This window comes from Amblyraja radiata, chromosome 9 (genome assembly GCF_010909765.2).
Source record: "Amblyraja radiata isolate CabotCenter1 chromosome 9, sAmbRad1.1.pri, whole genome shotgun sequence".
NCBI classification, from domain to species: domain Eukaryota; kingdom Metazoa; phylum Chordata; class Chondrichthyes; order Rajiformes; family Rajidae; genus Amblyraja; species Amblyraja radiata.
Genome location: NC_045964.1, coordinates 59,200,580 through 59,258,223, shown reverse-complemented (window position 1 = coordinate 59,258,223; position 57,644 = coordinate 59,200,580). Strand labels below are relative to the sequence as shown.

The 57,644-nt window shown below is 47.6% G+C and overlaps 1 protein-coding gene across 1 annotated transcript; it reads left to right on the top strand.

Moving 5' to 3' along the window:
- Positions 1–395: 395 nt before the first annotated feature.
- On the top strand, positions 396–50,279 carry tshr (thyroid stimulating hormone receptor). The gene is made up of 10 exons (XM_033026468.1): positions 396–568; positions 28,410–28,481; positions 30,472–30,546; positions 33,308–33,382; positions 36,861–36,935; positions 38,544–38,621; positions 41,152–41,220; positions 46,276–46,353; positions 46,841–47,029; positions 48,756–50,279. The coding sequence occupies exons 1-10, from the start codon at positions 396–398 to the stop codon at positions 50,155–50,157; spliced, it is 2,286 nt and encodes a 761-aa protein (XP_032882359.1). The 3' UTR covers positions 50,158–50,279.
- The last annotated feature ends 7,365 nt before the right edge of the window (positions 50,280–57,644 follow it).

Sequence of the window (57,644 nt, the reverse complement as noted above, 5' to 3'; positions counted from 1 at the left end):
AATATTTTTTTAATTGCATTTTTTTAAATTGGCGTGTGATCAGCAGCGTGAGAGGGATGTATGGATCCTAGTTGCAACAATGTGAATGGACAAGGTGGAATCTGAAGTAGGGTCTCCACCCGAAACGTCACACATTCCTTCTCACCAGAGATGCTGCCTGTCCCGCTGAGCTGCTCCAGCAACTTTGCGTTCATGTCTTCGGTGTAAACCAGCATCTGCAGTTCCTTCCTTCGGAAGAGGTGGAGGCTATTTGCCAATCAGCCTGCAAAACAGCCCGGCGTTGGCAATGAAGGGCTTTTGCAAACCTTTTACGCCAGGGCTCCTGGCGGCTGCAGCTCGAAAACAGATCCCCAAGAAAAACAATTGCAAGGTCCCTTGAATGATTAAGTCGCAGGATGCTGCTGCTCACCTTGCAAGCGTTGAGTCTGACAAGGCTCGCCCTGGGATTGAGCCGGGCTGGAGCGGGTCAGTGCCCCAGCGCCTGCGAGTGCTCAGAGTGGAACTTACTTCAGATCACCTGCAAAGCCATCGATCGCATCCCGACCTTTCCCCCAAGCACGGAAAACATGTGAGTAGCTCAACCCCTCAGTGCAATCTCCTCACCGGGGGCTTGTGGTGGGGGGTGCAACATGATTCACTTCCCATTAAAACCAGCATGGCGTGGTTCTATATTTCCATATATCCTATTCTACATTTTCCTTGATCCCCTTTTCTTTTGATGTCTCGTTTTGACACCTTCCCTTTCCTCATCCTCTCCCCTGACTCGAGACCCTTCTTCAGACTTCAGGTTTGTAAGTTAATCGGCTTGGGTACAAATTGCATCTTGCAACCTGTATTCATGCCTACTATATTCTGTTGTGCTGAAGCAAAGCAAGAATTTCATTGTCCTATCTGGGACACATGACAATAAACTATCTTGACTTGAACTTCGTCCCCTTTGATCTCTCATGTCACACCTCACCCTTCCATGTCTCTGGGTCTCCCTCTCCCCTGACTCAGTCTGAAGAAGGGTCTCGACCCGAAACATCCCCCATTCCTTCTCTCCAGAGATACTGCCTGTCCCACTGAGTTACTCCTGCATTTTGTGTCTATCTTCGGAGTGGTTGTAACTCAAGAGGATGCCCTTTAATAATCTACCAACTTTAATAATCAAAAGAAAGCTCCATTCACAAGTCAGAGCTGCAGTTGTTTAACTTCAATTGTGTTTGTGACTAGTGGATTGTATTAATAAATATAAGCAAAGTGCAACCCCATCTCTCAGCCTGTGTGCAACGGGTTTTGTATTGCTAAAATGTTGCAATAATATTATTAGATCCCCACAAAACTTCTGATCGCGGGTCCCGACCCGAAAGGTCACCCATCCTTTTTTCTCCGGAGATGCTGCTTGACGCGCTGAGTTACTCCAGCATTTTGTGGGCAGACAAAAATGCTGGAGAAACTCAGCGGGTGAGGCAGCATCTATGGAGCGAAGGAATAGGTGACGTTTCCTGGACGAGACCCTTCTTCAGACTGATGTGTATGAGAACTTTGTGTGTATTTCTGGTCTACAATAGCCAGACACATAATGGCTAAGATCTGTCGGGGGTCTGTTGGGACACTTGAGTGTTTTGCAAATGCCTATTTTAACGCCAGCGAGCACAGCTCCCTTATAATGGGCTGGTACTATACCCTGGGCTCCTTATGAATTAGTTTAGCTTATTGTCATGTGTAACAAGGTACAGTGAAAAGCTTTTTTGTTGCGTGCTATCCAGTCAGCCGAAAGACTATACTTGGGCGGTACGGTGGCGCAGCGGTAGAGTTGCTGCCTTGCAGCGCTTGAACAGCCGGTTCAATCCCGACTACGGTTTGTACGTTCTCCTCGTGACCATGTGGGTTTTCTCCAAGATCTACAGGTTTGTAGGTTAATTGGCTTGGTATAAGTGTAAATTGTCCCTAGTGTGTGTAGGATAGTGTTAATGTGCGGGGATCGCTGGTCGGCGGGGACTCGGTGGGCCGAACGGCCTGTTTTCGCGCTGTATCTTTAAACTAAACTAAACTAAATGATTACAATCAAACCATCCACAGTGTACAGATACAGGATAAATGTGTAGGAAGGAACTGCAGATGCTGGTCTACACCGAAGATTAACACAAAATGCTGGAGTAACTCAGCGCGTCAGGCAGCATCTCTGGAGAAAAGGAATGGATGACGTTTCAGGTCTGAAGAAGGGCATCGACCCGAAACGTTACCAATTCCTTTTCTCCAGAGATGCTGCCTGACCGGCTAAGTTACTCCAGCATTTTGCGTCTATAAAGGAAATAATGTTCAGTGCAAAATAAAGTCCGATTAATGAAAGTCCGAGGGTCTCCGATTTGGTAGATGGCAGGCAAAACTGGGGTTTATTCATAACAGTTCATCACGTTGACTGCAGTGGGTCACTGTCTATGTGGTGCTCTGAATGTGCAAGTCTGCTTTTGATTTGCTCTCTCTGGATAAAGATTTACTGCCCGTCCATAACAGCCCTAGGGAAGGGATGGGAATGGGGAGGGGGGATTGGGATGGCAAGGGCTACAATCCGAATGGTACTCCTACAGTGTTGTTGGATGGGGAATTACAGAATTCGTGGACCTGGCTACAACAAAGGAGCAGCAAAGAAAGACACACAAAATGCTAGAGTAACTCAGCGGGCCAGGCAGCAACTCCGGAGAAAAGGGACAGGTGTTGTTTTGGGGTTGAGACCCTTCCTTTCACAAAAAGTTAAGGCGGTTGAAGTCACGCCGGCAGTTAGAAATGAAAAGGTCTAAAGAGGGTAGAAGGTCATCTGGGGGAGTCCAAGAGGAGGAAGGCACAGCAATATCTTTCCAAGTCAGGATAGCGTTCCGCCTGGAGGGGAACCTGCATGTGGTGGTGTTCCTGTGCCCCTGCTCTCCGTCATCTCACTTAGTGATAGAGGTCGCCCCAGGTTTTGGAGGTGCTGTTGGGGGTGGTCTTGATGAATTATTGCTGCACATTTAGGAAATCCTAGATACCAAAGTACATTGGTATGTACGATACGATACAATACAATATGATAGAACTTTATTTATCCCAGTAGGGAAATTGATCTGCCAACAGTTATAAAAACACAAAATACACAAAACATGAAATCAAAGCGACGAGTGGAAAGGATTGGGGATGTGCAAAGATTGGGGAGGGGCGGTGGGGGGGGGGGGGGGGGGGGGCACGGTAGCACAGTGGTAGAGTTGCTGCCTTACAGCATCAGAGACCCGGGTTCGATCTCGACTACAGGTGCTGTCTGCACAGAGTTTGAACGTTCTCCCTGTGACTGCATGGCTTTTCTCCAAGATCTTTGATTTCCTCCCACACCACAAAGACGTACAAGTTTGCAGGTTAATGTAAAATTGTCCCTAGTCTGTGTAAGATAACGTCAGTGTGCGGGGGTCACTGGTCGCCGAGGACTCGGTGGGCCGAAAGTCCTGTTTCCCCGCTATATCTCTAAACTAAACATTGATGTATGTTGGTGTCTGTATCTGTGTGTGTATATTATCATACATATCCAATCATATGTATCCATATGTCTATCTATATGTGTGTTTTTGAATATGAATATGTATATTTGTACACATCAGTGGTTTTGTTTTTGCATGTTCTAAAACGTGAAGTTTGGTATGTACCTGTACGTGCATGCAGACATGGAAGTACATTGGTATATTAATGTCACGTACAAAGATACAATGAAAATACTTGATATCGTATTATCCAGTCAAACCATACCATACAAATGCCGTATTTTGGTCACTCTGTTATAGGAAAGATAGTGTTAAAAGCCCTGTCCCACGGCACGAGTTCATTCCAAGAGTTCTCCCGAGTTTGCCCTGATTCGAACTCGGAGATTTACGGTAATGGCCACTCGTCGGTACTCGGGGCTCTCATGGAGATTTTTCAACATGTTGAAAAACATGTTGAAAACATGTTGAAAAATCTTCACGAGTCTTCCCGTGCTTACCTGCCGTTAGCGAGTCTTCCCGAGTACCTGCCGTTAGCGCTAAGAGACGTCCCCGAGCTCTGACGTACCCGCTACATTCATTCTCCGTGCTTACCACAAGTTTGATTTTTTTTAATTCAGGAGAGCTCTTGGAATGAACTCGTACCGTGGGACAGGGCTTTTAGCTGGAAAGGATACTGAGAAGACTTACGAGGATGGTTCTAGGACTCAAGGGCTTGAGCTATAGGGAGAGGTTGAGCAGGCTAGGAGTTTATTCCTTGGGGCGTAGGAGGATGAGGAGTGATCTTAGAGAAGTATGAGGCCATTAGATAGGGTAAAGGCACAGAATCTTTTACCCAGAGTAGAGGAATCAAGAACCAGAGGACATTGGTTTGAGGTGAGGGGGGAAAGATTTAATAGGATTCTGAGAGGCAACATTTTTGAACAAAGGGTGGTGGGTGTAAGGGACAAGTTGCCAGATGAGATAGTTTAAGCAGGTACGATCACAATATTTAAAAGATACTAGGCCAAGTGCAGACTCGTTGGGTCTGGTCCCCGAACGTGCTTCAGACCCCGAGTACGGCGAGGGGGGGGAGGGTGGACTGGGCGGGCGGGCGTGATGGCGAGTGAGCCTGCGGGCCAGGCGTACGGCGTCAAGACGCTGCGTACGCCGTCGAGACGCTGCATACGCCGTTGAGATGCTGCATACGCCCTTCGAGACGCTGCGTACGACGTTGAGACGCTGCGTACGCCCATCGAGATGCTGCGTACGCCTGTCGAGATGCTGCGTACACCCTCAATGTGCCTGCGGGCCAACAGGCCGTTAACGGGCCGGCTCTGTCACACTGGCTCAAGCAAAAGATCGGCTGTTCCCCCGCTGCTTTTCCGAGCACGGCGAAAAGCAGCAGGGGAAGAGCCGATCTTTGGCTTGAGCCAGCGTGAGAGAGCCGGGCCGGGGGGGGGGGGGGGGGGAGGGGGGGAAGTGGAGGAGATTCAGGCGGCAGCAGCGAAAATCGCCAGCGAAATAAGAAAAATGTCGGCGTCTTTGTAGGAGAGCCGGCGGCAGCAGCCGTTATGGTGGCTGGCCAGCAGGAGGCGACAAAATGAGTGAGTTGGGGGGGAGGATTTTATTTAAAATGTGTAGATTAAAACGACGAAATTTAATGAGGATTGGATTTGCGAATGTAAAAGTGAAATGTCTAGCGAAATGGAAAAAATCTCATAGTTTTTGCATGTGGTTTTGGCGGACCAAGGAATCAAAGGCCAAATCTGACACCCATAAACAAATAAAGACACAAACAAATAAAGACACACACACACAGTGTTTTAAAAATAGATAGATAGATAGATAGATAGATAGATAGATAGATAGATAGATAGATAGATAGATAGATAGATAGATAGATAGATAGATAGATTTGTACAGGTACATGCATAGGATAGGTTTAGAAGGATATGGGTCAAACGCAGGGAGGTGGGACTAGTGTACATGGGGTATGTTAGTCGGTGTGGGGAACATGCAAAGAGCCTGTTTTCACGCTGTATAACTTTATGACTCTATGATGACAGGCAATGCCCCGGAAGACTGGAGAGTAGCTAAGGTTGTTCCTTTATTTAAGAAAGCAAGTAGAGAAACTCCAGGGAATTATAGGCCGGTGAGCCTTGTGTCAGTTGTAGGGAAGCTATTGAAGAGGATCTTTTGGGATAGGGTTTACATTAGGTAGTGCAAAAGGCAAAAAAAAGCGAGGGAAGAGTGTGCTACAGCTACAGAGAAAGTGTAGACTGTAGAAAGTGTAGGGGGGGTGGGGGGGAAAGCTGACACTTGAATCTAGTGGTAAGTGCTTTCAAACCTCTGCCAGACAGAAGAGGGGAGGGGAGGGAATGACCATGGTGTGAGTGCTCCTTGATTACCTTGGTCCGAGATAGCCTCTAGTGCATAGGTGGGTGGGGAGTTAATGGGTGGAAATAAGTGGGTGTAGGAGTTGATGGGAGCAGCAGAGAATTAATGGGCTAAATATTTCAATAAATATAAATATAAAACTGGCTGCAGCATATCACAGCTACGCACATCTTCAGTTCATCAAGGAAATCCTGGAAAGAGAGAATGTGGAGAGGATGTTTGTTTCCACTAGTGGGAGAGTCGAGGACCAGATGCCAAAGCCTCAGAATTAAAGGACGTACCTTTAGGAAGGAGATGAGGAGGAATTTCTTTAGTCAGAGGGTGGTGAATCTGGAATTCATTGCCACATACGGTTAGGGAGGCCAGGTCAATGGATTTCTTTAAGGCAGAGATTGAAAGATTCATGATTATTAAGGGTGTCGGGGGTTACGGGGAGAAGGTAGGAGAATGGGGTTGAGAGGGAAAGATAGATCAGCCATGTTTGAATGGCGGAGTAGACTTGATGGGGCCGAATGTCCAAATTCTGCTCCTAGAACTTACGAATTTAATGAAATTCACAAGTTGATATCAGTGAGTATGTTTGTCTTCCTAAGAAGCCTCTCCAGAGAAATCAGATGGAATCAACAAACCACTTGTAAGCTCTTCTTTCTGTAAATCAAGCGCTGAAAATGTTATGCTGCGTTGAATGAAGTGTAACCGAGTTTTTAATGGCAATCAAAATATATTCCACTCACAGGAAAGAATAAACGAAACCCTTGTGAGACTCCACGTATGAGTGAAAACATAAGAGGATTTTCCAGGGCAAGGAAAAAGGCAACCTAGGCTGTGGGGACATTAGAGAGAATATAAGGGAATTGGGAGTAAGGTGAGTGAAAATTAGGAAGGCAGAAAGGAACATAAACTGAAAAAGTAAAATATTTTACAGCCACAAAAATTAAAAAAAAGAATAGGGTGATTAAGGCCATGATCAGCCATGATCATATTGAATGGCGGTGCAGGCTCGAAGGGCCGAATGGCCTACTCCTGTACCTATTTTCTATGTTTCTTTGTTTTTAAGGGTGGCGCAGCGGTAGAGTTGCTGCCTTACAGTGCCAGAGATCCAGGTTCGATCCTGACTACGGGTGCTGTCTGTACGGAGTTTGTAAGTTCTCCCCGTGACCTGCGTGGGTTTTCCCCGGGTGCTCCGGTTTCCTCCCACACTCCAAAGATCTGCAGTTTTGTAGGCAATTTAGCTTTGGTTAAAATTGTAAATTGTCCCCACTGTGTAGGATAGGACTAGTGCACGGGGATCGCTGGTCAGCGTGAACTTGGTGGGCAGTAGGGCCTGTTTCCGCGCTGTATCTCCAAACAAACCGGAAAAATTAGGAGGGAACACCACTGGTATTAGACCACAAGACATTCGGAGCAGAATTTGGTCATCGGTCTCTATAAATTGCCCGTAGCCTGCAGGGAGTGGATTACGTACAGTAGAACGAGTGTGAATAGGTGATCGATGGTCGGTGTGGGCTTGATGTGCTGAAGGGCCTGTTTCCTTGCCGTAACTTTCAAAGAAAAAAAATTACCGTGGCAAGAACTGCACAATGCAAGCGTGGAGTGTAAATCTGATTAGCGGATAGGATTAAATTTTAGCTCAAATGACGTGGACGAGGATTGCTCTCACTCCCTGAAGAATTCTTCACACAGGCCTTTTTAGCAGAAACTAATCCATACGCAGTTTTCAGATTAATGTTTTGGAACAGTTATAAGTTAAGTTAATTGTAAGATATATTACTACCTCTAGCTTTCAAATCTGTTATTAAAAAGGATGAAATAATTATTATCCTCTTAACTGCAAGCTTATGGCTGTATAAGCAGCTCTAGTAAGATCAGCATTAATTTCCAGCATTGTTCACTGTGCCCTTGGGAGCCAGTAAGCCTCAGCTCCCCCAGCTTGTTCCTAAGATTTCCAAACATCTGCGAGTCGAATCAGTGGTAAAGAAAGCAAACGCAATGCTAACATTTATTTCGAGAGGGCTTGTACACAGTACAAAAACAGGGATGCAATGCTGAGGCTCAAAAAGGCGTTGGTCAGGCTGCATTTGGAATATTGTGAGCAATTTTGGGCACCATATCTGAAGGAAGGATGTGCTGGCTGTGAAGAGAGTCTAGAGGAGGTTTACAAGAATGATCCCGGGAATGAGTAGGTTAACATACGACGGCATTGGGCCTGTACTCGCTGGAGTTTAGAAGAATGAGGGGGGGGGACCTCATTGAAACGTACAGAATAGTGAAAGGCTTGGATAGAGTGGATGTGGAGAGGATGTTTCCACTAGTGGGGGAGTCTAGGACTGGAGGTCATAGCCTCAGAATTAAAGGACGTTCTTTTAGGAAGGAGATGAGGAGGAATCTCTTTAGTCAGAGGGTGGTGAATCTGTTGAATTCTTTGCCACAGAAGGCTCTGGAGGCCAAGTCAGTGGATATATTTATGGCAGAGATAGATATATTCTTGATTAGTATGGGTGTCAGAGGTTATGGGGAGAATAATGATTGAATGGCAGAGTAGACGATGGGCCGAATGGCCTAATTCTGCTCATGTCAATTATAATCTTATGAGGATCTTATGAACATGGGTAAGTGCAGTGTACCACTGTGTAGAAAGTGTTACTCTGCATAGACCATACCAAAACCAAAGAGAAAGATCACAGAGTTATTCGAGGGTACAGAGTCATACAGTATGGAAACAGGCCCTTCAAGCCTCTGTAATTGACCTCTGTAAATTGTTTCCCATTGTGTAGGCGTGTAGTAGAAACTGGGCTGGAGCCGATGAGAATGTGTGGAGAGTGAAATGGGAATGGTATAACTGGGTTGTTGAAGGCCGGCATGAACTTTAGTTCAGTTTAATTTAATTAGAGACACAGCGCGGAAACAGGCCCACCGAGTCTGCGCCGACCTGCGATCCCCGCACACTAACACTATCCTACACACACACTGGGGACAATTTGCAATGACACCAAACCATTTAGCCTGCAAACCTGTACGTCTTTGGAGTGTGGGAGGAAACCAGAGCTCCCGGAGAAAACACACGCAGGCCACGGGGTGAATGTACAAACTCCTTACAGACAGTACCCGTAGGCAGGATCGAACCCGGGTCTCTAGCGCTGTGAGGCAGCAACTCTACTGTTGCGACACCCTGCCAGTTAGGCCGAAGGGCCTGTTTCCATGCTGTCTCTCTCTATAACTCTGTGGAACATGGTTCTGATCAACATTAAATTAATCAGTGTCATACAGCATGGAAACAGACCCTTCAGCCCAACCCGTCAATGCTGTCCAAGATTCCCCATCTACGCTAGGCCCTCCTGCCTGCGTTTGCCCCATATCCCTCTAAACCTTATGAACCTTTTCTCAATGGTTGAATGGTGAATCCTTAATGGGCTCATGGGCGGAAATTGCTTTTAAACCATGGGGGGGATTTAATTTCCTGGTGGCCCGATGACAAGTGTGCATGACAACTAACAATTATATCTCCTCCCACTCCTCCCCCCCCCCCCCCCACCCTACACGCACACATCTTACACGCATCGTACTATAATGATCCTGGTGCCTGGGGAAGACTTGAGAGACAGTGAAAGAAGGCCAAAAGTGGTGTAAATTAAAATAGATATATATTTGTGTTGAGGCCTAACATCTAGGAGCTGGCGGCCTCCAACTGGAATCGACCTCGAGGGCTCTGGTCGCAGAGCCTGTGGACTTACCATCACGGAGCTGGCTGACTTCGGAGGCTGTGGTGGCGTTGCAGCTGTGACTCGACTTCGGAGGCTTCGGCCGCCAGCCATGTGGACGGTAACATCGGGAGCTCGCAGGTCCCGGGTTGGTGACCGACTTTCAGGAGCACCAGCAACAACAGCAGCCTCTTCCGCCCCGAATCGTGGGGCTTGAATTGGCCCATTCGCGGGGCCTTTCATTGCCCGGCGCAGCTTAAAATCGGCCGCGGGATTTACCATCGCCCGGCGGGGGCTTCAACATCGAGAGCTTCGATCGCCTTGACGCAGCAGTTTGACTACCTGACCGCGGGAGAAGAAGCAGGGAAGAGATAACATGGGGGGATAGTCCCCCACCTCTCAAAGCATGGGGAGGGGGACATGTCCGTCCCCCCGGGATTTCCGCCCATGTTTTGTGAAAGCATGTTGGTGTTTGTGCGTGCGTGTGGATGTGCAGTGGAGTGTGAGTGCATGTGTGCACGTGTGAGTGCAAGTATGTGTCTGCGTATGTAGCAAATACATATTTAACAGGTTATCAGGCAACAACATGGTCTCCAATCCGCAAGCTTCATAGTGACCCTATAGTTGCTCCTCAACAACCCAAGGTCACTGCAAATCAAGTTGTTCATCAATTGCTCTTGAATGGTAAAAGTGGAAAGAGGCCAAAGAAGACCTAGCTAGACCTTAGCAAATGCACCGAAGATCCAGGCTTTACAAGACCATTTACCATGGAAGAGCTGGATTCTGCCATGTCAAGTCTTAAACCAGAAAAGGCAAGTGGCTTGGATATCATCGCAACTGAGCCGATCAAATACTTCGGACTTGATGCAAGGAAGTGGTTAATACAACTATACAATCACTGCCTAGTAACCAAAAAGCTGCCCAAGATCTGGAAGAAAGCACATGTGATAGCACTGTTAAAACCAGGGAAAGATCCATCAACCCCAAAGAGCTACAGGCTGATCACACTTCTTAGTCACACCTACAAGCTGTTTGTACGCCTGATACTAAACAGAATAGCTCCAACAGTAGATGAACGCCTCATCCCCGAGCAAGCAGGCTTCCGCCCTGGAAAGTCAACAACAAGCCAAGTTCTCAACCTCAAGTCAAGTCAAGTCAAGAGAGTTTATTGTCATGTGTCCCAGATAGGACAATGAAATTCTTGCTTGCTGCAGCACAACAGAATATTGTAGGCATAAATACAGAACAGATCAGTGTGTCCATATACCATAGAATACATATATATATATATATATATATATATACACATAAATAAACAGATAAAATGCAATAGGCTGTTATAGTTCAGAGTTTGTTTCAAGTTGTGTTTAATAGTCTGATGGCTGTGGGGAAGAAGCTGCTCCTGAACCTGCATGTTGCAGATTTCAGGCTCCTGTACCATCTACCTGATGGCAGCTGAGAGATGAGTGTGTGGCCAGGATGGTGTGGGTCCTTGATGATGTTGGCAGCCTTTTTGAGGCAGCGACTGCAATAGATCCCCTTGAGGTCAGAGCCGATGATGGACTGGGCAGTGTTTACAACTTTTTGCAGCCTTTTCCGCTCCTGGACGCTCAAGTTGCCGTACCAAGCAACGATGCAACCACACAACACATCGAAGATGGATTTGAGAAAGGGATGGTGACAGGCGTAGTCTGTGTTGACCTATCTGCAGCATGCGACACAGTCAACCACAGATGTCTGCTCAGCAAGATCTTGGATTTGACGAAGGACATTCAGCTCTCAAAGCTGATTGAAAATTTGCCGAGGAACAGGATGTTCTTTGTGGAGTTGGGTGGCAAACACAGCAGATAGCGCAGGCTGAAGAATGGTCTCCCTCAAGGGAGCGTGCTTGCACATCACTTCTTCATCATCAACAATAAAAATAGAGGAGGTGGAGAGGCTTTTCAGAGGACAAAAGAACCGGAAATCTCCCGGACCTGACAATGTTTCCCCCTCTAATCTTAAGCTCTGTGCCAAACAGCTAGGTATATACAGACATTTTTAACCAGTCCCTGCAAACATGTACTGTCCCTGCCTGCTTCAAAGTCTCCACTATTGTCCCTGTACCCAAAAAGGCAAGGATTACTTGTCTTAATGACTACAGGCCTGTCGCACTGACCTCTCTAGTCATTAAGACACTCGAAAGGCTTGTGCTGGCCAAGCTGAAAAATATCACAAACTCCCTGCTGGACCCCCTGCAGTTTGCAGATCGGGCCAATAGATCTGTGGATGATGCAGTCAACCTGGGCCTGCACTTCATCCTACAGCACCTGGACCGCCAGGGGACCAATGCGAGGATCCTGTTTGTTGATTTTAGCTCTGCATTCAACACCATTTTGCCAGAGCTACTACACTCCAAACTTTCCGAGTTGACTGTGCCTGAACCCCTCTGTCGGTGGATCACCAGCTTCCTGACTGACAGTAAGCAGCATGTGAGGCTGGGAAAGCACATCTCAGAAGCGCAAACCCTCAGCATAGGAGCACCACAAGGCTGCGTACTCTCTCCCCTCCTCTACTCTCTCTACACCAACGACTGCACCTCCACAGACACCTCTGTCAAGCTTCTCAAGTTTGCAGACGACACAACCCTGATTGGACTGATCCAGGACGGGGAGGAATCTGCCTACAGACAGGAAGTGTCCCAGCTGGCGTCCTGGTGCCATTGCAACAACCTAGAGCTCAATGCTCTTTAGACAGTGGAATTTATTGTAGACTTTAGGAGAGCTCCCCTCCCCTCACCCCACTCACCATCAACAACACCAGTCACATCTGTGGAGTCTTTTAAGTTCCTGGGAACCATCATCACCAAGAACCTTAAGTGGGGGGGCTACCATCGACTCCACAGTCAAAAAGGCCCAACAGAGGATGTACTTCCTGCGGCAGCTGAGGAAGCACAATCTGCCACAGGCAATGATGGTCCAATACTACACGGCAATCGTAAAGTCTGTTCTCACCTTCTCCATCATGGTCTGGTTTGGCTCAGCCACCAAGCACGACATCCGGAGGCTGCAGCGAATCGTCCGATCAGCAGCGAAGGTTATTGGCTGCAACCTTCCCTCCATTGATGAACTGTACACTGCAAGGGCCAGGAAGCGAGCGGGCAAGATTATCTCTGACCCCTCTCACCCTGGCCACAAACTCTTTGAATCACTTCCCTCTGGAAGGCGACTCCGGACTGTCAAAGCCGCCACAGCCAGACATAAAAACAGTTTTTATCCACGAGTAGTTGCTCTACTCAACAGCCAAAAATTTGTAGCCTCCCTTTGATCTGGTATTTTGTTGGTTCACATGCTTGATCAATGGTGTTTTATCATTAATGTTTTATTATTATTAATGTTTAGTGTTTTCTGAGTCATTCGTAACTGTCACTGTATGTCATGTTGTTACTTGTGGGCGGAGCACCAAGGCAAATTCCTTGTATGTGAATACTTGGCCAATAAACTTACTTACTTGTGTTTAAGAAGGAACTGCAGATGCTGGAAAATCGAAGGTAAACAAAAATGCTGGAGAAACTCAGCGGGTGCAGCAGCATCTATGGAGCGAAGGAAATAGGCAACGGGCCGAAACGTTGCCTATTTCCTTCGCTCCATGGATGCTGCTGCACCCGCTGAGTTTCTCCAGCATTTTTGTGAAACTTACTTACTTACTTACTTACTTACTTACTTACTCTTCAACATCTACACAAATGACCAACCAAGAGTGATGGAACTCGGCACTTTGCGTATGCTGATGACCTGGATATTGCTGCCCAAGATACCGATTTTTCAGTCGCAGAGGAAAGGCTGACCAATGCTCTCAATCAACTAACATCATATTATGAGGAGAACCACCTCCGTGCAAACCCAGCTAACACACAGGTGTGTGCCTTCCTCTTGAGAAACCGAGAAGCCAAGTTACAACTTCAGGTGAACTGGTCTGGAACAACATTGGAGCACTGTGAGCATCTTGGTGTAACCCTTGACCGATGTCTTACCTTCAAGACCCGTATTGAGAAGACAAAGGCGAAAGTGAGCGCACGCAACAATGTTGTCAGTAAGCTCACTAACACAAGATGGGGTGCTAGCCCACAGACCCTACGTTCCACTGCCTTAGCCCTCTGCTATTCTACTGCTAGCCTCCTAATTTGAGGAAGGGCATTCTTGCTATTGAGGGAGTGCAGCGTAGGTTCAGGAGGTTATTTCCCAGGATGGCGGGACTGTCACATGATGAAAGAATGGAATGACTGGGCTTGTATTCACAGGAATTTAGAAGGATGAGAGGGCATCTTATAGCACATAAATTATTAAGGGATTGGACCCGCCAGATGCAGGAAACATGTTCCCGATGTTGGGGGAGTCCAGAACCAGGGGTTTAAGTTTAAGTTTAAGGGGTAGGCCATTAGAACTGAGATGAGGAAACACTTTTTCACGCAGAGAGTTGTGAATTTGTGGAATTCTCTGCCTCAGAAGGCAGTGGAGGCCAATTCACTGGATGCATTCAAAAGAGAGTTAGATAGAGCGGAATCAAGGGATATGGGGAGAAGGCAGGAACAGGGTACTGATTGTGGATGATCAGCCATAATCACAGTGAATGTGGAGTTCCCCCCACCACGGGTACCATGTAATCCCGTGCTACCTGCTCCATGGTTGGATAGTCGGCGACTAAACCGTCTCCCCCACCTGGTTTGCGAGGTGAAGAGGGGGATGTGGACCCCCAGCAGGACCAAAAACAAGACCTGACAAAGGATGGATGAGCTTCTAGCGAACCAACGGCCATCCACACTTCAGTAGAAGTTGCGATCACTGTCGTACATATCATTGCAAGGAATGATGATAAAGCACACACACCAAAATCCTATACTTCCAGCGGCGGAAGTCCGCAGGAACTGGAGGACAGATATGTGTGGTGCGTCCGTCACCGTTCCCGTTGGAAACTAGCGCCACTGCGTCGCTAATGTTATCAATGATGATGATGGTGCGAAGGGCCGAATGGCCTTCTCCTGCACCTATTTTCTATGCATGCCCAGTACGGGAAAGATCCACCCATGCCAAGAAGCTGGACCCAGCCCTCAATGCTTCCTGAAGACTTGCCACAGGTTGTCTCAATCCAACAGGTACTGACAGCCTCTACCTCCTAACAGGCACAGCCCCGCCAGACATCAGAAGAGCAGGAGCCAGCATGACGGAGCGCCAGTGGCAGATAATACATGAACCGCATCCAATATTCTGAGCCGCCTAAAGTCGAGGAAAAGTTTTCTTAACTGTGTGACTCCTATTGAGGCTGGCATTACAACAAGTGAAGCACGAGTCTCCATATGGGAAGAATGAATATCCACTCTACCTCCTTCAACTACCATGGGGCAAACAGCAAGTGAGCAACTCCCTCCTGGTGCAGACGCAAGTTGGAAATGCCTCAATCGATTGAGAACTGGTGTTGGCAGAGCTAAGGTGTCTCTAAACAAGTGGGGATATCACTCCAGCGATGTCACCTACGAATGTGGTACTGAAGCACAAACAATGGAACAGCTGCTTCTTCCTCTTCTTGCTCATAGCATGCACAGCCTAAAGTTGTAGGACAAGTTGTTCTATTTGATCTTATTTGATTGTGCACGCCAGGTTGATGGCATTCGTTGAAAAAGAGCAGACCACGTGAAGGTTGCAATCTCCCACCCCAAACAGCTGCTGAAATGCCCTCAACTGGGAAACCAATGCACAGCAGCCGACCTCGGCGCCTACAATGAAGATGCAGAGAAGTGCGCTCAGCTCTGGCTGAACAATATCTAATCTTGTGATGTGGACTCCAGAAGAAAATGAAGATTGAAGATTCAATTTAATTGTCACATGTACCAATTAAGGTTCGGTAATTTGATTTACCATACAGCCATACTAAGTAAAAAGCAAAAATGCACACAGCACATAAAATAAAGTTTAACATAAACATCCACCACAGTGGAATCAACATTCTTCACTGTAGACAAAAGTGCTGGAGAAACTCAGCGGGTGCAGCAGCATCTATGGAAGAAGAAGGGTTTCGGCCCGAAACGCTGCCTATTTCCTTCGCTCCATAGGTGCTGCTGCACCCGCTGAGTTTCTCCAGCGCTTTTGTCTACCTTCGATTTTCCAGCATCTGCAGTTCCTTCTTAAACATTCCTCACTGTGATGGAAGGCAACAAAGTTCAGTCATTTTCCTCCTTTGTTCACCCGTGGTGGTCAGGGCCTTTGAACGGGGCCGTTGCCGATGGTCCACTGTTCAAGCCCTCTCGTCGGGATGGTCGAAACTCCGGCGTCGGGACGGATCGGAACACTCCGGAACGCATGGAGCTCCCGAGTCGGCCGCTTCTTCCCGGAGACCACGGCTTCACGGTGTTAAAGTCCACAGGCCCTGCGGCCGGAGCAACTGAACCATCCTAACGCAACCAGAGAGCAGTCCTGATATATCTACCTCATTGGAGACCTCGGCTATGTTTGATTTGACTTTACTGGCTCTACCTTACACTAAACATTATTCCCTTACCATGTATCTACACTATGAATGGCTCGATTGTAATCATATATTGTCTCTCCGCTGACTGGTCAGCATGCAACAAATGCTTTTCACTGTACCTCAGTACACGTGTCAATAAACTAAACTGAAAACTGAACTGAACGGAACTAAATTAATGTGTAGGAAGGAGCTGCAGATGCAGGTTTATACCAAAGATAGACATAAAATGCTGGAGTAACTCAGCGGGTTCAGGCAACATCTCTGTATAGAAGAAATGGGTGACGTTTCGGGTCGAGTCTAAAGAAGGGTCTCGACCCAGGTCGGGATTCAGCCCGTCCCGCTGAGTTACTCCAGCAGTTTGGGTCTATCTTCGGAACTGAATTCATCTGTGGGAACTTTGCACAAAGCTGGTCCGTATATTATGCAAAGAGACATTGGAAAAGTAGTAAATGAAGATTCATAAGCATGATGCCAGGACAGAGAGATTGCAAATTAGGGAAAATTGAATGTTTTTCTGGGACGCTTGGCCAGAAAAATCAGGACTGACGGAAAGATTATGACAAGCGATGTTTCAGTCTGTAGGGAAACCTCGAAACAGCGCCTATGGATGTGAGATAATCTTTCGATCTTTCTGATAGCCTCGGTACAGGAAGGGTGTGATTAAGCCAGAGACAGTGCAGGAAAGATACACATGGACTTTGCCGGGACTTAGACACAAAATGGTGGAGTAACTCTGCGGGTCAGGCAGCATCTATGGAAAAAGAGGAATAGGTGACGTTTCGGGTCGGCAACCTTCCTCAGACTTTTCTGTTGCCGGGGCTTGAGAGGTTGAGTTATGAGCAGAGATTGCAGAGGCTGGGGTTGTTTTCTCTAGTGTGAGAGAGGTTGAGTGTGGAGAGGTGGGAGTAAATGTTATGGAGGTCAGTTTCACTGTCGTTCTGCTGAATTTCACTGCTTGTATCACTCGTTATCACCTTCTCCACAGCCAACAATGGACTATTGTGGGCTCTAACTTTCCTTGATCACTGTTGCTGGCTTTCATTTGTCCTTTTCATTCATTTGTTCTATGGGGCTCTCTCGTTTCTCTCTCCCCTGACTCTCAGTCTGAAGAGAACGGTGATGCATCGGTAGAGTTGCTGCGCCAGCGACCCGAGTTCGATCCTGACCACGGGCGCTGTCTGTACGGAGTATGTGCGTTATCCCCACGACCGGGTGCTTAAGTTTCCTCCCACCCTCCAAAGACGTGCAGGTTAATTGGATCGATATAAGTGTAAATTGTCCCGTGTGTGTGTAGGGTGGTGTTAATGTGCGTGGATCGCTGGTGGGTGCTGGTGGCGGCCTGGGCGGCGTGCAGGGCAGTGCTGCTCCCCACCATCATCACCACGATGATCCTGAAGGGCATGCTGGCCGAGGTGGAAGCGCTGCGGGGCCACACGTACGGAGCCCGCCGCCGGTCCCAAAGCGGCTTCAGCTCCAGCCGTGTGCAGCTCTGGAAGGGGGACGAGTTAGGGTTAGGCATTTTCCTGCCTTAGTCTTCCCCTAGCCTGGCACTGCCCCCGTCCCACTATGAACCCCCACTTTGCACACTGGCAGCCCGTGGGGTTCAGTAAACGGGGGAACCCACAGGAACTGCCCTCACCCATTAATTAGGTTGGTTCAAGAGGACCTCTGCAGCAGTCTCATTAAAAAAAAACTCACAATTATATTCATTATATTATTTTTATATATTATACATAATTATATATGATTACAGTCATATTCACCAGTCAGATATATATATATATATAGATGGTATAATAATATATGATTTAAAGAGACAGCAATACGGAAATAGTCTCCCCATGGTGTAATATGGGCATTGGACACTAGATGGCGCTTACTTTTTCGATCTCATTTTCTAATTAGTTTAATTAATTAATGTGCAACTTTTGGCACTGACGAGTTATGACTTCCTTCTCAATTATATTTTATCTAAATCTGTGCAAAATTTCATGTAGTTCCGAGACATGGGTCACGAAAGTTGATTTCTAGACTCATTTTTGATGCTCGGCCCACAGCCTAAGAGATGCTGCCTGCCCCGCTGAGTTACTCCAGCATTTAGTGTCTCTCTTTGGTGTTAACCAGCATCTGTAGTTCCTTCCTACACATTTGATGGAACTGGTGGAACTTCATGGAGATCTTGGAAAGGCCTGGTGGAGGGATGGGAGGAGCCTCTGGTGAAGACCTAGAAGGACTGAAGATGGGGAGCCACAAGCAAAGATGCTATAGCGGAGTAATGGAAGATATGCCTATATCTCCCGTTTCCCTTTCCCTTGACTGTCAGTCTGAAGGAGACCAGTCGACCCGAAATATCACCAATTCCTTTTCTCCAGAGATGCTGCCTGATCCGCTGATTTGCTCCAGCCTTTTGTGTCTGTCTTCGGTTTATAGACCACTCTATGATCTTCGGTTTAAACCAGCATCTGCAGTTCCTCCCTGTACAAGGTATGTGCCGATTTTGTGTGTATTAGCGTGTGTCCAGTCAGATTTGGCTTCCAGTCAGAGTAACAATCACGCAAGTTTCCACACACACACACTTACTTCAGGCAGTGCTGACCGTGATGGGGGAAATTGATGAGAGTTTACTGCAATTAAAAATAAAATAAAATAAAACATTGAAAAACACACAACCTGTTCCCCCGCAACGCTGATTACACTGCGGGGGGCATAACTGAAGTCGGGTCAAGTTTACTGAAATGGCGGAAGTTACGCTCCGTTGCGTACTACTCACCAGTCCATTGGAAACATTGGATTTTGCAGGAGTGGTCTAGGTAGGACTAGGTCTAGGCAAAGAGTAGGTGTAAACGGGTCCTTTTCAGAATGGCAGGCAGTGACTAGTGGGGTACTGCAAGGCTCAGTGCTGGGTCCCCAGCTATTTACAATATATATTAATGATTTGGACGAGGGAATTGAATGCAACATCTCCAAGTTTGCAGATGACACGAAGCCGGGGGGCAGTGTTAGCTGTGAGGAGGATGCTAGGAGGCTGCAAGGTGACTTGGATAGGTTGGGTGAGTGGGCAAATGCATGGCAGATGCAGTAATGTGGATAAATGTGAGGTTATCCACTTTGGTGGCAAGAACAGGAAAGTAGACTATTATCTGAATGGTGGCCAATTAGGAAAAGGGGAGATGCAACGAGCTCTGGGTGTCATGGTACACCAGTCATTGAAAGTAGGCATGCAGGTGCAGCAGGCAGTGAAGAAAGCGAATGGTATGTTAGCATTCATAGCAAAAGGATTTGTATAGGAGCAGGGAGGTTCCACTGCAGTTGTACAGTGAGACCACACCTGGAGTATTGCGGAGTATTGTGTACAGTTTTGGTCTCCTAATCTGAGGAAAGACATTCTTGACATAGAGGGAGTACAAAGAAGGTTCACCAGACTGATTCCTGGGATGTCTGGACTTTCATATGAAGTAACACTGGATAGACACGGCTTGTACTCGCTAGAATTTAGAAGTTTGAGGGGGGGATCTTATAGAAACTTACAAAATTCTTAAGGGGTTGGACAGGCTAGATGCAGGAAGATTGTTCCCGATGTTGGGGAAGTCCAGAACAAGGGGTCACAGTTTAAGGATAAGGGGGAAGTCTTTTAGGACCGAGATGAGAAAAACATTTTTCACACAGAGAGTGGTGAATCTGTGGAATTCTCTGCTACAGAAGGTAGTTGAGGCCAGTTCATTGGCTATATTTAAGAGGGAGTTAGATGTGGCTCTTGTGGCTAAATGGATCAGGGGGTATGGAGAGAAGGCAGGTACAGGATACTGAGTTGGATGATCAGCCATGATCATATTGAATGGCGGTGCAGGCTCGAAGGGCCGAATGGCCTACTCCTGCACCTAATTTCTATGTTTCTATCTTGCTCTAGTATCTTTGGCCACAAGTGCAGGAACGGAAGAGACTTGCAGATGGATGGGAGAGCATTGTGCAGTGGTTGTGTGTTGACATGGGTGTGAATCTACTGGGCCATATATGCTGTTGCAGTGCCGTTCATACTTTGTATCCTCCAAGACAAACATCTATACAACCCTGAAGAAGGGTCCCGATCCAAAACGTTGCCTGTCCATGACCTCCGGAGATGCTGCCTGACCTGCTAAGTTATTCCAGCACTTTGTGTCTTCATCTATAGAATCCTCTGACTGGATACAGTGACACCCCTTTAAATCACTGGCCTGAGCTTCACCCCTTCACTCGTGCATTTCCCTGTAAGTTAAGGGCCTGTCCCACTGAGGCGATTTTTTCGGCGACTGCCAGCGACTGTCATAGTCGTAGCAGGTCGTCGAAAACCGGCGACTGGACCCCCCCTATGACAATGTCTATGACGATGTCTACAACAACCTACCACCTAGTTGACGTCAAGCTTCAGCAAGCTACCAACAACCACTGACCCATTAGGACGTCCACCTACAACAACCGACGTCCACCCGCGACAAGGTACGACAATTCAGTCGCCGGTACCTGTCGCCGGTTGATGTAGGTGTTCACCAATGGAATTCACCGAAGTCAGCCGGCGACAACCTACCTCATCCTGGCGACAACCTACGACAGCACCCACGTCAGGAGAAGTCAAGCTACGCTCATTGGCGTCAAGCCGACTGTCGCCGAAAAGTTTTGAACATTTCAAAATCCAGCGGCGACCAGAAAAAAGCTACGATTATTTGGGCGACTGAGGAGACTACTCACGATCATACGGGCGATACCCCAGCGACCATGTGGCGATAGCCTAGCCACCTGTAGTCACCTAAAAAATCGCCTAAGTGGGACAGGGGCATTACAGGAACCACAGTGGTATCCAGAAAATGCAAGCGGTTGTAGCCCTTTGTTTTAGACTTTAGAAATACAGCGTGTAACAATGCCCTTCAGCCCACCAAGTCCACACCAACCTGCAATCACCCCGTGCACTAGCGCTTTCCTACACACCAGGGACAATTTACAATTTTACCAAAGCCAATTAACCTACAATCCTGTACGTCTTTGCAGTGTGGGAGGAAACCAGAGCACCCGGAGAAAACCCACGCATGTCAAGCGGAGAACGTACAAACACTGTACAGGCTGCACCCGCAATCAGGATCGAACCCGGGTCTCTGGTGCTGTGAGGTTGCAGCTCCACCACTGCGCTACTGTGCCGCCCTGTTTTCTTGTTCATTCTGCATTCACAGCTCCAACTTCTCCTCTGCCTCCTTCTGCTTAAGTATTTTCTCTGCAATTTCAACTTTGTTGGTTTAGGTCCAAATGTCTATTTGATTTTTATGCTGCAAGAAATAATACAAAACTTGAGCGTCATGAGATAACTATGAAAAGTGAGGTAAAGTGGAAAATTTAGTGCAGCCTAGATCTCTGGTCAACATCCAAAGCGTCATAATTACGGGTGATCTGTAGAGAAAGAATGCATTTGTCTAATCCATGTCCCGTAGTTAGAACTTGTATTCACATTAACAGCTGTAGGAATATGTATCAAAGAGCGTAATAATGCAATGAGGCGTTGGTTTAGTTTAGTGTAGTTTAGTTTTGTGTAGTTTAGTTTTGTGTAGTTTAGTTTAGTTTATTGTAATTTAGTATAGAAACATAGACAATAGGTGCAGGAGTAGGCCATTCGGCCCCTCGAGCCTGCACCGCCATTCATTCTGATCATGGCTGATCATCCACAATTAGTACCCCGTTTCTGCCTTCTCCCCATATCCCTTGATTCCACTAGTCCCTAGAGCTCTATCTAAGCTCTATACATTGTAGTTTAGATTAGAGATACAACATGAAAACACATTTGGACAGGTAGATGGATAGGAGAGGCTAAGCGGGATATGGGAGAAAGTGGGCAGGTGGGACTAGTGTAGATGGCGGCATTTGGGAAGTTGGTCCGAAGGGCCTGTTTCTATGCTGTATGACTATGAAGCCCTTTGGGCCGCGATGTCCGTCGATCACCCGTTCATACTAGTTCTAAGTTATTCCACTTTCGAATCCACTTCCGGCACGCAAGGGGCAATTTCACAGAGTCCCATTAATCTACAAACCTGCACGTCTTTGGGAATGTGGGGGGGAAACAGGAGCGCCCGGAGCAAACCTGTGCTGTCACAGTGTGGGAACATGTAAACTCCACGCAGCCAACACCCAAAGTCAGTATTGAACAGCTGCTCCACTATGCTGCCCATGTCTTTCTTTAGTTTAGTTTGGTTTATTGTCCCGTGTACCGAGGTACAGTGAATAGCTTTTGTTGCGAGCTAACCAGTCAGCGGGAGGACTAGATGTGACCATGGCATACAGATACAAATGATAAAGGGAATGACGTTTAGTACAAGATAAGGTCCAGTAAAGTCAGATTAAAGATAGTCTCCTACGAGATAGATAGTAGCTCAGGACCGCTCTCTAGTTTGTGATAGGATGGCTCAGTTGCCTGATAGCAGCTGGGAAGAAACTGTCCCTGAATCTGGAGGTGTGAGTTTTCACACTTCTATACCTCTTGAACAGAACTCCACCGACAAAAGAAAATGATTTTACACTCAGCCAAGCCAAATTGACTAAGCTGGCTGTCAAACCTACTAAGAGCTTTGAATGTTGCTGAATATCCCTGAAATCTGCAATTAGGTTTTAGATAGACATATACAAAGCTTTGGTGTAAACCATCATCTGCACTTCCTTCCTACACATTAATTTATAGGTGACGTTTTAGGTTGAGACCCTTCTTCAGACTCTGAAGAAGGGGCTTGACCCATAACCTCACCCATTCCTCCTTCTCTCCAGTGATGCTGCCTGACCCGCTGAGTTACTCCACATTTTGTGTCTATCTTCAGGGTAAGCCAGCATCTGCAGTTCCTTCCCACACATTCGTTTTTAGCAGGATAATTCCCCTTTGTGTGAATGTGAAGATGTCTACACACTCTGACCCAGGAATTAGTAGGTTAACCTATGATGAGCGTTTGTCGGCACTGTGCCTGTACTCGCTGGAGTTTTGAAGAATGACAGGGGACCTAATTGAAACATTCAGAATAGTGAAAGACTTAGATAGAGTGGATGTGGAGAGTATGTTTCCACTAGTAGCAGAGTCTAGGACCAGAGGTTATAGCCTCAGGACGTTCTTTTAGGAAGGAGATGAGGAGGAATTTCTTTAGTCAGAGGGTGGTGAATTTGTGGAATTCATTGCCACAGAAGGCTGTGGAGGCCAAGTCAGTGGATATATTTAAGGCCGAGATAGATAGATTCTTGATTTGGTACAGGTGTCAGAGGTTATGGGGAGAAGGCAGGAGAACGGGGTTAGGAGGGAGTGATAGATCAGCCACGATTGAATGGCAGAGTAGACTTGAAGGGCCGAATGGCCTTTTTCTACTTCTATTATCCCTTATGACCAAGCCTGAAGCACATTGGGGCTTTTTGCCTTAGCTAAGAAGCCAGAGACTGGAACCTCTATCTCCACACACGCGGGGGGGGGGGGGGGGGGGGGGGGGTGTGGGGGGGGGGGGGGGGGGGGGGCCTGCAAGCCTTATGAGGGACGGATGCTGGCTGTTCCTCACAAGGCGCTCAGCATTTCGCCTGGCCAGTGCTTCCCGTTGGAATTGCTGCACGGAATTACCGACGGAGCCAGGAATGTTTCAACAATAACATTCTTAGAATAGCACGTCAAAAAAAAAGCTGTTTTCACTGGCGGGGGGTGGGGGGCTGCGGGGGGGGGGGGGGGGGGATAGGTGGCTGGAGGGCATATAGTGTATTGTATTGTATTGTATTCAAATTTATTGTCATTGTCTCAATTTGAGACAACGAAATGAATTTCCCTTTACAGTCAGTATCATAAAAATAAATAAATAATAAATAAATAATAAAACATATTAAAAATAAAATAGAGTTTAAAAAAAAGCACAAACACAAAGTCCACGACACAACATAACACAATGGCACCAAGGTGAGGAAGGCACCATAGTCCAGCCAGTCTTCCCTCCGATCTTCCCAGATGTTCACCCGTGGTCGGGGCCTTCCGAGCACCCGCAGTCGCACCCGCAGTGTAGAGCATTTACCAACACAACCGCTGGGATGATGAACGATGATATTTTATACAGCAAATTGCTCCGATGTGGAATGCACAGCGGGGAAGGCTGATGGAAGCGGCTTCAGTAGAGACTGGGAATTTGATATGGATTTGAAATGAGACATTATAGGGCTATGGGGAAGAAGCAGAGAGAGAGAGAGAGAGAGAGGGCTTGTTGTAAGGAAATTGCATGGTTATAGCACTTTGATTTTTAGTTTGTTTCTCTGGCTGCTGTACCTGTAATGGCTCAAGTTAATGAGCCACTGGTGATTTCTCTTCATTTCACGTCCCAGGCCTCTTGCCAGTGGAAGTTCTGATTGACTTAGACTTTAGAGATACAGCCCTTTGGCTCACCGAGTCTGCAACGAACAGCGATCACACCGTACAATAGACAATAGGTGCAGGAGTAGGCCATTCGGCCCGTCGAGCCAGCACCGCCATTCAATATGATCATGGCTGATCATCCCCAATCAGTACCCCGTTCCTGCCTTCTCCCCATATCCCCTGACTCCGCTATTTTTAAGAGCCCTATCTAGCTCTCTCTTGAAAGCATCCAGAGAACCTGCCTCCACCGCCCTCTGAGGCAGAGAATTCCACACTATCTAGTATCAGAAGTAGCACACTAGTTCTATCCTACACACCAGGGACAATTTACAATTTTACCAAAGCCATTTAACTTCATTGGATTCATTGAAAGATACGGCATGGAATCAGGCCTAGCGAGTCCACGCCAAGCTCCGTTCACCGTCCACGCCAGTTCTATGTTATCCCACATACTCATCCATTCCCTATACGCTAGGGGCAATTTACAGAGGCCGATTAACCTACAAACCCGCACACTTTTGGGAGGAATCCGGAGCACCCAGAAGAAACCCATGCGGTCATGGGGAGAACGTGCAAACTCCACACACCAGACAGCACCTGAGAGCAGGATCAAACCCAGGTCTCTGGCGCTGTGAGACAGCAGCTTTACCCGCTGCGCCACCGTGCCGCCCTAAAACGTGGCACCAATCCTCATAGTGGCTCTAAGATGTGGCACCTCTCCTTAAGCTGAATGCAAGCAGAGATGAACAATAAATGCCTTTACTGCCCACTTCATTAGAGTAGGGAGAAAGGAATTATTAGGATTCTTGGGATCTGATGGGCAGAGAAATAACAGATGGAGTTTAATCCGAGCAAGTGTGAAGTGTCGCACTTTGGGAGATCAAACATTCAAGTTCAAGTTCACATTTATTTGTCACATGCACCAATTAAGGGGCAGTGAAATTTGAGTTACCATGCAGCCATACAATCAAAAAGAACACAACACACAATAGAATTTAATATGAACATCCACCCCAGTGCAATCAAAATTCTTCACTATGATGGAAGGCAATAACATTCAGTCAATCTTCCTCATTTGTTCACCGTGGTCGGGGCCATGAACCCTCCGTAGTCGCCGCTACAGCTGGCCCGGTGTACAAGCCCTCTCGTCCGGACGATCGAAACTCCGACGTCGGGATGGATCGGAACACACACTCCGCGGCTTTGAATTCCCAAATTGGCCACTTTCTTACCGGAGACCGCGGCTTCACAATGTTGTAGGCCGCAGGCTGGCGGTCGGAGCACTTCGTCTGGCGATCCCCGGCAAGGGATCGTCCCGCTCCACGATGGTAAAGTCCGCGCCGTACCTGCCGCTGAAGCTCTGGGCCGGTCTCCGACAAAGGTCGCACCAATTCAGTTGTTCGGCCGCGGGGGGGGGGGGGGGAGATGTGACGAAGCGAATAGTTGCATCTCCGTCGAGGTAAGTGACTGAAAACGGTTCCCCCCTATTCCACCCCCACCACCCCCACACTAAAACATACATTTAGACATACTAAAAAATAGGACGAAAGGACGAAATAAGTCGAAAGGACAAACACGCTGCTGGCGAGGCTGCCGCTCGCGGTGCCACCCGATGACAAATATAAGGGGAAAGTATACATTTATGGCATGACCTTTAATAGCATTGATGTACAGAGGGGATCATGGGGCCCAAGACACTCAATTCATCTTGGGGTGGCGCAGCGGTAGAGTCCCAGGTTCGATCCTGACTACGGGTGCTGTCTGCATGGAATTTCTACATTCTCCCTGTGACCAAGTGAATTTTCTGCAGGTGCTGCAGTTTCCTCCCACATCCCAAAGACGTTCAGGTTTGTAGGTCAATTAGCATCTGTTAATCGTAAATTATCCCTTGTGTGTAGGGCAGTGTTAGTGTACGGGGTAATCGCTGGTCAGCGCAGGCTCAGTGGGCCAAAGGGCCTGTTCCCGCACTGTACCTCTAAAGTCTAAAGTCTCTCAACTAATGGCCGACACATTGGCAGGAGGTTGTTGGAGAGATCAAGAATCCTCCCATTATGGTTCCTCGATCACCCTTCTTCCACTGCTGACTCCATCACCTGCACCTTTGGATGTCCCTCCAACAATCTTCCCCCTCTGCTCTCAATCAATCAATCAATCAATCAACCTTTATTGTCATCTTGCAAAGCAACAGTTGTACAGTGCAAAATGAAATGCAGGAATTCCCAGGGCATCGCACATGAAACTTAAAACATTTCACACATAATAACAGTAAAAACAATCCAGTCGCTGATGAAACAGTATAAATAGTTAAAAGCAGGTAAAACAGCAACATTAAAATACAGTAAAAACAATCATTAAAATGTCCAGGGCAGCTGATTTGAGTGGCCAGTGCCAGAGTTATTAAAATTTCAGTGAAAAGCCACAGAATCAGGTGGAGTGACTGTTTAGCAGCCTCACAGCCTGTGGCAGGAAGCAGTTTAGCAGTCTTGTAGTCCGGGCTTTGATGCTACGGTATCTCTTGTCTGATGGCAGGAGATCCAGGTGTGTGTGGAAGTGGTGCAGTTTGTCCTTAGCTATTCTCAGAGCTTTTTTCAGACAGCGGCTCTGGAACAGTTCTTGTACCGAGGGTAGGGAGACGCCAATGATCCTCTCTGCTCGCCTCACTACCCTCTGCAGAGCCTTCCTGTCTGAGCAGTTACAGTTGGAGTACCACGTGTTCATGCAGTACGTGCGTACAGTCTCCACCGTGCCCCTGTAAAAAGTCCTGAGGATGTTGGTAGGGAGTGAGGCCTGTTTGAGTTTCCTCAGGTAGTGCAGTCGCTGATGGGCCCGTTTAACAATCCCAATGTTGTTCCTGGACCAGGTGAGACTGTCTGTAATTTGCACTTCGAGGAACTTTATGCTCTCCACTCTCTCCACCGTGGTGCCACTGATGTTGAGGGGTGTGAGTTTTGGCTGCGACCTCCTGAAGTCGACAATCATCTCTTTTGTTTTGTCGACATTTAATGCTAAATTGTTGTTGCCGCACCAGTCCACTAGTTGTTTTCACTTCCTGGACTCCCTGGACTCCCAGTCCACTAGTTGTTTCATTTCCTGGATTCCCTGGACTCCCAGTCCACTAGTTGTTTCACTTCCTGGACTCCCCCTCTCTGGCTCCCATCCTTTAAGACACTTATTTCATTTAGAAGGATGAGAGGCTATCTGATAGAAACATATACATTTCTTAAGGGATTGGACAGGCTAGATGCAGGAAAAATGTTCCCGATGTTAGGGGAGTCCAGAACTAGTGGGTCACAGTTTAAGAATAAGGAGTAGGCCATTTAGGACTGCGATGAGGGAAATCTTTTTCACCCAGAGAACTTTTTCACCCAGAGAACTTTTTCTCTGCCACAGAAGGCAATGGAGGCCGACTCACTGGATGTTTTCAAGAGGGAGTTAGATATAGCTCTTAGGACTAACGGAATCAAGGGATATGGGGAGAAAGCAGGAACGGGGTACTGATTTAGGATGATTAGCCATGATCATATTGAACGGTGGTGCTGGCTCGAAGGGCCGAATGGCCTACTCCTGCACCTATTTTCCATGTTTCTATCAGGCTTTTGTTAGCCTGTGTCTGGCATTTTCGTAAGCAACCTCGGGTTAAGCTTCAGACCTGGTGTGGTAATGCTCCTGAACTCTACTGTACCACATGTAAATGGTGTCCAGATGCAGGTTAATGCTGTTGGCTTACTTGGAACATCAACAGGCCATGTGGGACTGAGCCAATTAGCCCAGGAAGACCCTAGGGGCTGTATGGTTCCTTCAGGTCTCGGCTGGGTTTGTGGTCTTGGTGTTGATAGACTCCAGCCAGCTAGCAAGAACCAGAAGTGAGAAAGTAATATGATTAGACAGTAACTTCCAGTCTGATTATTATTGATTCACTTTCAGCCACGCACAATATTACAAGTGAGCTTTATTCTTTATTCTTTTTGTCAGTCGATTCATGGAGACTCAACTCAAGTCGATCCCAACAGAAGCCTTCGCAAAGCTCCCAAACATCACAAGGATGTAAGTATGAATGATTCACAATAGTCCACCTACTTTATCATTGAGGGTTGGGGTGGGAGATTGCAACCTTCACGTGGTCCGCCCTCGTTTCGACGAATGCAATCAACCCGGCGTGCACAATCAAGTAAGATCAAATAGAGCAAGTTGTCCTACAACTTTAGGCTGTGCACGCCATACGCAAGAAGATGAAGATCATTGAGGGAATCTCTTGTTTAGTGAATGGACCCTATGGCCAAGCATTTGCCCATTGACACAAAGTGCTGGATGACCTCAGCGGGTCAGGCAGCATCTCTGGAGGTAATGGATAGATGATGCTTCAAGTCATAAGTTCATAAGTCATTGGAGCAGAATTAGCCATTCAGCCCATTGTGTCCACTCCGCCATTAAATCATGGCTGATCTATCTTTCCCTCTCAACCCCATTCTCCTGCCTTCCCCCCAGTAACCTTTGACACACTTACTAATCAAGAACCTGTCAATTTGCATATTAAAAATACTCAATGACTTGCCCTCCACCACCATCTGCGGCAATGAATTCCACAGAATCACCACCCTCAGACTAAAGAAATTCCTCCTCATCTCCTTTCGAAAGGTACGTCCTTTTATTTGAGACTGTGTCCTCTGGTCTTAGACTCTCCCACGAGCGGAAACATCTTCTCCACATCTACTCTATCCAAGCCTTTCACTATTCTGTAAGTTTCAATGAGGTCCCCCTCATCCTTCTAAACTCCAGTGAGTACAGGCCCAGTGCTGTCAAACGCTCATCATACCTTAACCCAATCATACCCTGAGATAATTCTCGTAAACCTCCTCTGGACCCTCTCCAACACATCTCCAGGTTGGGAACCTTCTTCAGACTGATTGTAGTAGGGGGAGAGAAAGCTGGAATAGGGTGTAGGATGGAACTGCAGATGCTGGTTTAAACCGACGATAGACACAAATAGCTGGAGTAACTCAGTGGGACAGGATGTAAAAGAGATGGTGACAAAGCTTGGCAAGTGATAGATGGGTACATGCGAGGGGTGGGGGGGGTGTTAGATTGGCAGATGGGTGGAAAAAGCCTCCCGACCTCTTTTTCCAGCTTTCTCCCCCCCCCCCCCCCCCACTACAATCAGTGTGAGGAAGGGTCCTGACCTGAATCGTTGCCTATCCATGTCCTCCTCAGCCTGACCTGCTGAGTTACTCCTGCACGTTGTGCTTTACTCAAGATTCCAGCACCTGCGGTTTCCTGCATCTCGACCACATCCTTCTCTACAACTCAATGACCCTCAGTTTTTCTTGTGATTCTATCGCGGTCAAATGGGGCTGACTTAGATGGGACATCTTGTTCTGAGATAATCCATCTAAGCTAATCCAAATTGCCTAGACAAGTTGGGAAGATGGGCTTATATCTGTGCTGTACAACGCTATGACCAATGGCATTCATGTCAGAGTTTCTTCTCTTTGTCACTGGGTGGGATGATGTCAAGAAAGGAGGATACTGTTTTAAGGGCCTGTCCCACTTAGGCGATTTTTTAGGCAACTACAGCCGACTAGGTCACCGGGGTGTCGCCTGTATGATCGTGAGTAGTCTCCTCAGTCGCCCAAAGAGTCGTAGCGTCTTTCTGGTCGCCGCAGAATTTTCAACATATTGAAAAATTTTCGGAGACAGTCGTCGACATCTGGTTTGACGCCAATGAGTGTACCTTGACTTCTCCTGACGTAGGTGCTGTTTTAGTTGTCGCCAGTGCTGACTTCATTTTTTTTGTAAAAGTAATGATTCTATTTCAAATTTTATATCTAAAGTGGGTTCAGTCGTCGTTTTTTCGGCGACCTGCTACGACTATGACAGTCGCCGGCAGTCGCCTAAAAATAGCCTAAGTGGGGCAGGCCCTTTACTCATCTTGTCCACAGTAATACGTGTCCAATAGTGACAAAATGGGAATTGAGAAGATACTACCGATGCCTAATCCCCCAGTGGTGATCTGAGATGTTTCATATTTCTCTCCCAGATACATTTCCATTGACGCAACTCTTCAGAGAGTGGAAGCGAGAGCATTCTTCAGTCTGGACAAACTCACGCACATGTGAGTATGGGTGGCGCAGCGGTAGAGTTGCTGCCTCACAGCGTTAGAGACCCAGGTTTGATCCTGACTGCGGGTGCTGTCTGTACTGAGTTTGTACATTCTCTCTGTGACCTCGTGGGTTTTCTCCGGGTGTTCCAGTTTCCTCCCGTACGCCAAAGACGATCAGATTTGTAGGGTAATTGGCTTCTGGGTTCAATAATGACCAACCCCACTCACCCACTCCATGCCCTGAAGGTGATCAAGAGCAGCACCTTCAGTCAGAGACTGATTGCACCAATGTGCAAAACTGAGAGACATAGGAAGTCTTGTATACCAGCTGCTATAAGGTTATAGCAGCTGGTACTGTGGTGTTTGGATTACCTTTCCCTCAGACCACAGTACGTGCGCCTACAGAACAGTGTCTCGGGCACCATCTTGAGCAGCACAGGGGCTCCACAAGGAACTGTGCTGGCTCCGTTCCTGTTTACCATCTACACAGCGGATCTCCAATGGAACACCAACAGCTGCTTTTTGCAGAAGTATTCGGATGATACAGCTGTTGTCGGCCTCATTAAAGGGGGCAATGAGGAGGAATACAGAGACATTATAAGTAACTTTGTGGAGTGGAGCGCACACAATAATCTCCATCTCAACACCAAAAAAACAAAGGAGATAGTGGTGGACTTTAGGAGGGGGAGGAGGAGGACTCAAGCAACGCCGATCACCATTAAGGGCACTGAGGTGGAGGTGGTTGCTAATCACAGGTACCTTGGGGTGCAGCTTGACAGTGAGCTGAACTGGAAGTGTCATATGGAGGCGGTGTACAGGAGGGGACAAAGCCGACTGTATTTTTTAAGGAGGCTGAGGTCTTTTAATATCTGCCAACCCCTACTGTGCAGTGTCTACCATTCAGTGGTGGCCAGTGCTCTGTTCTTTGCTGTGGCCTGTTGGGGAGATGGCGCCCGTATAGTGGATAAAAACAGATTGGACAAACTAATCAGGAAGGCCGGCTCAGTGGTCGGGGCTGAGCAACGAACGGTCCAGCAGGTGGCAGAGGCCAGAACTCTAAATAAACTAGGTTCCATAATGACAAACCCCACTCACCCACTCCATGCCCTGAAGGTGATCAAGAGCAGCATCTTCAGCCAGAGGCTGATTGCACCAATGTGCAAAACGGAGAGATACAGGAAGTCCTGTTTACCAGCTGCTATAAGACTTTTTAATGAGCATAAATAACTGCACTTTTTTAAAATTAATTGTATTTTAACTTGTATTTTAACGTATTTTAACTTGTTATGTATGAAAGCGTGGTGTTATGTTTGTCTTGAAGCTGTCGTGGCACTGTAATTTCCTGAAAAGGATTATTAAAGGAATAATCAATCAATCAATATAATGCGCATAAATAACTGCACTTTTTTTCATTCATTGTATTTTAACTTGTATTTTAACTTGTATTTTAACTTGTTAAGTATGGAAGCTATTTGAGGAAATGTGTGGTGTTATGTCTGTCTTGAAGCTGTCGTGGCACTGTAATTTCCTGTAAAGGATTATTAAAGGTATAATCAATCAATTCTATAAATCGTTTGTGTAATGTTAGCGGACTCAGTGGGCCGTAGGTTACCTTTTTTCATGCTGTATCTCTAAAGTCTAAAAGAGTAACTTTGACAAAGGCTGTATTCCCTGAATTCCAGAGACTGAAACATCAGAATAAATCGGATCAGATTAGTCTATTGTCTATGTAAGTTAATTGGTTTCTATAAATTGTCCCTGGTGTAGGATTGAACAGGTGTGTGGGGATCGCTGGTCAGTGCAGACTCGGTGGGCCGAAGGGCCTGTTTCCACGCCCTATCTCTAGCCTAAACTGAACTAAACTGAGGAGCGGATGTTGCTGCCACCCCCAGCATTTAATTCCCATCCTTCAGTGCCCTTGAGAAAGTAGTTGTGAGTCAGTTGCTCCAAGGCTGAAGTCCATGCGATGAATTAATCGTGCTGAGACTATGCAAAGGTTGATTTACTGTCCCCTCTGCCCTGTCGCGACAGAAATAAACCAAATTGAAAACAAAGAGGTGAGAAGGCACAAAAAGATGTAAAATAGCGGTGGTACAATGGCGCAGCTGGTAGAGCAGCTGCCTCACAGCGCCAGGGACCCAGGTTCGATCCTGACCTTGGGTGCCGTCTGTGTGGAGTTTGCACCGTCTCCCTGGAGTTTCCTCCGGGCGCTCCGGTTTCCTCCTACATCCCAAAGACGTGGGGGAGGGGGGGTTATTGGTTAACTGTCCTCCCCCTCCCCAGTGTGTAGGGAGTAGTTGAGATATTGGGATAACGTAGAACTAGTGGGAACGGGCGATGGATGGTCCACATGCACACGTTTGGCTGAAGGACCTGTTTCCATGCTGTTTGTATCAAACCATTCAGGCATGCAGGTTTATGGGTTAATTGGCCACTATAAAGTATGGGGAGTGGATGAGAAAATGGGATAATATACAACTGGTGTGAGCGGGTGATCAATGGTTGGCGTGGACTCGGTGGGCCAAAGAACCTGATTCACTGCAGTGTAAGGAAGAACTGCAGATGCTGGTCTAAATCAAAGGTAGACACAAAATGCTGGAGTAACTCAGCAGGTGAGGCAGCATCTCTGGAGAGAAGGAATAGGTGATGGGTCGCCCATTCCTTCTCTCCAGTGATGCTGCCTCACCCGCTGAGTTACTCCAGCATTTTGTGTCTACCTCCTGTTTCCCTGCTGTGTCTCTCAACGAAACTAATCATGTTTATTGATTAACAGAGAGATACGGAATGCAAAGAGCTTAAGTCACATCGACCCAGACGCTTTCAAGGATCTCCCTATTCTAAAATACCTGTGAGTACCACAAACACTGGTTCTGGTTGAATTGTCACCCTCCAGCATGTTGGCCTGTTGTTATTGCACTTGATGTCACTACATAGTGGCTGCTCTCTCTGGAACTATTTATTTGGTAATCTCTATCTGGGCTTTGACGACAGACTATTCCAGTATAGTATTATTATTATTATTATTAAGCTTTATTTCCGACTCAAGGTCCAGACAAGGGACAACATATAGATAGGGTGGTAAAGAAAGCTTTTGGTGTGCTAGCCTTTATAAATCAGAGCATTGAGTATAGAAGCTGGGATGTAATGTTAAAATTGTACAAGGCATTGGTGAGACCAAATCTGGAGTATGGTGTACAATTTTGGTCGCCCAATTATAGGAAGGATGTCAACAAAATAGAGAGAGTACAGAGGAGATTTACTAGAATGTTGCCTGGGTTTCAACAACTAAGTTACAGAGAAAGGTTGAATAAGTTAGGTCTTTATTCTCTGGAGCGCAGAAGGTTAAGGGGGGACTTGATAGAGGTCTTTAAAATGATGAGAGGGATAGACAGAGTTGATGTGATCAAGCTTTTCCCTTTGAGAATAGGGAAGATTCAAACAAGAGGACATGACTTCAGAATTAAGGGACAGAAGTTTAGGGGTAACATGAGGGAGAACTTCTTTACTCAGAGAGTGGTAGCGGTGTGGAATGAGCTTCCAGTGGAAGTGGTGGCGGCAGCTTCGTTGGTATCATTTAAGAATAAATTGGATAGGCATATGGATGAGAAGGGAATGGAGGGTTATGGTATGAGTGCAGGCAGGTGGGACTAAGGGAAAAAAATTGTTCGGCACGGACTTGTAGGGCCGAGTTGCCTATTTCCTTCGCTCCATAGATGCTGCTGCACCCGCTGAGTTTCTCCAGCATTTTTGTTTTGAGTATAAGAGCAGGGAGGTTCTACTGCAGTTGTACAGGGTCTTGGTGAGACCACACCTGGAGTATTGCGTACAGTTTTGGTCTCCTAATCTGAGGAAGGACATTCTTGCCATAGAGGGAGTGCAGAGAAGGTTCACCAGACTGATTCCTGGGATGGCAGGACTTTCATATGAAGAAAGACTGGATAGACTCGGCTTGTACTCGCTAGAATTTAGAATGAGGGGGGGATCTTATAGAAACTTACAAAATTCTTAAGGGGTTGGACAGGCTAGATGCAGGAAGATTATTCCCGATGTTGGGGAAGTCCAGAATTAGGGGTCACAGTTTAAGGATAAGAGGGAAGTCTTTTAGGACCGAGATGAGAAAATCATTTTTCACACAGAGAGTGGAATTCTCTGCCACCAAAGGTGGTTGAGGCCAGTTCATTGGCTATATTTAAGAGGGAGTTAGATGTGGCCCTTGTGGCTAAAGGGATCAGGGGGTATGGAGAGAAGGCAGGGATGGGATACTGAGTTGGATGATCAGCCATGATCATATTGAATGGCGGTGCAGGCTCGAAGGGCCGAATGGCCTACTCCTGCACCTATTTTCTATGTTTCTATGTTTCTATGTTTCCGTGCTGTAATTGTTATATGGTTATATGGTTAACATTATATAAAATACATTGCATATAAAAACACCATAAAATACATATAAGATCTTAGTATATCACTTAGAAAAGCATCATAAATTATATACCAGAAACACAATACATGGTTTAAAATCCAGAATAAAAAAGAAAGATCAGTGTCCTACAACGAGACAGTGGTACCAGTGTCTCCACAACTGGGATTCGGAGCGTGTAGTGCTAAATCTCATGTTTAACAAGGCCACGATAATTACATTTTTAGAGTCATTTATCCTGCAAATGGATTTATACATATGATTTCTTAGGATAGCTTCTAAAGTACTGACTCCTGCAGTATTACTACTGTACTGAGATGAGGAAAAACATTTTCACCCAGAGAGTTGTGAATCTGTGGAATTCTCTGCCACAGAAGGCAGTGGAGGCCAATTCACGGGATGTATTTGAAGAGAGAGTTAGATATAGTTCTTAGGGCTAGCGGAATCAAGGGATATGGGGGAAAAAGCAGGAACGGGGTACTGATTTAGGATTATCACATTGATTGGCGGTGTTGGCTCGAAGGGCCGAATGGCCTACTCCTGCACCTAATTTCTATGTTTCTATGTCTATGTTTCTATTCTTGTTATTATAGTTAGATATAGCTCTTAGGGCTAACAGAATCAAGGGATATGGGGAGAAAGTACAAACAGAGTATTGATTCTTGATGATCAGCTATGATCATATTGAATGGTGGTGTTGTCTCGAAGGGCCGAATGGCCTACTCCTGCACCTAATTTCTATGTATCTATTAGTAAACAGTAATGGCAAGTAGCCCCATATAACTCCCTCTCCGCTCCTCTGTGCCCCACCTGGATTAACAACTATATCTCCCCATCCTCCTGCCCTTCCACCAAGGAAACATGGATCGTGTGAGGGAGGGAGATTCCAGTCGGTCTTGGCATCATGTTTGGCACAGACATTGTGGGCTGAAGGGCCCCAATTCCTGTGCTGTACTGTTTTATGTGTAGGAAGGAACTGCAGGTGCTGGTTTATGCCGAAAATAGGCACAAAATGCTGGAGTAACTCTGCGGGTCAAGAGTCAAGAGTGTTTAATTGTCATATGTCCCAGATAGAACAATGAAATTCTTACTTGCTGCAGCACAACAGAATATGTAATCATAATAGATAATAACAAAAAAACCTCAGAAAAGAAAAGAAAAAAACAATGTGCAATAATAATAATAATAATAGTCTATTGTAGTTCTTCTTCTTCTGCATGTGTATGGCGTGCACAGCCTAAAGTTGTAGGACAACTTGTTCTATTTGATCTTACTTGATTGTGCACGCCAGGTTGATTGCATTCGTTGAAACAGGGCGGGCCACGTGAAGGTTGCAATCTCCCACCCCAAGTCTATTGTAGTTCATAGCTTATGACTATGAGGTTGTAGTGTTTAATAGCCTGATGGCTGTAGGGAAGAAGCTGTTCCTGAACCTGGACATTACCGTTCTCAGGCTCCTGTACCTTCTGCCCGATGGCAGTGGTGAGATGAGTGTGTGGCCAGGATGGTGTGGGTCTTTGATGATGTTGGCTGGATTTTTGAGGCAGCGACTTCGATAGATCCCTTCGATGGTGGGGAGGGATCAGAGACGGTGATGGACTGGGCAGTGGTCACAACTTTTTGCAACGTTTTTCAGGCAGCATCTCCGACTGAAGTCTTTTCTCCAGAGAAGCTGAGTTACTCCAGCATGTTGTGTCTATCTTCTGCACTGTTCAGGAATTTAGTTGGTTATCTGGTCCTTATCACTTGGCTGGTTGTTGGGCGTTTTGCTATGTTGTGCTTCCAAAGGACCATGTTGCTTTGGGACATTCTGGTTAGGAGTGAAAGGTGCAAGGTGTTCTTTCCTTCTCCATGTGTCAGGAGAATTAACCCGTCCACTGACCTCGAGTCTTCTTGCTTCCATTTACAGTGGGATTTTCAACACCGGCCTGGCCAGGTTTCCCGACTTGACAAAAATCCATTCCACCGATGTGAACTTCCTGATGTAAGTCGCCTCGTTGTCAGCGTCATAGAGTGATAATACAGCGTGGAAACAGGCCCTTTGGCCCAACTTTCCCACACCAACCAACCTGTCCCATCTACACTAGTCCCACCTGCCTGCGTTTGACCCACATCCCTCTAAATCTCTTCTATCCCTCTAAACCTCTTCAGTAAGGGGTAAGCCATTTAGAACAGAGGTGAGGAAACACTTTTTCAACAGAGAGTTGTGAGTGGGGAATTCTCTGCCTCAGAGGGCGGTGGAGGCCGGTTCTCTGGATACTTTCAAGAGAGAGCTAGAAAGGGCTCTTAAAGATAGCGGAGTCAAGGGATATGGGGAGAAGGCAGGAATGGGGTACTGATTGTGGATGATCAGCCATGATCACATTGAATGGCGCTGCTGGCTCGAAGGGCCGAATGGCCTACTCCTGCACCTATTGTCTATTGTCTATTGGTGAGAGGATGGGGCCATTTACAATTTTACGGAACCCAATTAACCTATAAACCTGCACGTATTTGGAGTGTGGGAAGCAACTGGAGCCTCCGGAGAAAACCCACGTGGTCACCGGGAAAACGTACAAACTCCGTAGAGACAGCACCTGTAGTCGGGATCGACCCTGGGTCTCTGGCAGTGTGAGGTAGCAGCTCTACCGCTGAGCCACCGTGCCGCCCTCTATGGTCATATGGAAAATGAAATCCAAACCAGTAAGGACAGCAAACATTAGTAGCCCAGTTGGGATTTTATGTAAATCCAGTAGTTTTGTGGTCACCTTCCCCAGTCTCGAAGTGTTTATATTTAAATTCCAGCTCATTAATTGATGTTAAATTCCACCACTGCTGCGGTTGGATGTGTGGCCGGGTGCTTTAGGCAAGGGCTCTGCCCAAGACCACAAAAACTGCAAAGAGCTGTGAACACAGTCCAATTCTTCACACAAACCAGCCTCCTCCCAGTCAATTCCATCTACACTTCACAATACCTCGGGGAACACAGCCTACATAATCAAGGACCACTCACACCACTCTCAATCCTTCTTCTCCCTTCTCCCATCGGGCAAAAGATACAAACTGCGGAGACAATACAGCTCACCCCCTCCATGACACACACTGGTCAACCTGAGGAGCACCTTCAGCAACAGACTGGTTCCACCAAGATGCAGCACAAAACGCCACAGGAGATCCTTCTTCCCTGTGGCTATCAAACTGTACAACTCTTCCCCCTTCCGTCGTGGGGTAGACTGACTCCCCTCCCCTCACCCCCTCCCCAATCTTTGCACATCCACAATCCTGGAACTTCCACTCGTCACTTTAAATTTCATGTTTCATGTATCTTGTTGTGTTTTATGACTGTTGGCAGACCAATTTCCCTCCTGGTGGGGGTGTGGGGGGCGGGAAGAAGTAAGGAAGAGGCAGCCCACATCAGTCTGAAGAAGGGTCTCGACCTGAAAAGTCGCCTATTCCTTCGCTCCATAGATGCTGCCTCACCCGCTGAGTTTCTCCAGCATTTTTGTCTACCTTCGCTTTTTCCAGCATCTGCAGTTCTTTCTTAAACTTGCTGGCCGTGGAATAGTTTGAGGCAACTTTGTGCCACCTTTGATGACGTTGTTCTCTTTTACAGTGAAATCGCCGACAACCCTCTCATTTCCACCATCCCTGCCAACGCCTTTGGCGGACTGGGCAATGAATCACTCACTCTGTAAGTATAGCCACTCCCAGTTCAATGGCCACTTCACTGGGCCTTGTGTGGTGGAAGGGAGGTCCTATGGGGAAACCAGCTCACAGTGGACAGTTCATCCCCAATAACCCTGCACGATGGCGCAGCGGTAGAGTTGCTGCCTTACAGCGCCAGAGACCCAGCTTCGATCCTGACTACAGGCGCTTATCTGTATGGAGTCTGTACGTTCTCCCCGTGACCTGCGTGGGTTTTCTACGAGTGCTCCGGTTTCCTCCCTCACTCCACACACGTACAGGATTGTAGGTTAATTGGCTTGGTGTAAATGTAAAGTGCCCATAGGGTTTAGGATAGCGGTAGTGTGCGGGGATCGCTGGTCGGCGTGGACTCAGGGCCTGTTTCCGTGCTGTATCTCTAAACGAAACTAAACCCCTTGGTGCAATGGACGGTAAGATCATCACGACAGAGGGGCAGAATGAGGCCATTCGGCCCATCGAGTCTGCTTCACCATTCAATCATGGCTGATCTATCTTTCATTCTCAACACCCGTTTCCTGCCTTCTCCCCATAACCTTGGACACCCTTACTAATCAAGAGCCTATCAATCTCCGCTTTAAAAAAATGCTTTGACCTCCACAGCCATATAGAGTCATACATCGTGGAAACGGCCCTGTGGTCAACTTGTCCACTCCAACCACACTAGTCCCTCCTGCCTGCGTGTGGTCCATATCCCTCTATTCATGTACCCGTCCAAATGTTTCTTGAACATTGTGGCAGTACTTGCCTCAACGACCTCCTCTGGCAGCTGGTTCCACATGCCCACCACCCTTGGTGTGAAAAATGTTAACCCTCGTGTTCCTATTTAATGGTTGCCGCCCTCTATGATGCTTTGATTGTGGTGGCGGCAAATTTCACACCGACATCTCCTTTCCCCAATCTCCCAATATACAACAAGTGGTGCGTGTGTTCCAGGGTTACAGCAAGGAACTGCATTGTTGGAGGACAGTGTTGAACAGTAGCGGCTGGTCGGTAGAGGATTCTTGTCTCGTGGACGTTGAAGGTCTAACCTCATGCCCGCTTCAGGAAACACGTACCAACACCAGCTGTGAATTGATCTGAGAAATTTGCAAAGTACAGTAAAACCCTCGGCATAACGGACCATAGGAGGGGAAATGATGTCCGTAATTGCCGAATGTCCACTATAACAGAGTGAGGGTTTACCATTACCGAGTATCATTGTAGAAACAAAGAACTGCACATGCTGGTCAGTGCACAAAGGGACCCAGAGTGCTGGAGTAACTCAGCGGGTCAGGCAGCATCTCTAGAGAACATGGATGGGTGACGTTCCGGGTCTGGACCTTTCTTCAAACTCTCGGTCAGGAACTGGGCCTGGAATAGACAATAGACAATAGGTGTAGGAGTCGGCCATTTGGCCCTTTGAGCCAGCACCGCCATTCAATGTGATCATGGCTGATCATCCCCAATCAGTACCCCGTTCCTGCCTTCTCCCCATATCCCCTGACTCCGCTATTTTTAAGAGCCATATCCTGCTCTCTCTTGAAATTATCCAGAGAGCCTGCCTCCACCGCCCTCTGAGGCAGAGAATTCCACAGACTCACCACTCTCTGTGAGAAGAAGTGTTTCCTCGTCTCCGTTCTAAATGGCTTACTCCTTATTCTTAAACTGTGGCCCCTGGTTCTGGTCTCCCCCAACATCGGGAACATGTTTCCTGCCTCTAGCGTGTCCAAGCCCTTAACAATCTTACATGTTTCAATGAGATACCCTCTCATCCTTCTAAACTCCAGAGTGTACAAGCCCAGCTGCTCCATTCTCTCAGCATATAACAGTCCCGCCATCCCGGGAATTAACCCTGTAAACCTACACTGCACTCCCTCAATAGCAAGAATGTCCTTCCTCAAATTAGGGGACCAAAACTGCACACAATACTCCAGGTGTGGTCTCACTAGGGCTCTGTACAACTGCAGAAGGACCTCTTTGCTCCTATATCCGGGTGAGTTGATGGCCCCGGGTGTTGGTGGACGGGGGAAAAGGCGAGGATCGGCAGAGTCGGTGGCCGCTGCCCGCGGGCGGCCGGAGTGCCGGAGAGGGTCGGCGGTGACGGCGGCATGGACGCGAAGGCCAGTAGGCCTGTTCCACTGCAACCAAAATCCATTATAAAGAGTAGAAACAAAGAACAGCAGAGGCTAGTTTATTCCAAAGATAGACACAAAGCACTGGAGTAGCTCAGCGGGCCCTGCAATAACGAGGATTTACTGTACAGCATGTAATTTAGTTTTAGTTTTTAGTTTTAGAGATACAGCACGGGTACAGGCTCTTCGGCCCACCATGTCCGTGCCGACCAGCGATCCCCGCACATTAACACTATCCTACACACCCACTGGGGACAATTTTTACATTTTCTCAGCCAATGAACCTTCAAACCTGCACGTCTTTGGAGTTAAATTAAATTTAACGTAATTGTCTTTCAGACTTGCAAACGTGGATGTTTTACTGTCAGCTGTCAGGTTAATGGCGTCTCTTGTGTTTCCTCACAGAAAGCTCTACAACAACGGGTTCACTAAGGTCCAAGCTTACGCCTTTAATGGAACCAAACTGGATGCTCTGTAAGTATCACATTTATTGAACTTAGGCTCATAGTTTGACAAGAAAATGCCTGATTACAACCCAAAGAATGAGCCCAAGAGCTGGCACATTGTTAATTGTCGGCAAGGACTCGGTGGGCCCAAGGGCCTGCTGTAGCTCTAAAGTCTAAAGTATTTTTAACCCTGACTGCATTGAATAGATGTTTGCACAGTATTCAGGAACGACAATGGGGAGGAGCGGGAATGGGAGATTCAGTACCGGAGAGTATAATAATCATAGCCAGAAGAAGGGTTTCGGCCCGAAGCGTTGCCTATTTCCTTCGCTCCATAGATGCTGTCGCACCCGCTGAGTTTCTCCAGCAATTTTGTCTACCTTCGATTTTCAGGCATCTCCAGTTCCTTCTTAAACATACTAACTATAACTACTGTTTCCCTCATACGGCAGCAGTTGTAAATCAGCTTTCCCACTGGATGTGCTGGCTTTGGAGAGGGTCCAGAGGAGGTTTCTGAGAATGATCCCAGGAATGATTGGGTTAACATATGATGAGCATTTGACAGCACTGGGCCTGCACTATATATTAATGATTTAGACGAGGGAATTAAATGTGACATCTCCAAGTTTGCTGGATGACACAAAGCTGGGTGGCAGCGTGAGCTGTGAGAAGGATGCTATGAGGCTGCAGCTTGACATGGATAGGTTGGGTGAGTGGGCAGATGCATCGCATAATGTGGATAAATGTGAGGTTATCCACTTTGGTGGCACAAACAGGAAGGCAGATTATTATCTGAATGGTGTCAGGTAATAACATGGTGTTAGGAAAAGGGGAGGTGCAACGAGACCTGGGTGTGCTTGTACATCAGTCACTGCAAGTAAGCATGCAGGTACAGCAGACAGTGGAGAAAACTAATGGCATGTTGGCCTTCATTGTGAGAGGATTCGAGTTTAGGAGCAAGGATGTCCTACTGCAGTTGTACAGGGCCCTGGTGAGACCACACCTGGAATATTGTGTGCAATTTTGGTCTCTTAATTTGTGGAAGGACATTCTTGCTATTGAGGGAGTGCAGCGTAGGTTCACCAGGTTAATTCCCGGGATGGCGGGACTGTCATATGATGAAAGAATGGGTTGACTGGGCTTGTATTCACTGGATACAGGGGATCTTATAGAAACATAAAATTCTTAAAGGATTGGACAGGCTAGATGCAGGAAAAATGTTCCTGATGGTGGGGAAGTCCAGAGCCAGGGGTCACAGTTCAAGAATAAGTGGTAGGCCATTTGGGACTGCGATGAGGAAAAACCTTTTCAACCAGAGAGTTGTGAATTTGTGGAATTCTGTGCCACAGAAGGCAGTGGAGGCCAATTCACTGAATGTTTTCAAGAGAGAGTTAGATTTAGCTCTTAGGGCTAAAGGAATCAAGGGATATGGGGAAAAAGCTGGAACGGGGTACTGATTTTAGATAATCAGCCATGATCACATTGAATGGCGGTGCTGGCTCGAAGGGCCGAATGGCCTACTCCTGCACCTATTTTTCTATGTTTTCTACTCGCTGCAGTTTAGGATGAGGGGGACCTCATTGAAGCTTACTGAATAGTAAAAAGTCTGAATTTAGTGGATGTGTAGAGGATGTTTCCTCTGGTGGGAGAGTCTAGGACCTGAGGCCACAGCATCAGAATTAAAGGATGTATTTTTAGAAAGGAGAAGAGGAATTTCTTTACTAGAGGGTGGTGAATCTGTGGAGGGCAAGTCACTGGGTATTTTTTAGACGGAGATTGATAGATTCTTGATTAGTACGGGTGTCAGGAGTTATGGGGAGAAGGCAGGAGAATGCGGTTGGGAGGGAGAGATAGATCAGCCATGATTGGATGGTGGAGTAGACTCGATGGGCCGAATGGCCTAATACTGCAAGTGAACTGTAAACAATAGGCAGAGCTTAGTTTTGCCAGTGAATGGTTAATGTAATAGAGCGGTGTGTTTCCAGAGCCACGGACAGATGATCCCAAGGCATGAGTTGGATTCCCAGTACGACAGCTGGGAATGCCATTAATTAAATAACTCCGCTGAGCTCTGAAGCTTATTGTCAGCAAAGGGTATCCTTAAATCACTGAACTGTTTTTTTTCTAAAGTGCTGGAGTAACTCAGTGGGTCAGGCAGCATCTCTGGAGAACATGAATAGGTAACGTTTCGGGTCTCCACCCTTCTTCAGAGTGCCTACTAAAGGGCCTGTCCCACTGTACGAGGTAATTCAAGAGTTCTCCCGAGTTTTCCCCTGATTCGAACTCGGAGAATATCCGTAGCGGGTCCGTAGGAGTTCGTGGATGTCCCGTAGCGGCTCGTAATACTAACGGTAGGTACTCAGGAAATCCGGTAAACTCGTGACGTTTTTTCAACACTGTGAAAAATGTCCACGAGCAAAAAAATACTCGTGATGAAAAAAATTGTCACTTTTTACTCGTACGAGCTACTACGAGACATCCACGGACTCCTACGGACCCGCTACGGAAATTCTCCGAGTTCGAATCAGGGGAAAACTCGGGAGAACTCTTGAATTACCTCGTACAGTGGGACAGGCCCTTTAGAACTATGCCAACTTTGATGTGGAGAACATGAACAGATGGCTGCTTCGGGTCGAGACCTCTTCTTCAGTCTAATTGTAAAGGGGGGAGGGAAGAGAAAGCTGAAAGAAAGGAGAGGCAGGACAAAGCCTGGTAAGTAATAGGTTGATACTAGCGTTGCGGTAACTCGGCGGGTCAGGCAGCAACTCTGGGGAACATGGATAGTTGACGATTCAGGTCTGGACCCATCTTTGGACTGATTGTAGGTGGGGGAAAGAAAGCTGGAAGAGAGGTGGGGAAGGACAAAGCCTGGTGTGGGTGGATACAGTTGAGTGGGAAGGAGGGGTTTGATGGGCAAAGGCCAGAGATGAAAAGACTGAAGGTATGTTGGCCTTCATAACAAGAGGATTTCAGTATAGGAGTAAAGAGGTTCTTCTGCTGTTGTATAGGGCTCTGGTGAGACCACATCTGGAGTATTGTGTACAGTTTTGGTCTCCTAATTTGAGGAAGGACATCCTTGTGATTGAGGCAGTGCAGCGTAGGTTCACGAGATTGATCCCTGGGATGGCGGGACTGTCATACGAGGAAAGATTGAAAAGACTGGGCTTTGTATTCACTGGAGTTTAGAAGGATGAGGGGGTATCTTATAGAAACATATAAAATTATAAAAGGACTGGACAACCTAGCTGCAGGAAAAATGTTCCCAATGTTGGGCGAGTCCAGAACCAGGGGCCACAGTCTTAGAATAAAGGGGAGGTCATTTAAGACTGAGGTGAGAAAAAACTTTTTCACCCAGAGAGTTGTGAATTTATGGAATTCCCTGCCACAGAGGGCAGTGGAGGCCAAGTCACTGGATGGATTTAAGAGAGAGTTAGATAGAGCTCTAGGGGCTAGTGGAGTCAAGGGATATTGGGAGAAGGCAGGCACGGGTTATTGATAGGGGACGATCAGCCATGATCACAATGAATGGCGGTGCTGGCTCGAAGGGCCGAATGGCCTTCTCCTGCACCTATTTTCTATGTTTCTATGTTCCTATGAGGCAAAAGGATTGAAGAGCTGTGAATTGTGAAGCTAGAGGAAGGAATGTTGACGGAGATGGAGGGGGAAGGGAGAAATAGGTACGAGATTAGGTGGGGCACAGGGGAAAGGGGGGAAGAAGTGAGAGGGAGTTATGTGGAGGAAGAAGGGAAGGGTTATGTGGTTATCTACAATTGGAGAATTCAATGTTCATACCTTTGGGTTGTAGAAGCCCATCTGGATCAGGATTGTCCATCAGGGAAGGAAGCTAATTTAGTTTACTTTAGAGATACAGTGTGGAAACAGGCCCTTCGGCCCACCGGGTCCACGCCGACCACCGATCCCCGCACACTTACACTATCCTACGCACTGCGACGGTATACAGAGTCGCCATTTTGACTAGTTAGATGTCTCCAATATCTTCCTGTCTCCCCCGTTAAACATGGTACCAGTTTGGCTGACCCGACGTCTACCTCCTCACATTTTTCCGTGCTGATTTAATCTCCCACGTTCTGCTGCCTGTATTTTTCCTCTCGATGTCTGGGAATGTTTTTCCTCTCGTTTTCTACATTTCCGAGTTCTGTGTCATTGGCAGATTACAGAATAAGTTCCCCAGCATTCCTTGCCTTCCAGTTTATTGATGTTTATCAGAACCGTCGGTGGTGCTGCCTTACAGCGCCAGAGACCCGGGTTCCATCCTGAACACGGCGCTGTCTGTACGGAGTTTGCACGTTCTCCCCGTGACCTGCGTGGTTTTTCTCTGGGCGCTCTAGTTTCCTCCCACACACCAAAGACGTATGGGTTTGTAGGTTAATTGGCTTCGGTAAAAGTTGGAAATTGTCCCTAGTGCGTGTAGGATAGTGTTAGTGTGCAGGTGACCGCTGGTCAGCCCGGAATCGGTGGGCCGAAGGGCCCATTTCCGCGCTGTAATCTCTAAACTAAACAAAAATATGCCCCGTAGTCTTTCTTATTTCCATCCTGGAAAAAAGGTTCCGAATGCCTACCCTATCTACGCCTCCCATAATTTAATGGTATTGGCGCCCTTGATGAATGGCCAGTTTTGAAGAGGAATGAACATGTTGGGCCAAAGGGCGTGTGTCTATGCTATGTAACGCTATATAATGTTCCCGATGTTGGGGGAGTCCAGAACCAGGGGCCACAGTTTAAGAAAATAGGGTAAGCCATTTAGAACGGAGACGAGGAAACACTTTTTCACACAGAGAGTTGTGAGTCTGCGGAATTCTCTGCCTCAGTGGTGGAGGCCGGTTCTCTGGATACTTTCAAGAGAGAGCTAGATAGGGCTCTTAAAGATAGCGGAGTCAGGGGATATGGGGAGAAGGCAGGAATGGGGTACTGATTGGGGATGATCAGTCATGATCACATTGAATGACGGTTCTGGCTCGAAGGGCCGAATGGCCTACTCCTGCACCTATTGTCTATTGGCTATTGAGTCTAAATCTAGATTTGTCAAAATGATGATTGGCATGAAGTTTGTTGTCTTTGACAGATACCTGCACAAGAATAAGCTGCTGTCGTCCTTCAGTGAGGATGTCTTCGCTGGTGTCTTGAGCGGTCCCACGCTGCTGTAAGTAGCCTCCAGTCACTGCCTCCACAATGGCAGAGGGTGGGATAGGTCATTGTGGTTTAAGACTGAGTGAGGTCCTACACAAGGCACGTGGCCATCCGGACAGAATCGGGGCCAAACATCCAAGTTTGGGAGCTTTGGACGAAGTTTGCCGACTTAGTTTACACTTTGGAAATCCAACGTGGAAACATGCTTCTTTGGCCCACCGCCGACCAGCAATCACTCCACCCATACTGCACACTAACGACAATTTACAGAAATCAATTAACCTACAAACCTGCACGTCTTTGGAATGTGGGAGGAAACCGGAGCACCCGGAGAAAACCCACGCGGTCTATTAATACTATTACTGACAATTATTTCTTATTTATTGATAATATAGTACAATAATCATTTGTAGTATGGGTTTTCTATGACAATAAATACTATTTCTGACAGTGACCTCTTCTTCCTCTTCCTGCCGCTGCCCCCCGCGGCCTCACTCCAGAGATGTGTCCCAGACCAGCGTGCACTCCCTCCCGACCAAAGGCCTGGAACCCTTGAAGGAACTAATGGCCAAGAACACTTGGACCTTGAAGAAGCTGCCTCCTCTGAAGACCTTCCTGCACCTGACAAGAGCTGACCTCACCTACCCGAGCCATTGCTGCGCCTTTAAGAACTGGAAGAAGAACCAGGGGTGAGAGTCAATGTGTGTGTGTAACCCCCCCCCCCCCCCCCCATATGGCTCTATGACCTAGATGGAGTGGATGTGGAGAGGATGTATCCAATAGTGGGAGATTCTAGGACCAGAGAGCACAGCCTCAAGATAAAAGGATGTGCCTTCATAATGAAGATGAGGAGGAATTTCTTTAGCCAGAGGGTGGTGAATCTGTGGAATTCATTGCCACAGACGGCTGTGGAGGCCAAGTCAATGGGTATTTTTAAAGCGGAAATTGTTCGGTTCTTGAATGATAAGGGCATCAAAGGTCACGGGGAGAAGGGGGTTGAGAGGGCACGATAGGTGAGCCATGATTGAATGGTGGAGCAGTCTCCATAGGCCGAATGGCCTAATTCGGCTCCTATGTCTTATGATCTTATGACTCGAACTGGCATGTTCTACTCGTCTGCAAGGTTCAGGGACCTCCATAGCGTGTCCTGGGTGACCTTTGACCTGAGTGGTCATCTTTCCATCCAATCCCTGAACCTTTAGATTCCCTTGCTATCCAAAAGTCAATCGAATTATGTCTTGCCCTCTTGGAGTATTCCTCTTGGAAAAAACTGTTCTGGTCACCCCATTACGGGAAGAAAGTTTTGGAAAGATTGCAGAGGAGGTTTACCAAAATGATAGACAAAACAATATACCTGTGATGCTTTCAGAATTAAGAGATGAATTCCACAATTTTTCCATCTTTTTTCGTCACACACATGACCACACTATGGGCGATAGGCACATGGATATGGAGGGATTGACTCCAGCTACACTTCTCACTGTACCTTGCCAAGGCCAGCAGCATAATCGAGGACCAGTCCCACCCCGGTCACACCCTCTTCTGCCCTCTCCCATCAGGCAAGAAGTACAGAAGTGTGAAAACACACACCTCCAGATTCAGGGAGTTTCTTCCCAGCTGTTATCAGGCAACTGAACCACAGCCAGAGAGCAGTGCTGAACTAATTTCACTGTAACTCTGTAAACGTGACAATAAACTAAACAGAGAGACTTGGTCTTGATATCATGTTCAGCACAGTCATTGCGGGCCGAAGGGCCAGTTCTTGCGCTGTACTGTTCTATGTTTAATTGCCCCATCAACTGATTGCTTCCAAAACTGCCCAGGGGGTTGGGTATCGCAGACAAACAAGGATCTCTTGTAAGCAATTCTGGGCACCATATCTGAGGAAGGATGTACTGGCTCTGTAGAGGGTCCAGAGGAGGTTTACAAGAATGATCCCGGGAATGAGTGGGTTAACATACGATGAGCGTTTGACGGCACTGGGCCTGTACTCGCTGGAGTTTAGAAGAATTAGGGGGGGGGGGGGCCCTCATTGAAACATACAGAATAATGATAGGCTTGGATTGAGTGGATGTGGAGATGTGTCCACTAGTGGGAGAGGCTAGGAATAGAGGTCATAGCCTCAGAATTAAAGGACGTTCTTTTAGGAAGGAGATGAGGAAATATTTCTTTAGTCAGAGGGTGGTGAATCTGTGGAATTCTTTGCCACAACAGGGCATGGAGGCCATGACAGTGGATATTTTTAAGGCGGAGATAGATAGATTCTTGATTAGTACAGAGGTTATGGGGAGAAGGCAGAATGGGGATGGGATGGAGAGATAGACCAGCCATGATTGAATGGCGGAGTAGGTGTGATGGGCCGAATGGCCTAATTCTACTCCTATCACTTATGACGTTATGATCCCTGGTCCCCAGTTTCCCCTCCAGGTTCCTGGAGTCAGTGATGTGCAACCAGACCTTGGCCCGTGGTCTCGGGGGGAGAAGGTCCCGCGCTTTGCACAACCAAGACTACACGGAGGACGGAGCGGATGACCGCGACCCCGACCAAGCCTTGCAGCGCCGGGATGTCCTCAGCAACTCCCACTACTACGTCTTCTTCGAAGAGCAAGGGGACGGAGACTTTGGCTTTGGTCAGGAGCTGAAGAACCCTCAGGTGGACCAAGTGCAAGCCTTGGACAGCCACTATGACTATGTGGTGTGCGGGGGGAGCGAGGAGATAGTTTGCCGGCCAGAACCGGACGAGTTCAACCCTTGCGAGGACATCATGGGCTACGACTCGTTACGGGTGATGGTTTGGTTGGTCAGCCCGCTGGCCATCCTGGGGAACATCGCCGTCCTGGTCATCCTGCTGACCAGCCGCTACAAGCTGACCGTGCCCCGGTTCCTGATGTGCAACCTGGCCTTTGCAGACCTGTGCATGGGCGTCTACCTCCTGCAGATCGCCTCGGTCGACCTGTACACCCGCGGCGAGTACTACAACCACGCTATCGACTGGCAGACGGGGCCGGGTTGCCGCTCGGCCGGCTTCTTCAGCGTCTTCGCCAGCGAGCTGTCCGTGTACACGCTGACCGCGATCACGGCGGAGAGGTGGCACGCCATCCGCTTCGCCCTGCGCCTGGACCGCAAGATCCGGCGGCGGCAGGCGGCGCTGGTCATGGCCGGCGGTTGGCTGGCTTGCTTCGCCCTGGCCCTCTTGCCCGTCCTGGGGGTCAGCAGCTACGTCAAGGTCAGCATCTGCCTGCCCATGGACACGGACAGCCTGCCCGCCCGCTCCTACGTGGTGACCGTGCTGCTGCTCAACGTCGCCGCCTTCCTCATCGTGTGCGGCTGCTACGTCCGGATCTACGCGGCCATCCGGAGCCCCCGCCCCAAGGCCGGGGGCAAAGACGCCAAGATGGCCAAGAAGATGGCCGTCCTGATCTTCACCGACTTCGCCTGCCTGGCCCCCATCTCCTTCTACGCCCTGTCGGCCATCCTGAGCAAACCCCTGATCACCGTCACCAACTCCAAGATCCTGCTGGTCCTCTTCTACCCCCTCAACTCCTGCGCCAACCCCTTCCTCTACGGGCTCTTCACCACCGCCTTCCGCCGTGACGCTCTGGTGCTGCTGAGCAAGGTGGGGCTGTGCCGGCGGCGGGCGCAGTTGTACCGGGGACAGACCCTCACCGGGAGGAAGAGCAGCTCCTCCTGCGGCGACACCGCCACCACCGCCGGCCTCGGCTGCGGCCCCCGCTGTCTCCGTGGCAACCGCCGGCCGGCAGTAGCAGCAGCAGCAGCAGCCCCCCCACCCCGAGACTGGCGAGTGAGTGAACTCTGACCTCGGTTAGACCCAGAGTGCCGGAGTAACTCAGCGGGTCAGGCAGCATCTCTGGAGAAAAGGAATAGGTGATGTTACGAACCAGGACCCTCCTTCATGGTCCCTGGTCCAATACGATACAGTACGATCTAACTTTATTTATCACAGGAGGGAAATTGTTCTGCCCATAGTCATGAAAACACAAGATACATGAAAAAGTGATGAGTGGATTGGGGATGTGCAAAGATTTGGGATGGGGGGGAGGGGTGAGGGAAGGGGAGTCAGTCAGTCTACCCTACGACAGAAGGGGGAGGAGTTGTAGTTTGATAATCACAGGGAAGAAGGGTCACCTGTGGCGTTCTGTGCCGCATCTTGGCGAAGCCAGTATGTTGCTGTTCCAGCAGTACACTGGCCCCATCCCCCAACTCTATATCTCAGCTACATTGACGACTGCATCGGGGCTACCTCCTGCACCCATGTGGAACTCATGGACTTCATTGAACCTCCACCCTGCCCCTCAAATTCCCCTGGACTATCTCAGTCACCACCATCCCCTTGATCTCACCGTCTTGATCTCACCGTCTCCATCACAGGACATGCACTATTGACTAATGTCTATTGCAAACCTATCGACTCCCAGTTAACTGGACTAGTCTCCTTCCCACCCTGCCTCTTGCAAAGAGGGTCTGAAGAAGGGTCTCTACCTGAGATGTCACCTATTCCTTTCCTCCAGAGATGCTGCCTGACTCGCTGAGTGACTCCAGTATTCTGTATCTATCTTCTAACTCTGCAATTGTTTCCTACACAACTTTCACCTCAGGCCCTATTGTCAGAAGTGGCCGTTTAACCAGCCACTGAGCGAACTGCAGTGGAATTATTAACATTAGTATTAATGTTCAAGAAGGAACTGCAGATGCTGGAAAATCGAAGGAGGATAAAAAAGCTGGAGAAACTCAACGGGTGAGGCAACATCTATGGAGCGAAGGAAACGTCGCCTATTTTCTTCGCTCCATAGATGCTGCCGCACCCGCTGAGTTTCTCCAGCATTTTTGTCTACCTTAGTGTTAATATTTGTATTTTTACCAAAGGGGGCAATTGTCCCAACTTGGCATTGGTCCAACTGGCCTGTTGAGCTGTGAGTTGATCCAGTTCACCTATTGACGTGGGTCATCAACATTGGCCCAAGGGGAAAGTGTATTCATCGAGTAGATCGAGGAATCCCAGACTGTTTTTACAACCCCACAACACAACACTGATTCTATTTAACCTAGGATGAGGCACAGATAGGGTAGAGAGTCAGAACTTTTTGCCCCAGAGTGGATATGTCAAGGACTAGAGGGTGCAGCTTTAAGGTGAGGGGGGAAAGTTTAAAGGAGATGTGCGGGGCAAGTTCTTTACACAGAGAGTGGTGGGTGCCTGGAACGCGCTGTCAGGGGTGAGGGTGGAGGCAGATACAATAGTGGTGTTTAAGAGACTTTTAGATAGGTACATGGATATGCAGGGAATGGAGATTGTGCAGGTAGAGGAGATTGGTTTAATTGGCAGGTAAGACTAATTATTTCAATCATATTCGCTGAGATCAGTGACTAAACCTCAGTCTTGGCGTCGTGTTCGGCACAGACATTGTGGGCTGAAGTGCCTGTTCCTGTGCTGTACTGTGTTCTATTGCTTTCATCATTGATTTCAGTGACTTTGGCTGAGAGGACATCCATCACCCGTTCACACGAGTTCCATGTTATCCCACTTTCGCATCCACTCCCTACACACGAGGGGCAATTTTACACAGGTCAATTAACCTACAAACGCGCACGTCTTTGGGACGTGGGAAGAAACTGGAGGAAACCCACACGGTCACAGGGTGAACGTGCAAACTCCACACAAAGCACCTGAGGTCAGGATCAAACTCTGGCGCTGTAAGGCAGCTGCACTACCAGCTGTACCGGCATAAAGATCTACAAGATCTTCTATTCCAACGTAATTTGCATCAAACAGACACATTCTTTCTCATCTCTTAATTCTTGGGGAAATTATCAAATGATGTTGGCAGCTAAGACTAATTCTTCCCTTGTCATCACCCTGGAAGTCCAGAAACCGTTCTGTGTAAGGTACAAAAGTTTGAAAGCACACACTATAGGTCTCAGGAACACCTTCTTATCAGGCTCCTAAGCCAGGGTACTGTCTGATTCACCTCTGCCCCATTGTGGACATTGGACTTTGTCACTGATACACTACAATGCTGCGAACCATATTCTGCTCCCACTTTGCTCCACCTATTGAGTTTGAACTGATTATATGTTAGATCTGATTTATTTGGATAGCAAGCGAAACAAAACTCTTCACTGTACCTCGGTACATGTGATAAAAATAAACCCAAACCGTTTTCTCCAGATGCTCCGGTTTCCTTCCATGTTCCAAAGACGTGCGGGTTTGTAGGTTCATTGGCTTTTTTTAAATTGGCCCGAGGGTGTAGGGAGTGGATGAGAAAGTGGGATAACATAGAACTGGTGTGAACAGGTGATGGATGGTCAGTGTGGACTCGATGGGCCGAATGGCCTGTTTCCATGCCCTATCTCTAATTTAAACTAAACCTGAAGACTGCTCAGAACTCAGGCGGCACGGTGGCGCAGCGGTAGAGTTGCTGCCTTACAGCGGCAGAGACCTAGGTTTGATCCTGACTGCAGGTGCTGTCTGTATGGAGTTTGCACGTTCTCCCTGTGACCGCATGGGTTTTCTCCGGGTGCTCCGGATTTCCCCCACGCTCCAAAAACGTGCAGCTTTGTATGTTAATTGGCTTCTGTGAATTGTCCCTAGTGTGTTGGATAGAACTAGTGTACACGTGATCGTTGGTCGGCACGGACTTGGTAGGCCGAAGGGCCTGTTTCCACACTGTATCTCAAAAACCTAAAACTCACCCACCCTTTGAAAGGCTGCAGTGTGCAAACAACTCACAACCACTGGTCCTTTGACCCACAAGTTAGCAACGCAGGTAATTAGAAACATAGACAATAGGTGCAGGAGTAGGCCATTTGGCCCTTCGAGACAGCACTGCCATTCAATGTGATCATGGCTGATCATCCAGAATCAATATCCCGTTCCAGCCTTTTCCCCATATCTCTTGATTCCGTTAGCTCTAAGACCTCCATCAAACTCTCTCTTGAATACATCCAGTGAATTGGCTTCCACTGCATTCACAACTCTCTAGGTGAAAACTTTTTTACTCTTCTCAGTCCTAAATGGCCTACCCTTTATTCTTAAACTGTGTGACCCTGGTTCTGGACTCCCCCAAAATCGGGAACATTTTTCCTGCATCTCGCCTGTCCAATTTTATATGTTTCTATAAGATAACCCCTCATCCTTCTAAATTCCAGTGAATACAAGCACAGTCATTCCATTCTTTCATCATATGCCAGTCCCGCCATCCTGGGAATTAACCTGGTGAACCTACGCTGCACTCCCTCAATAGCAAGAATGTTCTTCCTCAAACTAGGAGACCAAAACTGCACACAATACTCCATGTGCGGTCTCACCAGGGCCCTGTACAAGTGCAGTAGGACCTCCTTGCTCCTAAACTCAAATCCTCTCGCTATCAAGGTCAACATGCCATTAGCTTTGGTAGCAAAAACAGGAAGGCAGACTACTATCTAAATGGCGTCAAGTTGGGAAAAGGGGAAGTACAACGGATCTGGGGGTCCTTGTACATCAGTCTATAAAAGTAAGCATGCAGGTACAGCAGGCAGTGAAGAAAGCGAATGGCATGTTGGCCTTTAGAACAAGAGGAATTAAATATAGGAGCAAAGAGGTTGTTCTGCAGTTGTACAGAGCCCTAGTGAGACCACACCTGGAGTATTGTGTGCAGTTTTGGTCCCCCAATTTGAGGAAGGACATTCTTGCTATTGAGGGAGTGCAGCGTAGGTTTACAAGGTTAATTCCCGGGATGGCGGGACTGTCATATGCTGAGAGAATGGAGCAGCTGGGCTTGTACACTCTGGAGTATAGAAGGATGAGAGGCAATCTCATTGAAACATATAAGATTGTTACGGCTTGGACACACTAGAGGCAGGAAACATGTTCCCGATGTCGGTGGAGTCCAGAACCAGGGGCCACATTTTAAGAATAACGAGTAAGCCATTTAGAACAGAGACGAGGAAACACTTTTTCTCACAGAGTGGTGAGTCTGTGGAATTCTCTGCCTCAGGGGGCGGTGGAGGCCGGTTCTCTGGATGCTTTCAAGAGAGAGCTAGATAGGGCTCTTAAAAATAGCGGAGTCAGGGGATATGGGGAGAAGGCAGGAACGGGGTTCTAATTGGGGATGTTCAGCCATGATCTCATTGAATGGCGGTGCTGGATCGAAGGGCCGAATGGCCTGCTACTGCACCTATTGTCTATTGTCTATTGCTTTCTCCACCGCCTGCTGTGCCTGCATGCTTACTTTCAGTGACTGATGTTCAAGAACATCCAGGTCTTGTTGCACCTTCCCTTTTCCTAATCTGATACCATTCAGATAATAATTTCGATCGGAAGCACACTTCCGCTTCCAGGGTGGAATCAGATCCCTGTTACGCTCCTCCCTCACGCCGGTTGCTGAGCGGCTTGCTATTGGCATCCTGAGGAGCATCAACTGACATTGAACTAACTGGCTGCCAATGCAAACAAACAGACCATCCATCCTGCCGCAAGCAAGCCTTGCTTTTGGACTGATAGGTCAGAACAGTGTCTGCTTTCCCATTATTTACTGTAACTCGATACGGAGGGATGTGGATCACGTGCAGGCAGAGGAAGTTAGTTTAACTTGGCAACATGTTCGGCACGGACATTGTGGGAGGAAGAGCCTGCTCCTGTACTGTCGTATGTTCTATGGTGAGAGGAGACACCCAACTACTGAAGAAGGGTCCCAACTCGAAACCTCGTCCATCCATGCTCTCCAGAGATGTTGCCTGACCCACTGAGTTACTCCAGCAACTTGTGTTCCATGCAAGATTCCAGCATGTGTCCCGTATCTGAACAGGATGCCTTTTCAGCCGCCTTTATACATTCTTGACTGTGCATCACGCGAACCGACCTCCCTTCCATTGACTCCATCTACACTTCATGCTGCCTTGGCAAAGACAGCAGCATAATCAAGGACCAGTCTCACCCTGGCCACTCCCTCTTGTCCCCTCTCCCATCAGGCAAGGGGTACAGAAGTTTGAAAATGCGTACCTTCAGATTCAGGGACAGTTTCTTCCCAGCTGTTACCAGGCAACTGAACCGTCTTTGCACAAGCTAGAGTGCGATCCTGACCTCCCATCTACCTCATTGGAGACCGTCAGACTATCTTTAATACCTTGTACTAAAAGTTGTTCTCTTTATCCTGTATCTGTACACTGTGGGCGGCTTGATTGTAATCATGTATAGTTTTTCCGCTGACTGGTTAGCACGCAACAAAAGCTTCTCACTGTACCTCGGTACACGTGACAATAATAAATTAAACGTAACTAAAAACTACACACAACTCGTACACCATTTGTTCAGGTCACAACTGACCTGTATCGGTTTATTCCTTTGACCACAAGCATTGGAAAAGGTGTTATCTAACCTCCTCATGCTGCTTTTTGGTTTAGTTTAGAGATACAGCTTGAAAACAGGCCCTTCGGCCCACCGAAGTCCTCACCGACCAGCGATCCCCGCACATTAACACAACCCTACACACATTAGGGACAATTTCACATTTACACCAAGCCAATTAACTTACAAACCTGTAATTCTTTGGAGTGTGGGAGGAAACCGCAGATGTAAAAATTGACCCTAGTATGTGTAGTATAGTGTGAATATGCGGGGATCACTGGTCGGCGCGGACAGGGCTTGTTTCTGTGCTGTATCTGTAACACTTTGGCCAACGAGTCCATGCTGTTCACATTAATTCTGTTATCCCACTTTCCCATCCATTCCCGACACACCAGGGGCAATTTCACAGAAACTTATAAACCCACACGTCTTTGGGATGTGGGAGGAAACCGGAGCATCCGGAAGAAACCCACGCGGTCACAGGGAGAACGGGCAAACTCCTCACAGACAGCACCCGAGGTGAGGATGGGACCCATCAATAATAGTTCCATAACTTTCTATTTCAAGACCAAACTATCAGAATCAATCCCACAATTTGTCCTACCTGCAACTTGTACACTAAATTGTTATTCACTGTACTTTCTAGTTCACTTTATTAAACATAGATTACATTTCTAATTCTAAACATTAGATTGGTCACTCTGCACGGCAAGAAAATGTTTGAAGAACAGTTTTTGAGTGCTGAATCCATGATCAAGTGGTAATTCTGTTTTTAAGTGTATTTTAGTTTTGTGATATTACAATAAAGGATTAAATAAACATCAGACATTTATTCGGCAGTGAATCTGGGCATTGCTCTGCAACTGGGTCTGATCCAGCGCACACTGGCCTCACACCACATTGGTGGCTCCAGGGATTTTTTTTAGCGTTACAGCGTGGAAGCAGGCCCTTCAGCTCACCGAATCCACGCCGACCAGTGGTCAAGCCCGTACACTAATACTATCCTACACACACTAAGGACAATTTACAATTATACCAAGCCAATTAACCTACAAACCTGTACGTCTTTGGAGCATGGGAGGAAACCAGAGCACCCGGTGAAAACCCACGCAGGTCACAGGGAGATCGTACAAACTCTGTACAGACAGCACCCGTGGACAGGATTGAACCCGGGTCTCTGGCGTTGTGAGGCAGTAACTCTACCGCTGCGCCACCCCACCGCCCTCCTATATTTCAACTATAGGAAATAAGCAGCAGTAAATTTATAAATAGACTTTAGAATACAATTGAACAAATTAGCAGGGCCATGGATTCATTTTTTATTTAGTTTGTTACAGATACAGCATGGAAACAGTCCATTTATCCCCACACCCACCATTGATCAGCCTTGCACACAAATTCTCTGTGTTATCCTACTTTTGCATCTACTCCCTGCACACCTGTGTGGCACGGTAGCTCAGCGTTAAAACTGCTGTCTCACAGCGCCAGAGACCTGGCTACGTGTGCTGTCTGTACAGAGTTTGCACGTTCTTCCTGTGACCGCATGAATTCTCCTCTGGGTGCTCCGGCTTCCTCCCACATCCCAAAGTCGTGTAGGTTTGTAGGTTAATCGGCTTCTGTAAATTGCCCACAGTTTGGGAAAGTGGGATAACATGGAACTAGTATGCGGGTGATCAACGGTCTGAAAGGCCTGTTTCCACACTGAAACTCAAAACTGAACCTGGGGAAGTTTTACAAATAACCAACAAACTCGCACGTCTTTGGGATGTGTGAGGAAACCGGAGCACCCGGAGGAAAACCACGCGGTCAAGGGGAGAACTTGCAAACTTCACACACACAAGCAGCACCCAAGGTCTGGATTGAACCCGGGTCTCTGGCACTGTGAAGCAGCAGGTCTACAAGCTGCCTGTAAATGGGATGTGAGGTGTGTTTATGGGCAGACCTCTGGAATATGATATCCCCAT

Bases quoted from the DNA above. Each gene is read 5' to 3' on its own strand.
- tshr (XM_033026468.1), top strand. From the start codon at position 396: ATGCTGCTGCTCACCTTGCAAGCGTTGAGTCTGACAAGGCTCGCCCTG. The intron at 569-28,409 runs GTGAGTAGCTCA...TCTTTTTGTCAG, and splicing joins CCCCCAAGCACGGAAAACAT to TCGATTCATGGAGACTCAAC. The intron at 38,622-41,151 runs GTAAGTATAGCC...GTTTCCTCACAG, and splicing joins GGCAATGAATCACTCACTCT to AAAGCTCTACAACAACGGGT.